The 72089-nt window shown below is 41.6% G+C and overlaps 5 protein-coding genes and 1 long non-coding RNA gene across 16 annotated transcripts in view; 5 read left to right on the top strand and 1 right to left on the bottom strand.

The window, feature by feature from the left end:
- Nucleotides 1-15015, bottom strand: part of dlgap1b (discs, large (Drosophila) homolog-associated protein 1b) — an 85426-nt gene extending 70411 nt beyond the window's left edge. For 6 of the 11 annotated variants that reach the window (XM_069512975.1, XM_069512973.1, XM_069512972.1 and 3 more), the window contains exon 1: nucleotides 14846-15014. The gene's annotated coding sequence lies outside the window, so the exon portion shown is untranslated. Of the gene's footprint in view, nucleotides 1-2752; nucleotides 2826-14845 lie in introns of all 11 variants that reach the window. The other 5 variants (XM_069512976.1, XM_069512974.1, XM_069512971.1 and 2 more) reach the window with 3 other exon arrangements.
- Nucleotides 15016-15326: 311 nt separating this feature from the next.
- On the top strand, nucleotides 15327-17762 carry LOC138405306 (uncharacterized). The gene is made up of 3 exons (XR_011239023.1): nucleotides 15327-15988; nucleotides 17233-17351; nucleotides 17628-17762. It is a non-coding gene; the product is annotated as an uncharacterized lncRNA (long non-coding RNA).
- Nucleotides 17763-25158: 7396 nt separating this feature from the next.
- On the top strand, nucleotides 25159-27914 carry LOC109629649 (uncharacterized). Its single transcript, XM_069512930.1, has 7 exons — nucleotides 25159-25445; nucleotides 25535-25679; nucleotides 25935-26048; nucleotides 26168-26312; nucleotides 27143-27291; nucleotides 27389-27522; nucleotides 27614-27914. The coding sequence occupies exons 1-7, from the start codon at nucleotides 25337-25339 to the stop codon at nucleotides 27760-27762; spliced, it is 945 nt and encodes a 314-aa protein (XP_069369031.1). The 5' UTR covers nucleotides 25159-25336; the 3' UTR covers nucleotides 27763-27914.
- A 316-nt stretch (nucleotides 27915-28230) lies between these two features.
- On the top strand, nucleotides 28231-30472 carry LOC109629637 (uncharacterized). The gene is made up of 7 exons (XM_020087406.2): nucleotides 28231-28419; nucleotides 28871-29015; nucleotides 29156-29269; nucleotides 29352-29496; nucleotides 29627-29775; nucleotides 29864-30003; nucleotides 30088-30472. Exons 1-7 carry the CDS (start codon nucleotides 28284-28286, stop codon nucleotides 30249-30251), a joined length of 993 nt encoding a protein of 330 aa, XP_019942965.2. The 5' UTR covers nucleotides 28231-28283; the 3' UTR covers nucleotides 30252-30472.
- An 11095-nt stretch (nucleotides 30473-41567) lies between these two features.
- On the top strand, nucleotides 41568-50836 carry htr5ab (5-hydroxytryptamine (serotonin) receptor 5A, genome duplicate b). The gene is made up of 3 exons (XM_069513058.1): nucleotides 41568-41913; nucleotides 45440-46220; nucleotides 48941-50836. The coding sequence occupies exons 2-3, from the start codon at nucleotides 45513-45515 to the stop codon at nucleotides 49271-49273; spliced, it is 1041 nt and encodes a 346-aa protein (XP_069369159.1). The 5' UTR covers nucleotides 41568-41913; nucleotides 45440-45512; the 3' UTR covers nucleotides 49274-50836.
- A 21134-nt stretch (nucleotides 50837-71970) lies between these two features.
- Nucleotides 71971-72089, top strand: part of insig1 (insulin induced gene 1) — a 6966-nt gene continuing 6847 nt past the window's right edge. The window contains exon 1 of the mRNA XM_069512011.1: nucleotides 71971-72023. The gene's annotated coding sequence lies outside the window, so the exon portion shown is untranslated. The remainder of the gene's footprint in view (nucleotides 72024-72089) is intronic.

Here is a 72089-nt window from a genome sequence, read left to right on the forward strand (position 1 = left end):
GTTTTTTTCATCAAACTGTGAAGATGTTTCAAGTGGTCTGGCATTTGGACACACGGGTGTAAAATGTAACCCTGACGTTTTGAGAACAGAAAATGACTCAATGACTCATTTTCAACATGAAGGAAACCTGCCATTTTTTTTGCAGTTTATCAACCTTGACTGCACATGCTTTTAAAATGTTGTAAAAATTAAGATCTCCACTTTTTTCCGTTCACACGCTCCCTTAACTCTCACCGTTCAGATGTGCCGAACGTAAGTGACTAATGCTTTAATGGTGCACATGAAGCAGAACCACTTTGTTTTAATTTAAGTGACTGCATAAATTACAACAATACAAGGTATAATGACTCATGCATCAGTACATTTGTTGGTGTCGGCCTGCATATAAAGCAAAAAAACCTGAAACAACTTGAATTATAGCAGGAGAATTGCTCCCTATAGGAAAACACATGACACGCACATAAACACAAACACACACTCCTCTTTCATCCATGCCTCCCCTCCTACACACCGAATCATTATGACAGCGACTGCTCATCCCGCCTCATCAACACTGGCTCAGATCTCATCAGATTATACATCATCAAGTGTGTGTGTGTGTGTGTGTGTGTGTGTGTGTGTCTTTGTGTGTGTGTGTGTGTGTGTCTTTGTGTGCGTGTGCATGCATGGCTCTATTTTGTTAGCACAGTATCTATTGCTCTTTGTACCGTATGTGCAGACATTTTAAAGCTTTATTATAAAAGCTCCATGATGTCACAAACAAATAGTCAGTTAAAGGATGAAGAGAGTGAGTTTGGCTAAACAAACTCACGGCAGCTTTAGGGACTCGACTCGCGTGTCTGTCAACACAGAGCGAGCGTCTGTTGTTGTGCCGGTCCCTGAACTTAAACATATGCATCTGTGGTAAAGAAATACTGATGCAGAAAAGAGCAAACATGCAAAGGATGATTCTGCTGTGCAGCAGCAAAACAGGGCTATCGTGACTCCAGCCATGCAGAGATAGAGCCGCCCTGCTGTGGCTGTTCACACAAGATGGAAAAAAACTAAAACAATGAAAAACAACAGGGTTTATGGTGACATTTTAGTGTGAAGAAGGGATGTAAACACAGAATAAAATTCAGACAACAGAGGATAAATACTCTGAAATATCATGCTGAAGTTATTTGATTGAATTATCTTTCTAGTAATGAAATAAGAGCCTCTGAGCGGACAGCTAGTGCAGACAGCTGAGTATTAACAAAGTGCTGAGTATGATACCGCCTGAACTAAAGAATACTGATATTCAGCTAATGAGATAATTAGCTTTCTGGCTTCAAAATTGCCGTGTGATAATTTGTTTTCTTCCAGCTTGAACATAAGAAGAAGAAGATGCTGTTATGACCTAGACTGCAGCCAGCCACCAGGGAGCGATCAAGATGATATGGCTTCCCTTATACGAAGCTGTCATATTATCTATCTTTATGTACAATCTATGATTCGCACTGATTTACATCCACAAGGGGGCACTGTGATGAAACCAAATGATATAAACAACACTACAGTTACTTTTTTCCCATTTGGCTGCTGATCTGTTGGCATCACAGGAGACAGCATTTACCAAGCGTCACATTCAACACCACAAGAAGTGTCTGACAATTAAGGCAGATAAAGACCGTGAGAAAAGTGTCTGTTGGCAACATGGTGTCACTAAGATCTTTTCTTACTTAGCTTATTGAAGCCTGAGAAAATGCCCTGGCTTGTCACAGCTATCCAAAGCTATTGGTTGGTGATGACCCTGACTAAGCCATTTTCTGCTGCCTCTGCACCCGTCTCTCCCACTGCCAGAGCCGCCAAGGAGATTTGGGTGTCCTCGCAGATGCCAGTATTTCATGCTTTCGACACGCAGTCTTTCGCTGTCTGTCTTCCTGGCAGTGCGGAGAGCGTAGAAGAAAAACTGAGACGTCTTCTCGACAACTTGCTAATTACGCTACAAAAGGCTCGCTCGCCGTCCACGATGCGCTGGATGCATCTCATTCCAAAAAGGGACAATGTCATTAATCGATTTGCTCTCTGATCTCAAACGAGTGAGAAAACCGGTGCCTGTTTGCATTTTCCACTCGCTCTTCTTAAGGATGTGGCGAATACAAACACAACACAAGGATTTCCGAGATACTTTTGAAAGTAAAACCCACTTCAGAATCATCTTATCCAGACTCTGAAGTTCAATGGAGTGAAAGTGGTGATGTGAATGAATATTCATGTGCAGAGACGAGCCGCCACAACATTGCTGCACTGTCAGTTGTGAGTGGTTTGATCATTTACATCTCATCTATGCAAATGTCAGGGAGCACCTATGGAGGAGCCGAGGGTGAAAATCACACAAACTCAAACATCATTTTTAAAAATAACCGCGCAACAACACAGCCAACCAAGATATACGAGAGGTTCAAATAAGACAAAGAGCCTTTTATATCCAGGGTTATGAAATCTTATTAGTATTAGTATGTGTGTGAGCAATTAATTAAAGTGCATTTTTTAAAAATAAAGCTAAATCAAGCTCTGTTCCGGGCTGCAAACTTGTGTTTGGTGAGCTTGTCACAGAACCTCTGCCCCTCAGATCTTTGCTGCACTGCCATGTTCATTAATCTATAAACACACAGTTGCTTTTGAATCAGTGTGTGTGTGTGTGTGTGTGTGTGTGTGTGGTAACAGATGGAGTGTAGTGATACAGATAAAAGAGCATTATGAAATGCATGAAGCATGAGACGCTGACCGTGGTGCTGAAGTTGTTTCCTTTAGCTGCACTAGCTCGCTCTCAGTTCATTCATCTTTCTCTCTCTCTCTCTCTGTAACACACACAGAAACACACACACGCACACCATCACTTAGTTTGCCAAAAACATATTTTGATCTCCCTACAAATCTGCTGTCCTGAATTCAATCCAAGACCACTTTTATTATGTATATCTAGATTATCTATGCTAAAAATGGCATGTCCCTGAAAAGGCTCAGCAAGAACACGGGCGTAACTGATGACCCAAAAAAAAGCGGTGACCAATAATGAGACAAGAAGCTAATTCCACGGCCGAGCTCATCCGTCAGGCCTACAGGGCCAGACTGATGCCCGACCTCCAGCTGTCTGTCCATTTTGTGCTCAATTAGCAAAGAACTCTCCCCATCGCACATGTGCAAAGATCTCAGCGCCAGTGACCTTTTTTGTCCTCGTTAATTAAATTACCAATAAATCTAGACAATAAACTTCTCTGTCACCAAAAAGAGAGTGATGAGGTCAAGAGAAGTGAAGAGCTGGAATGAAAGTGGCAATATTCGCTATAGAGAGTTAAGAGCTTTTATTTTTAAAAGTTGTGACAGTTTATTGTAGAACCTTTTGAGGAGGTCATGTTGACAAGGAATACTTCTGAAGCAGCTCCGGAGCATTAACACAGGCCGAGCAAACTGCCAGTTCCAAACAGGCAGGTTCAGAACAAGCACTGCACTAGTTATTAGAAAAAATAAATCTGTGGAGAAAAATACATGACACACACAGAGAGCTTTGCCAAGGCCACTCAGCAAAAACAAAGTGCAGGATGGACTTAAATTTCCATTTTCTTCTCTTAAAAACACCAACGTAAAAGTAAATCAAAACTACATTCAATGCATGTCTGTCTGTGACTAATCTACACCACCCACAATCACATTTTAACATTCGCAATTTTTTCTTTGACTTAGAAGGTGCTCATGCAAGGAAAACAAAAAGCAAAAAAAAAAAAAGGATGTGGCCAATTTTGTCTTCCTCCTGTGGGTGTCAAATGAGTAACAGCGAGCGACTGTGACTGATGTACAAAAATTACCTCAACTTACTTACTTACTTATCCTGTTATGTAGTTCGAGCCATTTTATAAGTGTGTATGGAAGTTGTTTTTGGGGTAATGTGCGAAAATAAATGGAGGGAAATTACCTCTCCTGAAAAAAAAGCCCTAATACCTCTGACTGTCGGAGCTGGACAAAAAAAAAACCCATCACACAGAGGGGCAATCCAGATGATTGGCCATAAATAGGGCTTTGTCCATCACCATCCATTCATGCTGCTTATTAAATTGAGGAGGTTTGTCCCTCTCATCTTCTCTCTCCCTCCCAGCTCTTCCATGCCAGCCACCTTGGCACCGCTCGTGTTTTGGATTTGTACCACAGATTCACCCCCCTTCCTCTCTTGAACTCACTCCCTTTTTTTTCCCTCCCTCGCAGCCAACACGCAACACAGTGATTTACGACCGAGTTTAAAAACACCGCACAAGGAGCCACGTGTATTTTACCCCCACTTCAGCGATGTGTTTCACAGGCTCTCTGTTCCAGTCTTGTGTGAAATCCCGAGATGCTTAAAACAATGCTGATTGTGTGATCCCTATCAACTTAATTTGACAAATGATCGTCTCCGTAAAACCGACAGATAATCCAGGACTTAATGCAAACACAACATTTGGTTCTGTTTCATTTGATTTATTGTTTCTGATGAATTGTTGCTCTGAAACGTGACTGAGAATTGAAAAGAGGTAAAGATTATAAACAGATTGTGGGAGACACTGAAAATATATTTGACATGGATACAATCAGTTTCAAATATGATGGATGATCACTTTTATGGTATAAAAACAATGACAATACCGATGGCTACTAATAAATAATTGAAATGTAGATAGAAAAATCCCTGAAAATTAACCCTGCACACAATTTCAAGGTTCTTCTACCTAATATCACCAGGTTGAAAACCATATTTGGTTTGTCTTTCCGTGCAAAAACAACCCTGATCACCATGCAGCACCAAAGTGTTCACTCATTCACACGTTCGGTCACCATCTGTCAAGCTGCATCCTCCCCATGCTCTCCTTCCCTCGCTGTCCTGCCGGGACACATGCTCACTAATGGTTCCATAACTTGGTTACCACCTCATTATTCCGGTTAGTAAGCGCCATGGCTAGATTTACCACCTTGTAATGGACAAGTGGTGCCGACTCATCTGCTCGACAGCCGCATTGATTCACTGCATCGTGACGAACGCACCAGTTGAGACTGCGTGGTTGCGACGCTGACCTCCACCTGTTCTGGAGCCGCTGCCGTCATCGCGTCCATCTGCCTCTTCCCAGCCTAGTTCTGATTTCTACAGAAATATGCTTCAACTTAAATCAAATGTCTGTGTGGACAATGAAAAGCTTGTGTCATGTACCACAGATTTCTGAGTTGAGCAGGCTCCAGACTCCCACGACACAGAGACTGATGTGTTTACACACACAGAGCTCTATAGTTTTACACCACCTGGGACAAAATATCATAGTAAAGGACTTGCCAGGAAACAAACTCACAGAAAACAAGCCAGGATTTGAAAACCAAAAGGTGAAGGAGGATTTGGGCCAAACCGGCTCAACAGCAGAATATTCTCAGAGGGCACAGCCTGAGGAGATGACGCCCAAGTCGCCGAGTGTAGTTATTAAATATGACGCCTTGTTTCTTTGCATGATTTCAGGAGCTTTACTTGGAGACCTGTGACAGCAGCCTGCAATGATTTCAGTGGAGGAAACGTTCCCCTATTGCCAAAGGGTTTCCTTTCAATTCAGCCAGGAACATTTCAGTGTGTGCAGCTGCTCTGCGTGTTTATTTCAACCTACTGGGAAACGTCTCAGGGGGGAAACGCCATCAAACAGTACAGAGCCGATGTGGAGGCTCAGCGAGGACTGACCTACTCGTGCTGACTGCGGCGAGGCGGTAAGCCACTGGCGGTGAGGGACCCAATCAGATTAGCGAGGGATAGAGCGAGTATCTTGCAGTTGGGCACGAGCGGTTAACTAGCATTCAAACTAGCCCGGTGACCTTTTGGTTGGGAGATGACCAGTTGGTCTTTGGTGTAGATAATCCCTGGAAAAGCTGGTCTTACTGGCTGAACGACGATCTCCTCCCCCCACAAACACGGCTGCTGCACAGACAGAACTGTTTGTGTTGTGGAATTTCCCTAAAAGAACCATTTTGATATGTTTGTGCCGCAACGATCATTTGCAAAGGTGATTTGCTCCTGTGCTGCTCCACTCCAGATGCTATGGTGTAATATCTGGTGATAATACAAGATGATAAATGATCTTACTCCTTTCTTCCTCCTGAAGAAATGCCCTCTCACTAACGATGGCCGTGACGTTGTACAGTCTTTTCAGCATAAGCTTGTGTGCTCTGTGTGTTTCTTCCGCTCAGCACATTAGCCGTCTCCTCCTTGTTCTCCCTCTCTCGCTGCCTCCTCAGTCATTGGCCCTTGTGCCTGATTTAGCCAGTGCCTTGGGCCTGCAGCAACTGGCGGTGGTATAGAGGGCCATGTAAATGTCACCGTCTCCGAGGCTGCGCTCTGCTGAGCGTGAAATGAAATCTGGCAAGAGTTTTAGGATCCTGCCTTTCCCTCACATGGACATTCCACAGTACACGGGCCCTATATCAAACTCCAGCGCAAGTTATGATTACATCTGCCCCCCCCCCACCTCCTTTCCTTTATCAATTATTCAAGTGTCAGGTCAGAAGTGTTGCAGCGGGAATAAATATTTTCCCAACGCGATTACGAATATTAGTTAAAGAGATTATCGTTGCTGTCATGTGAAATTGGTCAGCTTTGCTAATCCACACTAATCCTATGGATCATGCAAACATATCAAGATTAGTGCATGTTGTATGCATGTACTGTGGAAATGTCTAAGCAGTGAGGGACACATCTACGCTCCTGTCATGTGACTTTTTAAAAACATAACGGCTTCTTCTCTCTCACGTCAGGAGGAGAGAGACGAGCGCTGCCACAGAGGGACGACAAGCAGTTCAACATTTCACTCCATGAGAAGTTCTCTGCAGGGTTTCCTCGGCTGGGAAGACACTCAGTGCCGCTCGAGTGGCTCTCCGTCAATTAAAGTCAAGAGTTTGAAGGGGGTTTCAGCTTCCTCTGACGCCATTTTGGAACCAAAACAACTGTGTCAACTCTTCTCCCCGCTCTGCCAGCGCTGCCTACGACCTGTTCCTCGCGGGCTTTTATAGTCGAGTATCAAAGTAAGCCTGTGTGTACTGTGCATGTAAAGCTGAGGAGGGAGAAAATCCAGCCATCGATGCATCAGAATTCCAGCTCTGACATTCAGGCCGCTTGCTTCTAACCATTACTTCCCTCTGAACTGACAGGGTGGTGTCAGCATTAACATGGGCTCAGTAAAACCCTCCTTATTATATATAGGCTATTCAAAAGTGATGAGATCAATTAAAGACTTGTCATCACAAAATATCTACCTTTCAAAATGCCCATTGTTGGAATGACCCTCTGTGCCTTATCGTCTCTATTCATCTCTCAGCCAGGCACTTGCCGACATTTACAAATAGGCTCTTCTGTTCCATTTAGAGCTCTACCTCTCACAGCTTATCTTGTGTAAGGGCCTCTTAAATAAATCTCCTCGCTTTAAATAGAAAGCAATGCTCACGAAGGCTTTCCTCAAAGTGTGATCACGTGATGGTCTGGACGGAGACGCTGACGGGCACATGACACGCCCAAGCCAACAGCGGTATATCCTGTGTTTCAGGTAGCAGCAGTTTATGTAGAACAGTAAAGATAAAGTTAATTTAAACAGTATTAAAAGCAGATTGCAAAGTGTCCCTAAAGAAACCTATAAAACCTGGCACCGTGCATCAGTAACATGTGCCAGCGTTTGTGGAACCACTCTCACCGTGACCGTGCCCGGCGACTCACGGAGGAGTCAGTGCTGGGGAGATCTTCGTCATTTCCCTGATTCACCATCGTCCTCCTCCTACTGTCAAAGCTACTGAGAGGCGGCCGGGGCGGTTGCTGCAGGGAGGGATGCTGGGAGGTCACGAGAAGAGCTCCCTTCACAGCTCCGCAAAACCAGACCTCACTACACTGACGCGAGTAAATGAAATAATAAACCGTTATAGTCCAGAAGAATTCCATGGTTTGTTCTGATATTTCTGGTCAGCATTAATATTCATTGCCATTCTCTGTATTTACATTTTCTCTCCATATAGTATTTGTTATTGTGAGTGGCAGAGTCTGTTATTCCTTCAAGTTACATTCATATGCACAAGAGGTTCAGAGGAAACTCTGCAGCCTTGAATCCAGGATTAGTTTGTCATTTCCTCTCATTAATATCAGCCTCACTGTTTACTGTCTACTCTCCTGTAGCATGTATCAGACCAGAATCTCCTGCTAATGCAAACTGAGCAGGCGGCTTTCTTAGAAACTGTGTTTATCACAGAGGTTAACGCCGATATCGACAGTTCATCAAAAAGGCATCTGCGAAAATGGGACAGTATCATTTTTTTGACAGCAGATTGATTTTAATTATTGCAGAAGGCAATGGAACAAGACGAACCAGCCGCAGAGCCAGCTACGAATTTTGCAATTAAAATAAAGACAAAGGAGAAATGTTGATTTTTTCATTTTCAGAGGGTTAAAGTACGACTCAAGTTTTTTGAGCCACGCAATTTACCTTCTTTTTTTAAAAAAAAGCAGAGCTAACCTGACTTTAATACTTAATATGTGTCAAACTCCTGAAACACTGACATTTTCCACCTTGTAACTCGCTTGAGTCTTAAATAACATGCTCCCCAGCAACTTAAAGGAACACGTTTTTTAAAAACTGAAATGGTCAAGGACGCTTTCCCATGTAATGGAGGGATTAAAATTCAATGACCCCCTGACAAATTACTGGATGTCTCTCTCATTTCACATTATCTCTCATGTTCATAAATGCCAAACGGGCTCGAACCAAACTACTATTAAGGGAGTTCTCCAGCATCTGGGCTGGATTGCAAAGTCCCTCATCAGTGCCAGCGAATGGTGAAAATGTCACGTTAATTTCTCATCACGGGCTGCGACACCTGTGCTCTGCGGAAGGTTAAACGGGTTGACATGACACTGATTGTGGCCGTTTCCTGTTCCACTGATCATCCGCGTCTCGTCCGCCAAGGTTTGATCAATCGCCGTAAAAACGTTATTCTCAGGGAAATAATTCATCCGAGCAGGACACACATTAAACCTCTTTTTAAAATGTGACATGATGATATCAGGAGCTATTAAACTGTCTAGACAGTTGTCACAAGTTTAATACATAACAGTTTATGTTGTGAAATGTTTTTGTCTTCGGATATAAAAATGTCCTAATAATTGGTCAAGGAGTTTGGCGAAATATACATTTTTGTGTCAAATGTTTTCTTATTACAATTCCCAATATTCAGGATCACTTTACCCTGTTCCGTTGATACTATAATCACTAGCGTCTCCTGCCAAGACAAAAATATCTTGTCAAAATCTTCTGAAAAGCCGACGAACCATCGAGACTTTCCTCAAGCTCCCGTCTGCATGTTAATCAGCTTCTGTTTACACGCACTAACACACTGGTACAAAGGCATTAGCATCAGCTCCAGTTTTCCAGTGACACGTTAGATTTAGCTATAAATGGAGGTTAGTAATTATAAGGGAAAAACAGTATTCATTATATTTGCATGTTGCCATTTCTGAGCCGTGATTGCTTTATAATGGATACGCACTTTTCACATATGCGAGAAAAAAATGCTATTACTCCATCGTATTTCAACAAGAATTATAGCTGAAAGAACAAGAGACTTCACTTAGCTTTTTATGGAGAAACCATTTTAATAGAGGGCGGCTGCCATTTGACTTTTGATGTAATTTGATAGTGATGAACTTAGAAATAGAAGTGGAAGAACTTCTTTACTTTTTATGAGACTGGGCCTCAGCCAAACCATTTTACATCGGGTTTAATCTGAAATCTGGGTGAAAGTTTGATTCAGCAATTTATTTAAATCCTAAATTTACAGATTTCACAGCCAATATGTGAAAATGTACATTCTTTGTTTTTCTCTTGACTTCATGGTGAGCTGGCTCTCCAATAAATGTCAGTGTTTCTTATATTTATTTATTTATTTACTTATTGATTCTCCATATCTTTTAATAATGTATACTTTGTGATCTAACAGTACTTGTTGCTATGGAGCAACTCATATCTATATATACACTATATATAACACAGCAATGTATCTGTGTGTGTCTCTATATTCATGCCCATTTTCCTTTTACATAACAACTGCATACTTGTCAACCCCTTTGTACATTTGCTTTGTCCTTGCATGCACACAGAGATGGTGACATGTCTGTATGTGCAGGCTACTTTGTCAATAAACCTGATTCTGAATTGCTAAGATGCTATTGATTATTTCAATCATTGATTATTATTTAAAAGAGCTAAAAGTTGTTGTTATAAATTCCCAAAGGAGAAACTAGTTTCAATAGTTGACACTTCATTTCCTGTTGATTGATATTTGTTGCAGCTCTAAAGGAAACGTGCTGTATTTCTGCACAACACTCAGATAACTGAAAAGTCCGGCAGCTAGAAGCAGGTAAGTGCTTATCTACTACATGTGCATTGTGCTGTTTTGCATGTGTGTGCAGCCTGAGCACAGGCACCCATGTGCAGCCCCTGCATCTGCCTCCATGATGGGAACTAATGTCTGTGCTTAGTAGACTGCGAGCCATCTGATACTGAAGCATGAGTATGTATAATCCATAACGGGCCACCATTAAGCAACAAATCAGCTGCCGCAGACACATTATTGTCGGTATCAGTTCTGCAGGTGACCATACACACCACGTTACTTCATTAAAACCGTCCAGAGAGAGTTATCTCTGGAATGACGGTTTCCCAGAGGAGGTATTTGTGCATCTATATTTCTCCATCCAGCTCCTCGCCTCTGGACGAAAGCAGAATATACGGCTATCGATGAGACTGTTTAAACAACCAGAGAGCTTGTGTTTAGAATGGCAATAATGGGTTGTGTGCGCTATCACCCTGCACACACAAGTTCAGTAACACTTGAAAATTGCTTAGCATTCAGCAGCTGCTTCCAGCTGGAAGGGGATATGCATCAGTACTGAGAGAGAGAGGGAGTGTGTATCAGCAGTTCTCCCCAGTGTCTGGCCGAAAGCCTCCCTGGTGGATTATGTTACCCAACAATGGACGTGGCCTTTCACAGTCAGAGCATGTTCCAATAGCTGGAAGGCACACAAACATGCCCATCTCCCCCTCTCCTCCGCTCTCCCACCAGAATTGACATTGTCCCCTGGCAAATGCATGTCGACAGTACGTCTTTATGTCAACAAAATGAGCACCCTAATTTCCAGTGAAAGGCAAATATGAGAAAAAGCTGGCGATCACACCAAAGCATTTCAGCAGAGCGTGCTGTGACATGAACGGTATCACACATGAAGCAGGACCCACTGTCCCTGATGTGTTAGTGACGACAATGACAAAAAAAAAAAAGTGAGACTAACAGCTTTCAGCATCTCTGTAATCAAAGGTGGATGAGACAGAGGAACTGACACGACTGTGGAGAAATAATGATGTAGGCTGTACCCTGTGTGTTTATAGTGTTTGTGGAGAAACACACAATGGAGAGAGAGAGAGCCTGAGGCATCGACTGCAGGAAGTCCTGCAGGCATGAAGGGAAACTGTAGAGGTAAACACTGCTCTTCATCAGACATTCAATAGCTGTGGCTTGAACACTGCTGCTGCTGCTGCTGGACATACAAATACCCCTCAGTGGAAAACTGTACGTACGGAGAAGTGTCTCATCAATAAGCGTAATGTGCTCTGCCTCATGCTTCGGTTGTAGCATGATGCAGGGTCTGACTCCTAAATGAATTATATTTGACAGTTGGGTGACTGTCAGGCCTAAATGAACATGTCGTGGCGATTCCTGACATCTCAGAAAAAATGTTAAATATCAGACTTTTCATTACAGACTCTCGGGAGCGGAAAGTGATTTTTTTTTCACTTCCTAAAACTCCTCAAAAGGCAGATAATCTCAGAAGAGCAGGATTAGTACATTTACCCGAGCACTGAGTCTGTGTTCATTCAGTGTGAGTAACAATCTGCCCGGGTACATTAAGGCCCATTTTATAAGCAGTGGCACACACACTCCTCATGAGACCCTCAGTCTTGGGTGAATACAGGATTTCTAAAGAAGTTCAGCTCTCTAAACCCAGTGCTACCTCCGGGAGGTATGCTCCCAGCTTTTTGAAAGGCAAATCCACAGGAGAAAAGATGAAGGGATTAAATTGACAAGCTGACAGCTCCCATACGACCAATCAGAGCAGCTAAGAGCGCTGGAAAGTGCGCGGGCTGAGATTACAGGGGCGAGCGCAGGAGCTCTTCAAGACTCCCCTCAAGCAATATACTCGTAGTCTTATTGGTGCAAGGGACCGGGAAGATGGAAGATGTCCTGCACTCATAAGTGAACTGGTGAAAAGAAACAAGGTGTAGTGGTACCTGACGGGGCCGTACTCCACAGAAGAGCGCGGTGTAATTAGAATTAAGCAAAGAAAAGCCCACGGCCTGGAACTACAGCACATCAGAGACTACTGCTCCGGCTGACTCATCACTGCTGTCATCCACAGCCATCAGTACAGCACGGTTTGTGACTGCTGGCCTTTCCTAATTCAACTTGAGGGGGACAAGTCATGAGCAACAGCTATGTCATCGCCGTGCACTGCAAAAAAATCTTCTTTGCCGTGGTCATCCCTTGTTTTTATCGTAAACCCTCAGGGTGTTGGAAAGTAATATTTGTGCCACTACTTGTCTTAACCTCCTTCCGGGCCTTCAGGCTGATGGCTCTGCTATAATTTCATTACAATGTCAGGGTTCCACAGCTGCACAGAAAAAGCTGGAAAACACAAAAGCGAGCACAAAAAAACGGGCATCTGGGCCGACTGCGATGACACATTTACATCCTGACGGAATTATCTGCATGATTACAAGGCTAAGCCAGACTTCCTGGGTGTGGAAGAAGTGTGGAAAATACGATGGGTTATCTCCTCTTGAAAGCACCCTGAACGTCACAATGGCACCAAGTAGCCGAGGCACAGCTCACAGGTATTTTTTAGTAGCATAGTAAAGCAGATTCGTCGTGCTCATGCAGGATTCAAACCCTCCGAAGACGTGGATTCTCATATTCCCATCATCTGTGAGGTGGCTGAGACATGTGGAGGTGATACAGGAGGAAGCTACGACAGCCGATAGCAGCATCAAGATGAAAAGGTTAGTTAATGAGGGTATATACGGGTGCAGAGTTGAGAGTTCAACGCAGACTCCATCATTATCTGAAGACACAAAACAGCAGGAAAGGCAGCTAATGATTACTCCAGCACTCCATCCACACAGCCACGTATGAAGCCACTGCAGTCAGTCACACGAGCAAGATGCTAACTGCCTCTAATGGGGGGATGGGATGGGAGGAGGTAGTGATGGGAAGCTTGTGCATGCCGAGGGCCCTGTGTTGAACAAGAAAAGGATGCACGTTTTTTTTTACGGGTTTAAGGAAGTGACACAAGCACCGGGGGAAGATCAACAGATTGCGAGTTCTGCTGCTTATTTGAGATAAGGGAATGTTCTCGCAACAACATGTCTGCCTCGAAATGGTTTTCACTTAAGTCGGCAAGAAAAAGAAGATACAGAGAGAAGGGGGGGGGGGGTAGAAAATCATTAAATATGCTCGTATTCTCCAGCACATTACCTCAAATCTGGAGGATCTGTGTGAGCTGCAGCTTTGCAGTCAATATTCCCATCTCCACACTATATCAGCGCAGATTCATGATGTCTCCTCGTACTGGATTGACCTCTCGGGCTCGATCCGTTCCTGACGTCCTTGAATCTCGCTCGGCTTCTGCTGGAGTCAGAACAACTGAATTTTTTTTCCCCCTCTCCAATTGGCCCAGTGCCCTTTCTTCCCTTGGTGCTTATGTCACTTCCTTGAACCATAACATGAATCCTCTCACCACACACACACACACACTGCTATAGTTACTGTTTGGGCAGCATGTCATTTTCATCCACACTACAATACGGAGCCATTAGCTTCTTGTAGATACTGGTTTGTGCATTTAAAGAAATCCGCTCAGTAGCCAGAGAGAAATTCACAGATGTAGTATTTGGATTTGCAATTGTAGTATTTGTATTTGCATGATGCTGAATTTCACTGACTCTCCACTTGTGGCTGTATTTTAAAGCCTGATATCACATGTATTGTTCAGTCTGGAGCAGCAGTGCATATCTGTGCAGAGCCTAATTTCCAAGGAGGCTGGCTGAACCAAAGACGATAAATAAATCCAAAGAGCCAGACAGATTGCTGTGGGAATAAGGCATGATGGTGCCCCGGTGCCCATGAATGTGCGTGCGTGCAGCCTGAGGGGCTTCAGGAATCCTATGATGGGAGGAAGATGTGGCCAGATTAACACCTCAAAGCTTTGGCCACAGACACTGACATGATGCCACATGTTCTGCTGCATCCTCATCCCACAAGTGTCAGCAGCTTTTAGAGTCAGAGATGAAAAAATGCTGTGTTCATGTTGCACAAGGAGCTAAATTCAGCAGCAAAGCCAAAGACGCAATAGCGGACGCGCCTGCTCCGTCAAAGGCGCACGGACAGGCCGATTGGATATCTTACTCTTGCCTCATTACCACTTACTGCAAGTGGCGTGGAGGGTTGTCAACGTGCCTCAGAGGGGAAATGCACTCCTAACAACTTTGAAATCACCTTTTCATTTCTCCTCCATTGTGAGTCCTGCTTCATTGGAAAGTTATGGAAATGTAAGCCTTTTTTTTTTCTTTACGCGGCACATCATGCGTAAATCTCACCTGGTAACACGGGAAAAAGACGCACGATAGAGGGAGCGTGATAAAAAGAGATGCTTTTGAGTGATGATGACACTGGCAAACAAATTGTCACCGCAGAATGTATGAAAGGACAATTTGGCGCATTTGCTTTCTCTTACCTTAATGACAACACGGAGGATTTGCAGTCCGGGAATCACCTCGCGAGTAAAATCCCCTGAATGTGGCACAAATTGCGTTGTTGCCTCGAGATTATCACAAGTGTGTGTTGATCATGCAGCGCGTCACTGTGGTAGTAAGAGGTCCCGTGCACCGGAGAGTCTTCCTGTGTGTGCGCGCTGCAGAGGCTTCACCGAGCAATGAGACAGCGCTGCACAGGGAGGGAGCGAGGGAAGGTCCGGCATGGAGTCCGCTCTGTGGATCAGGGAACCCTCCACTGGCCCTTGGTCCAGATCTGACTCATTCATTCTGCAACATGTTTTCACAAACAGCAATGGCTGCAAAACTGTGCTACAAAGAGAGAGAGAGAGACTCAGAGAGAGAAGTATTAAAGTGTACGAATACTTTTAAGATAAATATACTTATACCTCTTTCCATTTATGGAGAGGTGTATCTATGGAGAGCATTCGTATACAGATTGCATCACAGCAACGCGACAAGAGTCCTAATTCTAAGACTACTCCAAATGCGTCCTTCCACCCATAATCCACCAGGCGGATCCTTCCCGGCCCAACATAAATCCCATGATTCATTGCTCTTCTGTTTTTTAAAGAGGTAATGGCGGGTGAGGCGAAAACTTTAAACCGAACAGCTAACAGTGCACATGTTTAAAAAACCACATCTATTTAACGTTTTTAATCAACCGAACAACTTTTTTGTCCGTAGCTCTGTTGCTAGGTGACGGCTGAAAGGGCGGGAGAGCTGGTGATCGAAAGGTCCCCAAAAGTGAAGCCAAAGCATCTCGATCGCCATCTGGTGGCAGGCTGCAGTATAGGTCATGAAAGCGTTAATTATCTTTGACAAAGAAATGGCCCAACGATAACAGAAATGATGGGACAATGTGATTTTTCAATTTTGGCAATCAACCCCTTAATCATCTTTAACAACCTCACACACAAACAGAGTCAGTTGTTTAACACAGTGCACATGGGCCTATCACAAAGACGTCTCCTCTCACTCTCTGTCTGTCTGTGGCAGGGACACTGGGGGTGACTGGAGGCGACTCTGCTGGGAGAGAGCGAGAACCAGTAAACCAGGCCGACCTCTGCTCTGTACCCGCCAGGCAGCTTGGATCTAAGAACAAGGTTACATACCTCAGTGGCATAACAACAGCAGTAGCAGTCAAGGCTGAACTTGCTGTGGGCCACTGGTGTGTGTGTGTGTGTGTGTGTGTGTGTGTTAATATGTACGTTGCATCATCAGGGTTGAACCAAATCACTAATGCATTTAGAATAGTATGTAAAATATAACGGTCCTACATTATACAGTATGTGATGTCGCATAAGGAAATGTCTGCATCGAGACATTATCTGGGGACTTACAGGAGCCCGAAGCCTTTTCGTCAACCAGCGATCAACAATTTATTGGTGGCAGTCAGTCAATAAAGGCGTTCCCTGAAAGTGTCAGTGAAATCAATATTCCCCCATGGCTCAACACACCCAGAGAGAGAGAGAGAGAGAGAGAGTAAAAGAGATGGAGAGAGAAATAAGCAGAGCGGTAATGAGTGTCCACACTTGCATGATACGCAAATAATAATATCGGTGAAGGATTATGAATGTCCGGGGGTGAAATAGATTTGTAGCGTTGACAAATTATAATAAAACGTGCTAATTTGGAAATATGTTTTGATGGTGTAATATTTCACCCCTTCCTGATCCCACTGTGACGATTGATTTCTTGGGGGGGGGGGGGATCAGAGAGACGCCTTTAAAGGACAACAAGGAGGGAGTGTGTGTTTACAGTGTGTTTAGAATTACTTATATTCAAATTAAACCTTGTGTTCTTTGTGGGGGCAGCTTTAAGGAGACTTGTGCCGGTGCAGCGAGGCCCTCGGGACTTATGTGTGATCTTATTTGCGTCACAGGAGCTTGCGTGGACAGTTCACCAGTGATGCTACAGCTGACACATCAAAGTGTGTCGTGAGGCGTATAGTCCTCGAAATCCAGCTTCAGGCTGAAAGCTGGAAAAATACAATAGAAAATATAAAATAAAATGAATGAGGCTTATCAAGAGAGCAATTCAGCAAGAATTTAAAGTATTTAGCTTGATTCAAATAAGTGAAACTGAAAAGAAATTCAGCAGCGATTGAACATATTTTACATGAATAAATGTGTTACTGTATAAATTTGCTGATCCGGGCCACAGCCTGATCCAGTCCATATCTTACCCCTCTCTCTGTCTCAGCATGCAACAGCCAGCCATTTATCAATAATTCATACCAAAGGAGGTAGTTGCAAACATATGAAAGATGACAGAGAGAGTGCAAAGTAACTAATGGATTACTTTGTTGTCACAATTACCAATAAATCACATGTTGATCTTTTGTCAGAGCCTCAAGTCATTCACCTCTCATAGAAAAACCTGGAAGAAGAAGAGGAGGAAGTGGAGGAAGAGGAGGAAGAGGAGGAAGAGGAGAGAGCCATTATTCTGCTCAAAGAACACATGCATGTGGGTAAAAAAAAAAGTATTGACTCTGCCAATGGTTTATAATTACAGTGCAATTTACTTGAGTTAACACATCAATGATGCAGACAGACAAATCACAAGCCATATTAATGTAAATAATTAATCTGCTCTCATCATTAAAATGATGTTGCCATGGCAGTGACAGTCTTCAAAACATCAAATAACAGCAGAGAGACGTCTTTGCTCGTGGAGAGGAATATTGCATGTTGGACAAATACAAGAAATCTGACTTGCATAACATGTTTTTATTTGTGGCAGCATATTGACTGCGGCAGCCGTTTGCAGCAGTCGTCACTCGGGTTCAGCGTCGCCTTCCTCGACTGCCACTCAACGTGCTCCTCTTCTGCTGCTTCCCTCAGACTCGAGAGATGAGAGGATCTCAGCAGGCCTGGCTGGATGAAATCAGTTTGACTGGATGGGAAAGCATAAGTACGTTCCCACCCAGCATTTTCGATCGATGCTCGTGAAGCGGCCCAGAGGGACGTCTGCAAACCTTTGATGTTCGTTTGAAGACTCTATTGCTTTTTCTTGATTTAATTCAGGCCTCTTTGTCTCGAAGCAAATTAACTCCAGCCTGAAAAAGTGCCATGTAAACATCGGAGTCCAATTTCAACCTTGATGTGCACATTTTAAAAGTCAAGGAGGAGACGGTGTGATGGCGTTGAACATGCTGGGCCTCGTTTGAGAAATCAAACTTGTGTGATTGCTCAATTCACATTATGCATCTTCCAACCCGACAAACCAAACATATCTGAACGTTCCTGTGTACGAAACTGAAAATAAAGGAACCAAACTGACAAACAGAGCAGGGAGCGTTGCTTGTGTTATGTTGTGTCATAGAGCATGTGTGTTGTTTACTGTAAGGTTTCTTCTCCAGCCATCCAAACACTAGTAAAAGCACTAAGAATAGAAATGGCATTGAAGCTGAATAATTCAGACGCAGGGGGTGGAATACACAACAAGTTTTTCCATGAGAAAAAACCCAAGCTTTAAAAAAATGCTGATATCACTACGACATATTGCCCTGAGTCAATCTGTTTGTGTGTTTCATGTGTGTATTCATCTGCTAAGAATTTGAGTGCTGTATGCATGTGTGTGTGTGTGTGTGTGTGTCAGAGACACTTTGCGCCAGGATGAGCTAATCACATCAACGTCCTCTGTGGATCCAGTTCATTCAGATCCACTTAATGGATTTATAGACGAATAACTGATGAGGAACAGTGTTTCAAGAATTACTTGGAGATAGTCGTCACACATCAGTGAGTTATGTGCAGTTAATAAAAGCTGTGTCAGCTCATCCGTGAGAAGCTACAAGGTGCACTTACCATTTGCTCTTCTGGTGCTTTGGTGGAAAGGTCTGTGTTTTAATGTGGACCGTGTGGACCGTGCAGACGGGGCTGGAAACTGCTTTGCTCAACCGTTCGTCTTGCTGAAAGGAACAGGCAGTCCTGCCCTCCTGCCCCTTCCTGTCTCTGTGGGACTTTGCTTTAACACTTCCCTAAACTTTACAACAGAAACTCACAGGGAAGCATTAAATATTGAAGAGCACAGGTCGGTGTGTTGCAGTTGCTGTCTGTCTGACGGTGGGTGAGCAAGACGGAACAAGATTTGTGGATTGAAGTCAAAACGCAGCCCCCTGAACCAGCAGTGATAAAGGAGATGCACAGGACTCACATCACTTTGGTTTAATGAGACAATCCTGGCAGTGATGCATCATGTCCTGGTGCTTTACAGCTTTTTCTTCTCATTCATCTCAGACACTTTCTCCATCTGTAAACATTCTATAAAACAAAAAGCAGTAGAAGACACTGACATGTTGGATTGTTTTAATGCATTTTTGATTGATGAATTAATCAAATAATAATCAGTGCCCAAATTATATATATATATGTATATCACTCCTTAACAAGGTGTTAAGTAGTGAACATTAAAGGTGCTGGGTTCCAGATCTTGAATCTGATTGTTGTGAATCTGATTGTTTTCTTGCAAGGCTATGGCTATGGCTGTAGCTCCACTGAGTACGCTACATTAATGAGAGTCGTATCAATCTTTTCATCTAACACTCGATAAGATTGCGCAATGCATATATTTACCAAAGAGTTGATATATTTTAAAGATATTTTTCTTATTTCTTTAAATATACTAAGTTATCTATTCAGTTGAGCATTGCTTCTTCATCAGCGGCAGTTTGAGTCTGCTCAGAAACATCCTGACAGGACACATCTGCAGATGAAACCTGGCTGCTTCACAAATTGAAGGGATGACCCTCCAGTTATGGGGATGACTCGGGACGATCTCTCTAATAACCACCGTTCGACCTTCACAGTGCAATCTTTTTACGTTCCAGCAGGCTTTGATTACACCCGCGCTCTGAATTTCTGAGAAAAGACTCCCCTGCAGAGAGAGATGTTCATGCTGCCACTGTTTTGCATTGTGCGGTTACTCTCTGTCACCATGTTGTCATTCTGTTGCTGCCATGTCCTGTTGGTAGAGACAGACGAGGGCAGCTTCAGTTTGAGCTGATCGCTGACAGGTAGCAGGGGCCGAGAGAATCAAACAGCGATGACATTATCTTTGCTTGGCTGCACTGCTTTCTCGTTTCGTGCCCTTTGACTCCTCCCTCGTTGTTCTCTGACTTTCACGTTCTGCGGTTCTCTGGATTCACCATGTCCCAACTTAAATGACAAGCGTCAGAAGGGCTCCTCTCATACTGACTAGTCAATGACCTTGAGAAAGACCCATGTCACATTCATGTATATGCTCTAAATGCAATTCTAATTTGTTAAACTTGCAGGTTTAACATGATAATGTATAATTACAAAAAAGGATTCACCAGCAGTGGCTTCAATAGACCACAATGCACTGCAGCCCCAGGATATTTCAATAGTAAGATTATTTTTCTACCTGCTGGGTTAAATGGTTTCTTATTCTATTCTATTCCATTCTACTGTACTATTCTATTCACTGCAACCAAATGCAACAAGCGCAGACACATTTCTCACCATGCATGTTGACAATCAAAGGTAACTGTGCTGTTTCTATTGGATGTACTGAGAATAGAAATCTCCTAAAGGTGCTTTCCAGGAAATAAAATGCCTTCGTGAAAAAGAAAACCATGCAAACCTTCCCAGGAATCAAGCAATTCTGCATTTCAGACGCTCTAACAACGTCACTAAATCACCGTGTATTTCTGCTGCTGGGAGTTTACAGCAGTGACAGTATTGGATTCGGAGATGAAAAAGCAGGGGTGGAGGGATATGAAAGTAAATCACGGAGGATGGAAAGAAAGGAAGAAAGAAAGAGAGCTGGTGAATGAGAGACTGCTGCGGGCGGACATTTGCTGTGATAGCTGTGATATCACTGGATTATGGGAGGGGATCATCACTCTACATCCAGCAGTAAGCACAGTTACAGTGTGTGCACCTTAATGAGATACATCCTCTTTTAATAGAATAATTCATCATTACACAGACCAGAGGGGCCAAACAGCTGCAAGGCACAACTGCTGTCGACTCATTTCTCTTGACGTCAGTCTCTCTGCAGCCGTCATACGCTCCTCATGTTTGTCAGGCCGCCATCTTGTAACATGTGTTGTAATCGTTCAATTTACCTCCAGTGGGCTTTTTGTTTGGATCAGCTCAAGTCCGCCTTCACTTGCCTGAGAAGCAAACAAACTATAAATAATCAAATATCAGTTATCAGTAAATACGTCTTTGTTCAGCACGTGACTTTAACAAAACCCGAAATAAAAACAAAGGTCCCTTTGAAATGTGAAGAAATATTCCCCAGTGCCTCCGAGCTGTCAAAACAACAACAAAAAGCCTTTTCATTTTGCATCGCAGCACATTTGTCATACGACGGTGATCTGTTACTTTCTCACAGCAGCGACTCAGAGCAGGAGTGATGATCGCAGCTCTAGGTCTCGTTGACAAGACGTGACCTCAGGGCTCAGGATCCTCAAAGTCAGATTAAACCGACATCACTTGGTTTGTTTGAAAGGTCTGTGATCCACCCCCCCCCCCCCCATCCCCCACCTCAAGCCTTCACCCTGGGTCTCAGTGACAAGAAAGAAGTGACGGTACAAAAAAAAAAAAATCCTACGTGTTGTGTCCAAACTTGATGTTTGGCGATAACACGGCACAGCAGCAGACAGAGGTTGTTAACAGGGCCCTTTGGAGGGATGAGAATATTATTTTGACAGCCTTTTACAGACCAAAGTGGTTTCATATGTGGAGATTCATCTCTTGTGATGGCTCGTCGGATGTGAGGAGGCGGGGATAGGAGTCAGATTGGATGTGATGCATGTGGAGCTTCCATCAGAGCAGAAATTCCGGAGTCTACTGCCAGTCAAAAGAAATGAATCATTCTTTATACAGTTTCCTAACAAACCTCATTTCTGTTTAACACACTTTTTTTGTTCAGAAACACACCAACTTGTTTTGGATCTTTTATCTTGACAAATAAATAAGTGGTATCGTAAAATATTAAATTCTGCAGCGCTGCGCAGTCTGAACAGTTTTCATGATGCTCTAAACAATATCTTAATGACAGAATCTTGATTGCATTTCAGGGCTGATATCCTCCGTGCTCACCTCGGCCGTCCTTTGCCATCCTCATTTGTAATCTAGTTGGCACAGCCACCGCTATTCGGTCATGGCGGCGTAATTGTGACATTAGGATGTGACTCGGCTCCACAGGGACCCACAAATGTCGTCCGCAAATATGGCGTGAAAGTCACAGAGCCTGGGCTGCGAGGAAATAAACAGCTCAAATACACAGAGCTTGTTAGTCATGCTCCCTAATTACTAAACGGTTCATGTAGGGAACGTCCCAATTGTCCAATCCAGGCTGCACAGAAACGATGCCAGGGAAGCTTTTGGCAAACACAAGTATTTAAAATGTAAGACTCTCACAAATCATTTCTCTCTCTGTTGATTGATCAAACTGGTTTCTGTGTATCTACTGGTCACTGTCACTGGTGATTTATTTTCCTGCTGGCATCATAAAAAAGAAAATCGAAATATTTGAATATTTTACCACTTTTGGACTTGAGTGCTGAAATCCAATGAGAATGCATCGTTGCCAAGCCCGACATGAGTCATAAAGTGAATCATAACGTGTTACCAGTGTGATCTTTCATAATACCCATCATGCTCATGTCTCTCATAACGTACGTGATCAAAGATGGCGGGCGTGTAATTGGATATGATTTCATTCATTAGGTGATGAGCGGCCGACAAATTGGGCCTTGTCCTCTGCCAGCAGCACGGGTCACAGCAATCAGTCAGTCAGGAAGATTCGCTCAGACAATGTGGGACCACGGCGTCGGCAGCGAAGCTAAATGCTGCTCTGAGTGTTGCTGTAAAGTCAACAGTGGTTTTAAGTGTCCTTGTGGTAAATTTAGCTTCACGCGCTGAGAGGAGCTTGTTGACTCGATGCTCATGAAGAATTGCTGCTGTTCATGAGCTTTTATCTTCTCCCACACGAATCAGGTGTCAGGTGAACCCAGTCACCTGTACGACATAAGAGAGCGAGTGCACACCTGTGTTTCCATCCTGGATACAGCTGTTAATCTCAAGCTCTCCTGCGGGAGCCCTGCATTAATTATTGCTGAGGGTGATGCACAATACACCACACGGCAAAATCTGGTGCCGGATGAGGAAGCTGGCAGGGGAGGTTTCCTGGGTCGAGCCTTTAGAGAAGGTTGAACCCAAGCTGTCTCAGCCTGTCTGTCCACAAACACACAGAGACACAGAGGATTGTTTTTATGTGACTTTATTGTTTGGAGTGTTATTATTCTTACTCATTAGTTTTTGTACTGTAGCTAAAATTTCACAACTTAAACGCAATATTGTTTAACATGTGACACTAAAACTCCTTAAATTAGGCCTAATCGATTTTTTAAACTATTTATGGTCTGTAATATTTGGCCTCTCAGTGGTTCAGGAGGTGCTGATTGTCTGTGGTTCTGTTGTTCGGCGGTTTGATCCCCGGCTCCTCCAGCCGAAGTGTCCTCGTCCTCTGACGGCTGTATCGGAATTGAAGTGTGTGTAACAGAAAAGGTTCTGTGAGTGTGACTTGTACTGTAAAAATGCTTTGACTGTATCAATGTAGTGCATTTGATTCATGTAAATAAGATTTTATTTCATTGAAATCATCCTCCATGTTTATACTGTTCACTCCTCAACTAATTCACAGAGCTGATATCATTTACTGCCACACTATAATGTGATGGTGCCACTGTGTGGAGGAAAGCTGCACACACAAGACCTGCACTGACGACTCACACATGTGTATTTCATGAAGTATTAATCAATATATCACTCCTGCTCTTTCTCTTCAGCCCAAACATGATAACATGTACAGGAAAAGAAAATATTTACCTCTTGAATATTACTGGATATCAGTGCTTATAGGAAAAGTGGATTGGTTTCTGGTATTGTGCTAAATTGGTTTAAATCGTAGCACGATCGGGACCAATCACATGACAAGGTTCCATTCTTAGTCCTCTTCCATTCAACATCTGCGTGTTTACTCCTTTCAATACAACAGTAGTTTTTAACACAACTATGCAGATGACACACACCTTTGACAAAGTGACTAAAGTCTCTTACGTTCTCTGAATCACTGCCTATCTGTCAGAGGCAGCAAATGGAAGTTTTTACAACTAATCAGATTAAACGTCTGTGCTCCAAGACCCAAAAAACTACAAATCAAGCCAGAATTCTTTGTGTTGTTAGATTTGGAGCTAAAGACATTTCATTCAGCCTACCTTCACAATAAAGACATAAGAACTAAAGGTCTTCTGTCCAAACAGGATACATAAAAACGTCTTTATGCTTTTATTGTTAGCAGGCTGTTGTTGTGGTTTCTTTATAGGTCTAAGTAAAAAATCAACCAGACAGCTGCAGCTCAACAAAGTGGAGCACATCACACAAGTCCACACTCATTCTCTGTGCCAATTAAATTCCTTTGTGTGTGCCAATTAAAATCCCATTACTTCTCTATAAAGCATTGAATTATCTCAGGCTTAAATATATCTCTGATTCACTTGCAGGCGACAAAGCATCCAGGCGGCTCATGTCACCTGGGACAGGTTTACTCAGAATCAGAATTTATTCCACACCTGTGGAAGAAACTTCCTGAATACATGAGGTCTGCTAAAGCTGAGCTTTTACATCAGGGCCTCAAACACTATTGTTTGCTGCAAGAGGCTGCAATTTAGCAATAAACGACATATGTTTTTAAACTGAATTATTTAAGCTCTTCGCTTTTAATGTCTTTCGAATGCAATTTGAATGTCTTCTTAATCTCTTATTTTTATTACATTTCATACCTTTGTAACACACTTTGCATCACCCTGTATCTGAATGGTGTTACGTAAATAGAAAGCAGATATGAATGGAAGTAGATCACCACATATCTGGATCCTCACTCCAGCGACCGAGGTTTAATCCAGCCTGGACCCTGTGCAACATGTCATCCCTCTCCCAGGTCACGTAAAGCCGTAACCTCGTCAATACTAATGTCAGGATGTCTCAGTGGGGCAGCTGTCCGAGCTGCAGCTTATGTTTGCCCAGGTTATTTCTCTATGGCCTCAAAATATTAAAAAAAATCTTCACCAAGTAAAATATATTAGTATACTAGTTTTCTTTTCATTGTCTGGTCCTTTAGCCTGGACTCTTCAGCCTTATTTTAACAACCGATCATCGTTTATGACAGGAGACTATAGTGCAGGGCCATAAAAAAGGATGACACATTATAGAGGTCTTATCTTTCATCCCAGATCAGACAATGATAGGTGCTGTTCTTTCACGGCTGCAGACACTGGACTAGATTTGTTCTAGAGTCAGAAAGAAGAAATATAAACTTTTTCAACCATAGATAGAAGATTTTTAAAGTACAAAGAAACTTTTGGGGGGTTTTTTGTGCCAAGTTAACCTCCTGTGGACTTTTACCCTCAGACCATGATGGTAAACCACAACTCGGCCCGCGTCGTGCTCATGTTTCTTGGATTGTTCATGTTTTTAGCCGCAATCACTTTAAACTCTCTTTCAGGATTTGGAGCTGAATCAGGTGAATATTTACCAAACCAGTTGAAAGCATAGTTTTGTAAATTACTGTGTGTGGAATAAATAAATGAAAGTGTGCTTAATTTGGTTCAGGTGTTTTCCAGCAGAGCACGGAAGATGTGACGCTGAAGTACACGACACAGTTCACTCCTGCACCGTGGGCTCTGTTTGTCTGGGATTTCACTTACTTTTGGATTTCTGCCATGTTTATATACTTTTTAGCGGGACTCTGCAGAAGGTAGGATTCTGCATTATTTCATAAAGGATAATTCTTCATAGCTGCTTCACACCTTCTATTTCTTCACACTTTTATCTCGTCCGCTTGTGCCAGAAATCACTTTACCTCGTCCGGAGGCAATTTAGTCTTCCTCCGTGCACTCACTTACATGTTGCAGATTGTTCTGGCATTGTATGAAAGACACATTATTTCCCCAGATTGTTTGCTTTGGTGTATTTCTCCTCCCTCCAACAATATTATCCCTGCTCCCTGCAGGACTGCTTACGACTGGTTGTACACCACGCCTGCACTGCTGCCCTACGGATTCCATATCTCTATTATCGTCAACATTTGCTTGAACATCACGTGGCTGTTTTTATTTGACAGAGAGTGAGTGTGCACATTCACTTTGGTCGCCCACACATACACACACTTTTTCTAAAAAGATTACAAACTGTATTTTTTTTCATTCAAAGCAGCTTAAAAGTCAGTTTTTCTGTTTATTTCAGGTTGCTGCTGCCAGCACTGATAACCTCAGCCCTGATGACACTCACTGATTACTTCCTTCTCTTCTTCTCCTGTCATGGACTGAAGATCTACGGAGCCTGGTTGAACAAATATCACAACACAGACCTCTGGCTCATCAGAATATTGGTAACATTAAAACCATTTCCAGGTTGTAGCATCTATATCTCGTCATGTGTTCTTCTGAAAATGTCAAGCTACTCCTTTAAAGTCACATCCTCTTTGCTAAGTCCCACTGCACACTGCTGATATAAGGTTTCAAGGCCTCTGGCGGCTCCTTCAGCCACATCTGAAGAGCAAATCCTCACCAAATCATTCAGGGCCACCGTGTTTGTGCCGAAGCCGACTGTTGTCTGAGATTAGGGAGCTACAGAAGCACCGGAGTCCGGCCACAGCAAACTTTGAGATTGGTTTCCAGGCCCTCTTTGCATTAATTTTTGACTTAAAATAACAGGTGACAGATGAAGTTGTGTCTACAGTAAACTGCTTTTAAATCTTACTGAGAAATTCTTGATGATCAGATGCAGTTGTCACATTTGAAAACATCCTCTGAGATTTTATAACCTAACAATCAATGAAAAAAGATTGAAAAATATTAAAGATTGGATGAAAATAATTCTTTAAGGAGATATATTTGTGTTATTGATTGAAAAGGTTTACATGCTTTCTTCCCATTGCTGCAGCTCCTCTTTTCAGCCTCTGTCTGAAACGCTTGGTTTAAGCTCCTGTCTCTTTAAGGCCCGCCCCCAATGAGGCCCACTCTGCAGTGATTGGTCAACTGCTTCCAGCGCATGTAGGAAATATTGACTTTGCACCAGAATAGCCATTCATGATGCATGTTATGCAAAACTATGCAGTTTGTACTTTTTAACTTTGCAGACCTTTTACAATCACAGAAAAAGGAAACTGAAAATGAGTCATATGTCTCTGCTAATTTTCGTAATCCTTGTGCTGATCAGGTGCAGAATGGAGTGGCTGTGTATGCAACATGGGGGGCGCTCTCCACTTTCCTCAACCTGACGGTATATTTACAGTATCAGACAGAAACATCCAGATGTAGCTGTGCCCTGCTGCCGCTGCTGCTGCTTCTCATGCAGCTGTCCGCCTGGTGAGCCAGACTCCCTGCTGGGTTATGTCGTTTACCTGTCGGCTGTTTTTTCATCACCCGAGCGAAGGAAGACAAAACTTCTCTCGTTGTTTCCCAGGTTTCTGTTAGAGAACTTCTACCTGGATGAGCATGTGCGTTATATTGTGACCATCTACCCCGTGGTCATCCTGTGGCTGACCGGCACCCTGAACAACTCCAGCTCTCTTGAACACCTCGTTTACATTTTTACAGGTGATGCTTCATCCTTTTTCCTTCTCTGGGATTAATTTAATTTTTCTCTTTGCACTGTTTATTAATTACATATATTTGATTTTTTCTTTAGTGTTGAGCCTGGCTATTTCCTGCATCATGTTTGTGGCACGCGTCGCTCTGGTCACATGGAAGCACCACAAACGGCCACTCTACACAGACACTGGACCCAATATGTCGCCTGTACAGATCGCCTTGACACAGAGAAAAATCTTTCTTTGAATATTATCTTTGAAGCATTTTGCATTTTCAGTATTTTTTTAAGTTTACGATGTTACAACACAATTGATGCTGAAATTGATGTGTAATTGTTGCTGACAAAAATAATGCACAGCTTTTTGAACTAAATGAAATAAACGTTTTAAATGAAAACTTTTAAATTTCGTGTTTGTCTCCGTAAATATAATTGAATAAATTACATTGAACAAATGGTGGGCACATAAGAAAGTGATTGTAAGAATATAAGCAGAGATCAAATAGAACAAAGGTTATTAGAATTGCAGTTGATAATAACTTAACCCTTTCTATCTAAGTTGTATCAAAGAGATATCTTAACTCACACACACACACACAAACACACACACACACACACACACACACTTGTTGTGTATCATAATCACAGCAAAAGTGTGTGTGTGTAATCAAGGTGATATCGTAAAGTACAGTTCATGCAGCGAATCAAAGTCCGATAGATCAGATTGTGGTGACAAACGTTGCGTCTTGCAGTCTCCTGAGCCGACACCATGAAGATGTCTGTCCTCTCTCTGACAAACTGTGACTATATGGTGATACATGAGTGCAGCATCGTCCTGGCTGCCCTCAGTCAGGTGACCTCTGACATCTTCTTCAGTCTGGCGAGGGACGGCAATGTGCCCAATGGTGAGTGACCTAACCTCCGCTGAACCCTTCCACCAGTCAGAGGGTTGAATTCAGAGCATGCGAGGACTGAATTTAAAGGTTTTGATAAGAGGGTGATATGTCATTGTGTGTGTGTGTTGTTGTGATTAATGCACATTAAATGGCACTAAAGTTTATATAGATTTGAAGGTTTTCAGGGGCATGTTTTGAAAGTATCACACTCATTTTATTGTGTTCTTCTTACTGACAGACCTTTGCCCTGACAGTAACATGATATTTGTGCCAGCTGTTACCCTGGATGGAAGCCAAATAAAACCAAGTCATATAAAAACAACTAGTCCGTCACATGAAATGGAGAGAGTGTATTTGAAGTGGACAAATGAAAACAGGTTGATTACAGATGTGTTGTGCTGTCTGGACTCTTTTCATAAACTCCATTCGGGGATTAATCTGTATCCGTCTCGGCCCTCAGCTGTGTTTCAGACCTCGTCCAGGAATGTGTCCGAAACCTTCCCCCTGGAGGTGACGATGGACTGGTGGTCGGAATTCTACTGGATTATGATTGACTTCTGGTCACATGCTTGGCTCATATACGCAGTGGTCAGCCTGTTCAAAAGGTAGAGAGGATATTGTGCTTGAAACTCATGAAAGGTGAAAAAAGAAGGAATGGTTGACAAGAGCTTCTCCGAGGATTTAAAGTGAGTGTAGACACAATCAATGGTTGTTGCCATAACCATATATATTGTTTCCTCTTCAGAAATGTCCCCGGTCCCGGGTTTCCAAATCACGAAATCCACCCTCCAGTGTTTTACCTGATATGGACCATCATTAATATTGTGAGAATATGCAGCATGTCTCTGTGGGACAGCCAGTAAGTTACGTCCAATGCTCCACACATAAACACACAGCAACACAGTCCATCCAGTGTTTACAGCTGTTTCTCTTTTCCACAGCGATTTCCTCGGAGTAGTTTTCCTCAGATGGATTCTCCCCGTCCTCAGCTTCTTCATGCTCTTCATGTCCTACTCGAACCTCGACACGCACAAATCCTGGCTCGCCATCAACAACCCCAGTGTGATCCCGTGGACACGCTACTTGGTGAGGCTGAACTAAAAGGTCACTGGTGGAACTGGTGCCTCAGTGAAAGGCTGAGGGTCCTCTGCAGTGGAATCCTTGGTCAAATTTACCATTTCCCCATCATCAGTTAATGAATGTGTTTTATCATCAGACCCAGAACGGGCTGGCAATGTTTGCCTGGTGGTCTCTCTTGGATGCTGTGGTGGGTCTGGGCATAGTGTTCAAGTACAAACATGCCATGTCGGACCCACCGGTCAGCACCGGCGTTCTCACCATGATCTCCCTCTGCGCCATAACCTGGTGAGGACAGAAATACCGCAGACTTGAATGAATGTCTGATTAACTTTTTTTGGTTGTAAGAGAAGTAAATGATGTTTACTCCCCTCAGGTTCATCCTGGAGAACTCCCTGTTTACCAAATACTTGCGCCACACGTTTAGCGTTTACCCCCTTCTCGTCCTGAGCCTGGGTGCAATGTTCACCAGGAGCTACCGTGTCCACGACATCTCTGCAAACACAATCTACTGCGGTGAGAAGGAAAGAAGTAAAACGCACAAATGGTCTAATTTGTCTATTTTATTGTCAACGTTTACACTGAGTTTTTGGTCTCTAGGGTTCCTCATGCTCCTGATGACCGTCATGAGTCTCGTCCATCTGATCTCCTCGTGTTTGTACACGAATAAGTCGATAAACCCTGCTGCTCCAGAGCTCTGTGTGAAATCTGAGGCCTGTGTGACGGTGTGCAAACTGGAGGGGACCATGAAGCAAGAAGTTTGAACCGACATCAGCTCTCTGCAAAAATCTGGCTTCATCTGATGAAAAACAAAAAAAACCACAATGAAATAAATGAATTTGTCTGAAAGTGTGGACATTTATTCCAACAGTGACCTTTCATCCACTGGTCAGACTGTGCACTGCACATTAATAAACTAAAGGGGGCAGCAAATACTCACTTCACACTGAGAATGTGAGGAGACAATAAAAAGCTCTGTTAGACCACAAGATGGCGCAGTGGTTCAAGTATTTGTTTGTTTAAAATCCAATCTAAAATCACTTTATATGGAAAAACACATAAATTATACTTGTCACATACTTTTTATTCTTTATTTTGTTACTATAGTCAGTCTATTCATGATGTGCTTTATACTTATGTATTATATATTTACTTAAAACAGAATTTCATCACTTGAAACGAATCCTAAACAACTTAAAGAAAGTACACAAAGCACATTATCAAGTGTGGTTCATATTATTTGAGTATTTCTGATACCTAATTTAATGCAGGAACCAGAAATTCCCAACGCACCAGCAAGAGGTTAAAATAAACCATGACACTATTTTTCCCACTAAAAATAATGACATCTTCTCAAATGATGAACAACAAAAGTTTCTGACACACTTCCTCTCTCCATGTGTGTGTGTGTGTGATGTGATGCAGCTCAGACTCTCACACATGCTTCTAAGTGGTCTCCTTCTTGCTGCGGCTTAAAGAATGGAATATCAAACAAGCCTGTCGGCTGTGGAGAGGAGCTGCACGACCTTTGATGAGGACGATGAGCTGAATTGAACCGAACATCAGATGAAAGCAGCAGGGGAAGAAGAGAAAAAAAAACACATGACGACAGAGATGCAGTGAACGTGCCCTTGTATGGACACATTCACTGTACATCTGAATACATTGATCCCCATATGTAGCACAAATGAAGAGAACACATGACGCTAACTGGTTCTTGGTTGGTTATATTCATATGCAGGATACGTCCCTTTGATTTTTTCTTGATTGATTTAAAACAGACTTCATGCAAACCCTTGTTTTGTTTCCCCCTGCTGTTGCTGTTGTGTCACTTTGGTGTTTACAGATATTATTTTGGAAAATTGCCTCAGTGGGTGGACGTCTGTGACCCCCGATTGTAAAAACAGGTTGTCAATTCATCCGGTGAAAACGCTGCACAGCGTAATTATCTCCGGCTTCATAACACAGGGCTTCAGGGTCATCGCAGAAAGAGGTCAACTCAGAGCACATTGGAGAGAATAATTTATTCCAAATGTGTTCACTGTAATTTAGTTTCATGAGCATGTGCTGTTTTTTCAATTTTGATGGAATAAAATATTCTAATTTCAGGACTCACAGAGCTGCTGGTAGTGATGGTGAGGCCAAATCTGTCTGAGGTGGATCTCAATCTTTTTGACTTCATAAGAAAATGTGTGAGAAAAGTTTCTTTTATATGTTGTTTAAAAACCATAATGACACACAAACACACAAACACACACCTCTACACACAACACTTTAACTATAACACACTATTCACACTGCACGCACAGCTGTCAGGGTTCAGTGTTCTGCCCAAGGACACTGACCGGAGGACCCAGGGATTGAACCTCCAACTTGATTAGTGGTCGACCCGCTCTACCTCCTGAGGTTCAACTCAGCCTTGAACAAAATATTCTTCCTTTCCTACCAACCTTGGCAAATGCAATAAAAACAAACAAAGTTCCCTATGTGGTGCAGGAAGGTTTTTCATAATTCATCGAGCAAGAAGACACGAAAAGAAATTGAGGATATTTTAACAAAATCTCGTTGGCGACGGGACAATAGAAGAAGAAATTAATTGAATTGAGCTCACACTACAAATAAAAACTGTCGTCCTCTGCAGTGGCATTAAGCCAAGGATGTTTTTCTGTCTTTCATATAGATCATATTTCAAACCAGAATGACTCTCAGTGGAGCGCACACCTCAGTCAAGGCCCAAGTCCCCTTATGAAACCACTCTCAAATGATCCGTATCCAAATTGCACACGCTCATATATCAATCCCATAGTTATTCTCTGAGAAACCAAATATCACAATGTTAACGAAAGTGAAAACAATGCCTGAATCTACTGCTGATATGGATTCACACCAGAATTTAATGTACATATATGACAAAATAAACTCACAGGCAAGAGTTGAAATGATTGGTAGCTTAATCAGTTAGAGGATTGATTAGCAATTATCTGATAATCAATTAATCAAACATATAACAATCTGAAAATTGATCTTCCATGACAGAAATTCCCCATTAAACACGTCACCATCTTCTCAACTTGGGCCTGGAATAGTTTTAAACATAAAAATATATCATCCGTGTAATCTTAAGTAACTTCCAGTTGAGTTAACAACATAATGCATCAGCTCAGTAGGTCAAACATAAGATTAGCTTAGCTCCAGTTATCTTACAATAAAGTGATGAAAAAAGAGAAGACAATGAGATTCCCTCACACCATTTATTAATCAGTGTTAGATTACACAGGTCCAATCACATTTTCTTCCAAACCTAGTTTCTATTATTCCCTCCCTGGAAAAAATTCCATCCCTGTTCCATATATAATAAATAACTACGTTTGTTCAAAGTAATTTAAAGATATCAGGTGATACCACATTTCAAAAAGTGGCTGCAGAGTCCATTAAATTGCTTCATGGGTGTGACTCCTGCACATATTGGACTGTGGCGTTATCACATCGTTCCTCCGGAGCTCCGAGGCTAAATCCTTCCCGGAGTGAAACACTGGGGGGCAAATGTTGAATGAATAGAAGAAATTGGGGTGTCTTACCATCTTGGCAGCCTTGTAATTGTTTCTGTACTCTCCAAAGACTCTTTCTCTCCCCATAAGAGAAATAACCTAGATATGCAAATGTGTATCCCCAATTAATTCAATTCATATAATTATGCATAGGGAAGAGATTGGGATGGAGAGGAAGTCGAACCTCGTGCCAACTCGTCCTCCCACTCGAGCCCCTCACTGTGCGGGGTACAGCTAAATTAACTCAGAGTTTCCAAACACGCTCGGCTTCACAGATGAGTATCAACTAACCCTAATGTTTTAACGAGTGGTCTTCAGCCTTTTGGGTATCGACAAACAGCTAGGCGGTGGTAACAATCGATACAAGCAGAGGTAGAAATGCCCCCGACTGAATATACATAAACATGAATTTATGACCCAGTTTGCTGTGTTTCAAAATGTTTTAATCTAAAATACAGTTTTGCTTTGACCTTTAGGTTATCAGATTTCCCTGTGTGTTCTCCCAGCATGATTTATGCCTCATCAGCTCCTCTGAAAGAGCGGCTGATTAAGACTGTCACCAGGAAGCTGCTGCTTCATTTGTGAAATCAGTCGAGATCAATGACTCTTCATTCTTTGTTCTTTGTTGGGGAAAGTCTTTGTTTTATGCTCTATTAAATTCAGAAGCGGCTAAAGAGAGGCTCAGTTTTCAGGACTCATTTAGAAAACAACAAAAGGGGAATTGTTAGAAGGAGCAGAATATTTATGAAATCAGAAATGTCACGTGAAATGAAGGAAATTGTATTAACCAACCTTGGCCTGATAAAAGTAATATATTTATTTGGAGAGTGGTTGGTTTAATAAACCATAGCCAGCAATCGTATTTCAAATGTTTCTCAATAAAAATCAGTATCATATGACTCAGGTTTTATTTATAAGGGATGCAACAGGATATTATATCTATTATATTATTATTATTTGCAGTTTAAATAATACGTTTAGTTGTTTCTCAGCAGTATTTTAGCTCCAGGAGTCTCCGAACTTACTTAACAATACTGGAATACAACACAGGTAACAACACAGTCAAGGCACCACTTTGAATACAGAGGATACAGAACATCTCAGGTCTGTACTGAGACTCTAACAAATGAGTTTTGAATAAATCAATTTCTATTCCACTGCTTCAACATATTAAACAGCAACAACAGCAGCAGCAGCAGCAACGTGTTGAAGTGTGACATACCGGCTTTCGCTGGAAGCAAACAAACTTCAACAACCCTAAAATAATACAACAGCGGCACAGTGAAGCCAATTAGCTTGGCAAGACAATTAGAATATATGTAAATGCTTTGAATTAATTAATCCCATGACACAGTTACACTAATTAGCAAGTAATCCCCGACTCCTATCATTCCGTATTTAAGACCAACCAGACTCAGTCCAGACACGGGGACGGTCGACGCCAAAGAGTGAGATCTGTAGAATAATTATTACTTTAAACGGATGATTTTTTAAAAACTAGATCTGACTAATTAGTTGGACGTTTTTTTTTTTTGTCAGTACAACACATTTCTGGGACACAGACAAACCAACAAGGAACTTGTTGATGTTAATCAAAAGATACAGACTTTAATTTACAGCTGTAATTAAGGGATTTGTAATTATGGAGAAGTATGTGAGTGGCTTTAAAAAGATAGAAATATGACTAACATGTTCACAGGCAGCATCACAAGCACATGAAACGTTTTCAGACTCTAATTTACAGATGCCTTTTTCTGTTTTCTGTTTTTAATTTTCTGTGTTTCGTTACTGAAAAATATAATATATGAAGCGCTCCATAATTCCATCAACAGGATTGTGTAGAGACCCAAACAGAGCAAAAATACCATGAAAGAGGAATTTGATGTCTGCAGAACACATGTAATATCCACCCAGTCAGGTAATAACCACAAACTGTATGGACCAGATGACAAAAATAAGTTAAACGACTTTCTGCAAAGGGTGCAGGAACCAGTTTTAACATCCTTGAGCAAATCTCGACCATATTCTCTCTTTGCTTCCTGAGAACTTGACACTCAATTAACTGCATCTACAAATCATGATGACAATTAAGATCATTTTTCTCCCCCGATCTGATCATGTTATTCTAGATGTAAGTGAAACTGTGTTTCCACTGATCACCTCAATATGTTTTTACATAATTAAAATTAATTTTGGTATCAAGGGAAATATCAGTACGGCTGTGGAATCTGTTTAAAAGCTGAATAACATGGTGAATAGCACTTTTGTAGAAGCAGTGGCAATGCAGGTACTGTAGTTTAAAGTTTCACATTATGTCACGTTAACTAGGTCTAACAATAAAAGAAGGACTGGGTGATGTAACTGTAGACTTCTGGTCATTTCCAGGATCAACACTACAGTCCATGTTGTGGACTCTGGAGGAAGTCAGGATCACCTTTCTAAATTGAACGTGTCACTGGTGACTTCATATTAAGCCTTTATACCAACAGGACAGCTGAAGGAGCTCAGACACTGAAAATAGGACAGTATACCCTCGTTGAATGGTGTCTGGCAGGGGCTCAATTTCAAGTATCTGACTCATTGTACCCCAAAGGTCCAGGGTCTCTGATTGCAGCAAATTACAGATTAAAGGGCCCTTCATACTGTCGCGCAAGTGTTCCCGGCGCTCTGGCTGCTGTCTGAGACGACATGTGATGTGCAGGGTCGGGGTGTGTGTGTGTAAGAATGTGTGTGTGTGTGTGAGTGTGTTATCGGAACGGCCAGCGAGCTCTTTTGCTTCCCGGCACTGTTTATCTTTCATAGACTGAGGTTAGAGGAGGTTTGGAGGGAATCAGAATCAGATACATGAAACCATGTGACAGTAAAACTACACACATATATAAACTGTATATAATATATATATATATATATATAATATTCCACTTCCTCCTGCTGTACAAAAATTAAGCTATAATCAATGTAGTTCAGGCACTTGATGGGATTCTATGAGAATTTCACTTGTTTTCAAAGCTGCTGCTTTTGTGTGTTGTCTTTTGTATTTTGCACAGGGGTCTTAGTTTGGTCCATGTCCCACCCATTAACATGGAGAAGGTGGGGTTTATGACCTATAATGCAGCTAGCCACCAGGGGGCTATCAACAGGGAGCTGTCATGTCGCCCATCTTTATATGCAGTCTGTGATAAACGCACCTTTTTCAATACATAGCTCATGTGTAACTTTGACGTCTCCCAGCTGCAGCAGAGCAACACCGTGACAAGTTATTACGATTCGAAGCAACACTTCTTCATTGTTCCACTTGAATATGCTAATGTCATTTTAAAGAAATATGAAGCTTCAGCCTGTTTTACCTTGGCCGGTCCCTGGGAGCGGTAGACTGATGGTTCCGCTCAGAGTTTCCTGGCGAACGACCTTGAGTGCTTTATTAATTTCCTTATTGTTTTTAGGGCAACACCTCCGGCTATCCACCTAAAAGATGAGTCGGGGGATCACTTGAGGCGTAAGATGTGAAATTAGACAATTTCCAGTTAAGCAGACTTCAACAGTTCATTAACTATTTCAATTATGAATTCTTGTTGAAGAATAATTAAATTAAAACGATCAAATTAGCTTTTGTTGTATGTGTGGGTTATTCTTTTTCAATTATTCTAAAGGGTTGTAATTATTTGAGGTATTCAGTGACAGGAGTTGGGTTAACGTTCAGTCTCGTCAGAATTATTTCACACAAAGTGGGAAAAAGGTGCATATATTCCACTCTGCTATAGTTTGAAGCTTCATTGACGCTTTAAAGTGATGAATACAGAGGAGATTATTGTGTCGAACAATTGCAATAAGTGTAATTGTGCAGTTGCGATGCTTAGAAAAACACTCTAACAAAAAATGGCATTTAACCACTTGAATTAAAGGCCTTATTTGAGATAATGACAAAATCATGTGGAACAATCAGATTCTCAGGTTCATTTCAGGGAAAAGAATCGTGGATTCATGTTTTGACAAACGTCTGTAAATGCCGCTCACTTCGGGAGTTAAATGACCGATTCAAGCACAGTGTTTTAAAAATACTTTGCGCTCGATGTGTCATCTCTGTAAAGGTGAGAATTAGACCGAAGGTGTCATCTGCAATTCAAAACTCAAGAAAGAGACAAGAAATCCTTTCTGCTCTCACATGCAATACATATATTTGAATTCCACATTTAAATGGACAGATATGAGTTCAGACCACGAGGGGAAAACAACAAACATCAGAGTCAGTCTAGTTTATGTGAGGAATCATGAAAAACAAAAGTTTGTTTACTGACAGCAATGCTGACAACAACACATCATATAGCCTGAAACTTTACAATAAGAAAACAGGAGCCTCATTCTATCTTTTACAGCATCTTGAAAATCCAGTAACATAGCAGCCGGCTACAGTACTCCCACTCTAGGAGAGTTCATGGTACCAGGCAGGGGTCAGAGCAATTTTTATCAAAATGATTGCTGCACAAACCTCCGTCCTCAATTTTACCTGAAAAGCATCTGAAGAGATGGAATGAAAGACTGTGATCATCAGCGACAACTTAAGAGAGGAAATAAAGAGGAAACGTTCAGATCGAGAGGAGTCTGATATAAGTCACAAGTCAAAGAAAGATGTGAGTGTTTGTGCCTGTGTGTCAATTTTAGCTATACAGCAGCTTTACATGCCAGTGTAATAAAAATATCATATTATCATTATTATATATTAACATTTATATATATAAGACTAAAAGAAAATGTATGTGAAGTCTCTTTTCATGAGGTGTTTATTAAAACATGTATATTCAATCAGGTCATGGACGAATCTTTATTTAACATTGTGAGATACATTTTTGCTGATTTATACTTTCACACTGAATCAACCTTACGAACACACCTTTTACACATTCTGTACAATTTTGGAGCATTTTGTTGATTTTCAGGAATTTCTGCTGCCTGCTTGTGTCGGCTTGTCAGACGGGACCTCCACTCCTCCGTCTTCCCAAGTCACTGAATGGCTCCTTCTCTCCTTTCATGCACCGGGGCCGTTGCTGCTTGCCTCAGCACATCACGCCCTGACACCTTGCTTGTTGGAACCTACTCCTGCTTTGCAAGCGACACTGACACACTGCCATGCTGTAATTAGGTGTGGGTGGTACAGTGCAGACAGATATCGTTAATGTTCAAGGACGAGTGACAGTGGAGCCTGACAGTATCAACCTTGTCTGAGGAACAGAGGAGGACTTTGTGCAGGTTCATGTTTAAATAATTTGCCTTTTTCACATTTAGCCCTCCACTTTATTGATGGTTACCTCATAGGATCTTTGTGGTTTGGGTATTTAAATCTGCATTTAACGCACATATTGTTCTACTGAATATTTAACAACACTACAGTTACACAAAGTGGCCGCCGGCTGCTCTTCTCTATTATATTCGGAACCAATTAAGTCTCTGAACGAGTCAATAACTCGTGTCACCGCTCCACCACCAGGTTTCTCCACGAGGGCTTCGACACATCTAGACATACGGCTCACATGTGACCTTCATGTGATCACAGGGCAAACAGAAAGCCCATTAAAAGTGAAACACAACATTTCTCTGTGTTCAACATTCAATCAATCATTGCACGATTACAGCAGTTCCAAGTGGAACCACTGGATTTATGTGGCAGGTTTATCAGCAAACGACCCTGATCCAAGACTGCATCACATTTTTTTTCTCTATTCCCTCTCTCTCTCTCTGGTCATTTTCCAGGAGCAGTGACATAAGGTAATAGTTGCTGACAGTGTTAAATTCTGGTTGTGATAGGAATAATTGATGACTGGCTATTTATGGGGATGAAACCGGTCTGGCGGGACAAGGTCAGGGATGTGATTTACAGAAATGTGCCCAGTGGGAAAAAAACCCCACCTTTCATTGCCTTGAACAAGGGAACATAGGGGAGGAATTGAAGACGCATGCATCTGCGCAATGTGACAGAGTGAAATGCTAAGCTTGATTACTGCTCACACTTTTTCTTTTCTGTGCAAAAACTGAGACAAAGCAACACGATGTGGGACCTTCCAGAGCTTTCATCTAAGCTAACTGCGGTGTACTTTCATCCGTGCTGCACGGAGAGTAAATAGCTGGAAGCGCAAGTATGTCATCTGTTTTAATCAGGGACCGCTTTGCACTGACACTTCAAATTGGTTGCAATAATGCCTTTATAGCCCAGTAATTAGCGTGAAACAATTTTTGCAAGACAGGTTGCTGAGCAGCTGCTGCACGAGCAACTGCTGAGCTGATTTGATTTTGTGCATCAGCATCACCTGTAACAGGAAGTTCAAGGAGGAGGAGGAGGAGGTGAAGGGCACCACTGCTACGTAAAGATTTTTCCTGAGAAAGGGAAGGGGGGGGGGTGATGTGATAAACTCCAACCTGCGTGCAGCTGCATATTTCATGGTTACTTAATCAGATGCACTCACCCTCCTCAAGCAGATGTTTCAAACAAATCCCAGGGATTAGGGGGAAGTGAGTGTTAGCACAGGCAACAATTAGATAGACACTCACGGCAGCCTCAGAGGTGGCTGAGGTAAAGGAGGTGGCTGGTGGGTGCGGATGACATTTGCATTAGCTGAAATCCAGGTACATGCATGCAGAGGGCTGTTAACGTGCAAGTTGTACAGGATTTCCAACGATTAGTTCATGATGAAGCCCCTGTGGTGTCAATCGTGGAGCTGCAACAACAACTTTATACGGCTTTTCATTTACTATCACTTACTGTAGGGCCCCATTGTGCGTATGTGATACTAAACAACCAGTCTACAGTCGGGGTATTGGTGCTGCATCAGCCTGTGTTATAGGACAGCTGGATGTCATTACCATCACAGTGAGTGGCTGGCAGTTGAGAGTCTGATAGGAATTAAAGATCTTTTTTAAGATCAGCCTCCCCCGAGTCCGTCCCTTCTCTTTATACAGCTACAAGTCTGTTGACGAGGAAAGTGATTAACATTAATAGGAGAGATCATTTTGTTTTTCGAAATCAAAACATCTTTAAAGCAATTTTTGAGTGGACAGATGGTTTGCTAAACAGTCACACGGTGTTCTGGTCTCTCCCTGCAGGAAGGTGATGATTTAATTAAATGTAACATGCAGGGAGGTTTTCTCAGGACAAAGCATCCCACTGGATATTCAAACACAATGTGATTATAAGTTGTGCATATGGTCAATACATAATGAGATTGGAATTGTATTTTTTTGCAAGAAACAGCGATTGGGAAGATTCACTTGCTAACATTTGATGATTGACACAAAACACAGCTGAGAACAAAGGAAAATGCTTTTTGTTTTTGGACAAAACGGAAATCTAAAAGGAATGATTACACTGCAGGGGAAGTAAAGGTTTGATTTTCTACTCTGAGAAAAAGATAAATACCAAATCTGATGGTAGTGCTTTGCAGAAACGTCAGGTCATGGGGAAAAAGGACAAAGAAACACATCTTTGCAGGAATAAACTGTTTTTGGCATTTGTACTGATACCAAGTAAAAAATATAGATTATTTACAGATAAATCAATAATTTATATTGTAGGTATTGATTTCTGTTTGTGCCATTTGGTGCAGCTTGATGGAATTTCAGGGGACTTTTGAGCCTGGGCCGCCCACAAACACAAAATGTTTTACCGCAGATTTGTCTCACATCTCACATACAGCCACTTTAGGTTCACATCAAGATTACACCTTGCTGAGAGCTTCTCACGTTATCCCCAAAAAAGGCTCACATTAATGTTGGGATATACTCAGGCCACATTTGCTGTTTTACAAGTGGACCACTTTAGGCTCACGTCCATTTTGCATGGGTCACAAGACGAACACAAGTGCCGCACTCAATGTGCCTGAAGTGACCCAAGTCTGTATGTTATCTGGAAGGAGGTTTGAGCTCTTTGTCTGAGTGTCATTCTGGTTAAACATATATGCAAGAGAATATGTTTTGTTACAACAGAAACCAATTGTAATACAAAACAACAGCACTGGAGCCTTTGTACTCAACATCTCACGAGACCATGAAACTATACTTTCATACTTCATTATACTGCATAATATTGTCAGGTTTTACTACTATTTAACAAACACACACAGTAGTATGCTGTATGTAGAATATTGTACGTACAGGGGAGGGAGGATGTTCATGGTGTTCTGCAAACATCCTGTACACAGTCATTGTCACATTGAGTCAACCTTACGTAAATATATTTTACTCATTCAATTTCAAATTTTGAACAATCTGAAGAAACTTGATTTAAAGTTGTGCATATGGCCAATACATTATATTTGAACAGAAATAAGCATTAATCATGTTGGAGAGACATGGAGGAAATGTCAGGGGAGTTCCACAGGGGAGATATGTGGAGGGATCATCCATCACAAAGCAGCAGGATGATCTCCTCCTCCACCTTCTCCTCCTCCTCCTCGTCCTCCTCCAGCACCAGCAGCCCCTGAACATCACTGCAGAATGACACTGATCAGAAGGAGGCAACGTTTTTACCGAGTGTGAAGAGACAGAGGCATTGTCTGCTCCTGCACTGCACGCCTCTCACAGACCAAGCTGTTGCGCACGCCACAAATACGCACGAAATACGCACGCAAGTCCCCCTTTAATGCATGAACCACAAAACGCAGTCTTCACAATGTGAATTGGACTCAGGCTCCCCCCTCAGACCAGTGTGTGGTTCATTCCAGCGGCTCCTCTGTGTGTGTGTGTGTGTGTGTGTACCCTCAGTGTGTTTGTGCTGCCATCGACACTGAGGCGCTTCACTCTCTCCTCTGACAGAGCAGCAGCAGCGGAGGATGTCGCTGGAGAGGTGATGCTCCTCCGGTGCGGGACCGCTTCACACCGAGCTGTCGACGGGGTGAGTTCTCTCCACACATGAGATCGTGTTTGCAGATGCGGGTTTATAAAAGTGAGGCTGCGTTTTCTGAGATGCTTGTGCAACAATTGTCTCGGCTGATGATCATGTGTGCGCAGAGACGAGCGCAGACAGGGATCCTCATGGGACATTAACGGAGCACCAGGGGGAACCATGCATATTGAAAAGTTGTTGTTCTGATTACTAACTCTTTTTCTGAATAAAGCATGTGTGCATGTACTTTTGCTTGTTGCAATGAGCTGGATGGTTTTTATCTGAACATATTGCACCAAACCACACATGAAGTATACATCTGAATGCTTCTCCATTACATTTCCATTTGCTTTATGTTGTTTCATGAAGACCCTTCCACACAGCTCCCGTCCCTTCAGCTGCAAATGTCAAACTCGGGGGAGAAAAAGAAAACTGAAATTGTGTAAGAACTGAATGGAGAGCGAGGTTGAGACAGTGGGTTAGGACACAAAGAAAGAAAAGAAGTTGAGATGTTGTACTTTTTTACCTGATTCTGCATGTGGCAACTATTCAGAGCTGTGTTGGAAAGAGGTTTTTTTTACCAGCAGGCTCTTTGCAAAACAATCAAAGAACAATCAAAGCTCCGACGAATAACATGAAAATTCCGACCGATAAATAATTTGAGCAAAGAAAACCTCATTTTCCAAACATGCAATTTCAGTTTACGGCTGCCTGAGAATAAGTGATGCTTGATTTCTGCAGCATCTGGTGCACTATGAGGGCTCAGAACAAAGCTCAGAGAGGAATTAAGTTATTTAAATCATTTGCAAATGATGATGGGAGGAACAGGAAAATCCTTCTTTGTCAGAACGAACACCATCGTCACCTCGGTCACCTGAGAAGCAGAAGAGTGCAGAGCTTCAGATGAGAAGTTAATTGCCCTCTGCCCCTGTGTAAATTCTCAGTTAACTCTAAGCCACACAAAGTCCCAGAGGGAACCTGCAGGTCTGAAGACAACCTCTGACCTGAGTCGACACGTCACTCATACATCTGTGTAAAGAAAACCCTCTACACTTCAAATCATTCAGCCATTTTCTATTGACGTGTCTTCCTGCCTATCACTGTCTTCCTCCTCACTCCCCTCACTCATACATATATACAGTGCATTAGCACGTCTTCCTCTGCACCTCCGTGCATTGTGCGTCTTTTCTTTCACAACCGAGAAACCTGGCCTGCAGCGGAGAAACAGTAGGGTTGCCTTTGCCGAAAGCCGCACTTCTGATTGCCCAACAACGGTTGTCCAATTTCATGGCTATTAGGCTTGTTAATAGGAGCGGGGAGAAGAGAGAGCGGAGGGGCCTGTCTGTGTGCTCGGCTGGACCCTTTGATTAGAGGGCACAGTTTGTGATGCTTGGAGCCAGTGTCACATCACACATACTGTAAATGCAGCGGCTAGCACGGACATGGCTCATATTGCTATTGCCCATCGGGAATCATTGATGGAGCCCGGTGATTGATAACCTGCAGATCAATCTGACACAACCCACTGGCTGTAAAAACACATAAAGCATTCACAAGGAACTTTTTATTTCTCTCAGAGGCAGAAAAATCAACATGTCATTGTAAATTCAGATTACATCTGATTGATTTATTCATCGGATAGAATGATGCCTCAGTAACACAAGTAATGTCATTAGGGGCCAAAGCGGCTGCAAGAGCGTGATCCCATAGAGGAAACTCAATTAGTAGCAGTTATTTCAGCTGAATTATGTGAATAAGCTGAACTCATTATGGACACTTGCACTGTGCTTGGAGGCCTGTGAAAGACATCCACATCCCCTCATGACAATGTCACAGGAGGAAATATGGAAAATGAATGATTGTATTTAAGATTCAAGATAAAACTCTGGGTCAAGGTAAGAAACTGTGGGGTGTTTTTTTAAATAGCCTGGAAGAACTGGTCTTAAAGGGATAGTTCACCCAAAAATGAACAATCGCTCATTATCTACTCACCCGTATGCCGATGGAGGGGTGGGTGAAGTGTTTGAGTCCACAAAACACTTTTATAGTTTCAGCGGTAAACAGCGTTGCAGCTGACAAAGATAAAATGCTTTCATACTGCTCGTGTGGTGTCATCCAAGTGTCTGTACTGTCATTTACACAGCGGACATTTCGACTAAAAACATGGCGTCAATAATGCAGTATGGAGTTGAATTTGAATGTCAGGCTTAAAGACACTTGGATGACACCACATGAGTATTTGAGGCATTTTATGTTTTTCTCTCTGTTGTCTTTTTACGTTTGAAGAATCAGTCCCCACTTTATTCAATTGTATTGGATTTGGCTGCAACGCTGTTTACCCCTGAAACTCCAGAAGTGTTTTGTGGACTCAAACACTTCACCCACCCCTCCATCGGCATGGCGGTGGGTAGATAATGGGTGAACTTTCATTCCTATCCCTTTAAGGGGAGGTCAAAACTCGGTTTTTACAAATGATAAACTATGATTAATGATTAGAATTAGCATCATCAACATTAAAATGAACTCAGGACCTTGTTAAACCAGGCACAACTGAACGTATTTTCCGAAACATGATGCATGAAATCATTGATTTCCCCCAGTGATGCTACTGAAAACGATTTCTTGAATAATAATTATCATAACAATGTATTCAGGACCAAATGATGGGTTTCTAATGTTAAGTTACATGATTCTATTCACAGCTGACGTGGCAGCTGGAGTTGTAGAAAAGATTGTTTATTTAATTGCCACTTTATACAGAAGCTGTAATTTTCTAAAGATCAATACAGAGCTTCGACATCCAGTCGACAAACCATAGAAGTGGGTTGGGATTTGAGCTTTATCGTCTCTGCACTGTTGAACATTGTGAAGCGTAGACTGAGCCGCTGCTGTGAATATATCGACAGAGCTGGCATGTCAAATCTTTTCTTCTCTGAGCCTGAAACCGAGACAATCCGATGTTAATACAGAGTTTCTCTCTGACGGACACTCGCAAATTAGAATGAAAAAACGTTTAAAAACATCCAACTCGATAAAACCTCACGGGGAGGGGTTCTCTTTCCCAAATGAGCGCACAACAAAGACTCCACTTAAAACAGTTAATTTTTGCATTGGAAGCTTGACTTTGATGCAAATCAAAGAACAGCAGTGGGATGATGAAACTGAATATTTATGGTCTTTTCCAGGCACAGAGATGTCACAGCGTTCTTTAGAGCCCTTTTAACAGCAGATGAAATTGCACTTGAAAGTTGTGGGCAGGTTGCTTGACAGCTGAAATGAGAAACTCAAGTGCTTTTTACTATTGTGAGCAAATCACTAAACCACCTCTCTGGTGAACGACACCGGCACATTTGCACTACACAGTAAAAGCCAATTCTTTTTTTTGTAAGACTGGCATCGTAAACCCTCATTCATGTGAGAATATATCGTCGAGTTTAATAAAATGTGTGAATACATAATGTTTTTAGACATTAAAGAGAAAACTTTGCGGGCATATTAAAACAGTGTCATCCTTCTGTCTCCTCTCTTTCTGCAGAATGCATCAACTGTCTGCTGAAAGTGTCTCTGAGTCGTCTTGGCCCTCGGCTGCAGGGCGGTGAGCAGCTACCATGACCTACCCCAACACCAGCATACTGACGGCCAACTTCAGTGGCACTCTGGACAGCCATGACTCCGGGGGAAACATTTACCGGCCCTTCTCCGTCTTTAGTGTGCTCACTCTTACCTTACTGGCGATGCTGGTGGTGGCCACCTTCGTCTGGAACTTGCTGGTGCTGGTGACCATCCTGAGGGTGAGGACGTTCCACCGCGTCCCCCACAACCTCGTGGCTTCGATGGCCATCTCCGATGTGATGGTGGCCGCCCTGGTCATGCCTCTCAGTCTCGTCCACGAGCTGAATGGCCACCTGTGGAAATTGGGCCGTGTGCTATGCCAGGTGTGGATCTCCTTCGATGTGCTCTGCTGCACGGCCAGCATCTGGAACGTGACGGCCATTGCACTGGACCGCTACTGGTCCATCACCAGGCACCTGGAGTACACGCTCAAGACGCGCAAAAAGATCTCCAACGTGATGATCGCGCTCACCTGGCTGCTGTCCTCTATCATCTCCCTGTCGCCGCTCTTCGGCTGGGGGGAGACGTACTCAGAGGGCATGAAGTGCCAGGTGAGCCAGGAGCCGTCCTACACCATCTTCTCCACCTTCGGAGCGTTTTACCTTCCTCTGTGTGTGGTGCTCTTTGTTTACTGGAAGATCTACAAGGCGGCTAAGTTTCGGATTGGTTCCCGCAAGAACAACACAATCACACCCATGGCTGAGGTGATTATACTTGTTCTTTTCTTTTAGAAATGCATTTTCTTAAAATAACCCCTTATCCCTGTGAGTCGCATTATCATAACCCTCCCACTCCTCTATTAAATGATGCATGTTTCTCCTCCTGCAACTGGCTGATACCCCTGACCCACAAACACTGCAATTATTCTTTATTTTGGATGATGAGCTTTTCAGCAGTAATCAGGGAAACATGAGCATCTGATCTATGAGCATACGGACAAATAATCAAAGCCATCCTGCTCATCACCACCCGTTTGCTAATGTGCGTAGGTTGAGGTCTATAAATATACACCTCCAACATCATTAATGGGCCACTGCACCTTCCTGCCTTTGATAATTCTCTGATCAGCAGACAGGAGTGTCGAGATCTATTCCTCGAGCATCAGAAAACATTAATTCAGGGAAATCATCACCGTGAAGATTGTGTTTGCATCCACTTTTCACTTGCCTTTATGGTGGGAAATGTAATTTGAGTTCCCTCCCAAAACAAATCAATGATAGAGATTAGACATCCCGGAGCAGACATCTCTTTTACTGCACCTGTGAAAGGTTTCTTATGAAAGAGTCTGAACATTGTGGAAATCTGGCAAACATCCAGAGAGGAAAGAAGAGGAGGTGTTTTACAGAAGATATATTTTCATTTAAGTCATGCAGAAATGTCGAAGTTTTCCCAAAATCCTCAAGACGCCTCTTAGTCATGGAAGTGTAACATGAGTTTAGAGAACAAGATCAAGAGGGAGCAATTGTCAAGTGAGTTAGCGTTGTCTTTGAATTGCTTTGGTAGAATAGAATTTGAGCCATTCCGCAGAATTGGTGCCATTTCTATCCCCAGGATATTTTGTGCATAAATAAGCATGGAACCTAACTGTGTGCAAAGTGCCCTGCACATCCAATTAATTGCAATTTTATGATGTGTGATTGAGACAGTTTATTCAAACCTACTGAAAAACAGCCTTTATCAGTCCCTGCTCAAATTGAGTGCAAATACAGTGACTTTTAGTCATAAATATAAATTATACCAACAGATATGATAAAGAAATGGACTCATACTCCTTTTTAATAGGTGAATATGTGCGTTATAAGATTCAGAAAAAAAAAAAGTTTAATTTCGAAGAATTGCAATAAGCGAATGACACCCATTCTGCAGAATGACCCTTTTGTGTCAAGTTTCATTATGCAGGCAATCACTCTTGCAGCCACAGCAATTAAGTTGAATATGTTTTATTGGTAATTTTGCTTTCCGCTGACATATCAGCAGCTTATGGTCGTAAGAAATGTGTCTGATTACCCAGCCAAAGTTTATTCTCATCATTTCACAGTGTATATTGACGAGTCGAGGCGGCGAGCGCAGCGAGCGCAGCACAGTGTCAGCAGTGAAAATACCAGTGGCATCAACATCGGAGATAATAAACCTGCTGCTGCACTCATCCATCAACAACACCTACTCAAAGACATTAAGATATATACACACACATACACTCGCCACGCTGGAGAGTTAGAGTTATGAGGCATGGGTTGTTGGCCTGGTTGCACAAATTACATTCTGAAAAATATATAGTTTCAGGAAATGGTTCATGTTACAGGTGGCTGATGTCTGTCTGCTACATGTTTTCTGACCTAAACATATGACATACATGTGTCTAACGTGATGACTGAAACACTTTTAAAGATTCAATGTGGGATTGAGGAGGATCTATTGTCAGAAACTGATTTAAAATGTTTATTTTCTTAATTCCAGCTCTCGATATTTGGTTGTTTGTGTTTTCTTTTTATTCATAGTTATTTATATGAAGTGTGAGTTTATGGTTAAACTGCAAAATCTCAAACCTCAATAACGTTTCGTTGTCATGAGGGTTTGATAACGACAAATTAAGAATAATTGCCAATTATATATGAAATGTTTTCTCCATTTATCATTCCTCCACAGATGTAGCTCTAGGTCACTGAAGATGAGTCTCAGTTTCTCAGGTGGAAACCTCATATTTGCAGTAAAGTGCTTATTTTAGCGGCTGGAGCCACTAGTGTATACGTGTTGAGATGTCATAAACCTCCCGTTGAATCTGAAACCTCCTTCCCAACAGCACTGAGCTTTTAACTTCTGGCCTCTTCTGTAAATGGATTCTCTTCATCCATCTTATCAGTCGGGATTCAACACAAATTTCCCTTCCAAGGGAAAAAGTTGCTCTGTCCTGATGCAGCCTCTTGTTTAAATATTGAACACAACGGTTTTAGAGAACCAGTCTGTGTGCTTTATTTCTAACACGTTCAGAGCTGTAAGACATTTAAAAGCTGTCAGGCGGGCGAAGTGACCTCTGCGACTTCGACAGATAAACAAAACGATTCAGCCCCGAGCTGCGCTAGGCAACAAAACACGAGAGGAGAAAGTCAGCAGATTAATGTTGACATTCTCTTCTTCCTCTTCCCAGCTGCACGGTGTGTTTGTGAATTGGCACAAAATGGGCTGCGGGAAAATAACGCAGAATAAGACATGACTCCGGCTTCATGCTGTGTTGTTGATCCACCTGTCAATTCATACTTCTCCTCAGTCTATATAATCCATCATTTGTCAGCATTTCCCTTCTGAAACTGATTTTCTTGGGCCTTTGTTGTTAGAGTAGTCCCTTTCTCTTGTTAATATGAACCAGGTTCGACACATTGACCGTTGAATCGATAGCCTGACTGATCTATTCTCTGATGGGCTGCAGGTGAAAGAGGAAACACAGCAGCCCCAGATGGTGTTTACTGTGCGGCACGCCACCGTGACCTTCCAGACAGACGCTGACACGTGGCGCGAGCAGAAGGAGAAAAAGGCGGCGCTGATGGTCGGCATTTTGATCGGCGTGTTTGTGCTTTGCTGGATTCCCTTCTTCATCACCGAGCTCATCGTGCCGCTGTGCTCCTTCGACATCCCGCCCATCTGGAAGAGCATCTTCCTGTGGCTTGGCTACTCCAACTCCTTCTTCAACCCGCTCATATACACCGCCTTCAACAAGAACTACAACAACGCCCTGAGGAACCTCTTCTCTCGACAGCGCTGAGACACTCGGCTCGCTCGGCTGACATGCGGCACCAGTGCACACTCCACACCTTTCCTCCTACACACTGAGAAGAACTGATGATGGAACCACAAACTGTGACAGACAGAAACTGTCTCTGTAAATGTGTCGTTTTTTTATTTCGGATGTGTTTGGATATGTTGTTTTTGTTTATTACTACACTGATGTTACCTCACAGCTGGACTGAAATGAGAGTCTGAGGTGCTGTAGCTACACGGAGGAGAATAAATTAGTTGTGTTGTGACAGGAGCATTTACAACGCCATTGTAGTTTCAGGCTTATTTGCGAGAAAGGCATGTTTACTCCCTGGTAAACAGTTTCATCATCGTATGTGAAGCTGCTGGGAATCATTTCAAAGCAGAGCTAGAAGAAAAATTAAAGAAAATGGAACAAAACGAACCTTGTAAATAATAAACCCAAGAACAAGCTGTGCATTGGCCACTTTCTACTCAAAGTCCTCAGTGATTGAACATCTACAGTATTTCGCTCTGTAATAAACGTTAAAGTGAAGCATGAGAACTGGATCCTCAGAGAATATCTGTGTTATGTGTAAGTGAGCTACATGTGTTTTTGCACAAAACATGTTTTTTTTCACTTGGAGAAGAAGCAGCTGTGAATCTGTTCAGACGATGAATCTTTCGCTGTCCAGTGAAAACTATAACATTTAGTTATTGTGATTCTCCGAACCATCCGAGTAGAGATTGAATCACTTCACCATGTGACTTTAGTTCTTACTCTATAACAATTTCAACTTTAAATGTAGCAAAGTAAAATAATTCATGTGAAATTGTAGGAATGAAACAACTGATTTCAAAAATACTTGTTGTTTTGCAAAGCTGCAAGTGTTTAATGTAGTCTATGAGAAGTTGACTACGATAAAATACTGTTGGACCAGAGTCTGTAACACAACAGCGACGTAAAACCTGCATTATGTCTCCACCTGACCTCAGTCTGTTTCCTTACATTAGATTTTATTGTATGTTTATATTTTTGAATTTGTCACATCGAAGAAATAGCCTCGATAATAATATAAAAAAGAAATGATTCAGGCTCTGTTGAACAGAGTGATATATCAAAACTAAGGAACATAAATGTAAGTGAGAAGAAAATTAAGCCACTTATTGTAATGATTGTTTGAGTGTTAGCAATAGTCTGTGGTAAATAACGAAATGCATATAGACAGAAACAGTATTTATCATTTTTGCCACATTCATTCAGATATAGTAAATGATGCTGCACTTCTATCATGAATTTATCGCATGACTTGGTGTTTGACCTGAGCCTGTGCCATTGTGCAGGAGTCCTTATTTTTAATGATCATAATGAGGTTCGATTATTCACACTTCGCCCCTCTTACGTCTCGTGACGACCATTCTCAGGAAATGCAAAGTGTTGCAGAAATGTGTTGTTTACAGCTTTTTTTTATGTTAAGATATGGACCATTACATCTGTCTGAGGCACTTCTTAGAAATCCACACTTGTATTCATGTCTGAGAAACGAATATAAAAGTAGTGAATTTTCTTAATGGTGCGTCATGTGTAACTGTGTCAGTGTTTTTGTCAGTGTGTGCGTGCGTCCCTCCACTTAGGCCGTGGATGATAAAACTGACAATAAATGAGCACTTCGTTTGTGATACACAGCGTCAAGCTTGACACTATGACAAGAAAGCAATATGTTTTCAGGCTGAGCCACGAGGGAAACTGGAACCAGTCGGGACACAGACACACAAGCCAGCATGGGCTAGAAAGGAGAGAAGAGAGGAAGGGAGAGCTTTTTAGTTTTAATAAGTATTCATTTTTATGATGATCATGTCCCTGCTACTGGAGGTCATTTTTAAAATGGGCATTGGCGCCCTGTCTCTTTGCAGTGCCGCTGCCAGCACGAACATTTCAGAGCCAGGAGTGCGCCTGCTGCTTTTCAAAGGCTCTCATCAATCCATGTTGTCGGGGAAGACAGCGTGCATGAGAATGTGGCATGGCTAAACTGACGTTGGATAGAACCAGCTGCCTCTGGCAAATTAGACCTTGGCTACCGAGTTTTACAGAAATAGATGCAACAAGCTGCCTTGTGACACATGCACAATGCCACCAGATGGACAATGTAGGCAAATACAGAAATAAAACGTTTTATATAACATTTTAACACAATTAAGTTGTTAACACAAAGAACATTAATATCACCGACAGTTTACATGGAAACAGTTTCCCAACACTAGCCTCAGGTAACACTTGGACCTTAATAGCTGAAGTGCATGTGGTGGAGAGCACAATGACCAGACAGGACCAGATGTCCTGCACTGTCTCGTCTTATCTCCACAACAAAGTGGGCTCCGTCTCCTCCCGTGTGAGTGGATGTCTGTGTGACTCCACTGTTGTTCCACTTGTTATTCTGCGACAGCTCAGTTTTATCCAAATAGAAACTGCACAGCAGGACTGTGGAGAGGAGGATCTTAGTGAGTGTGTGTGTGTGTGTGTGTGTGTGTGTAGGTGTGTGTATGTGTGAATGTCTGAGTGCTCGCTCTCCTTGTCTCATCCTCCACTCCTTGCTTGCTTTTAATTCAAGCTCTCGGGGCAAAAACAGAGGTCAATGTTGGAGAAATTGGAAATTCTAAAATACTCCTGAGGAGATGCAAACTGATAGACCAGACTTTGACATGAGACAAGTTTCTTCTTTCATATTTTAATGCATGAGCTCAGTTGATTTGCTGGGTGGAACAGAAAAAGAGGAAATATATTCAGGAATAAGAGCACATATCTATCTCTCAGCTTTCAACACAGTAATCATGTTGGATTTGCATATTTTATTCATTTGCAGTGAAACTAAAAAACAGCAAAAAGACAAACTCAAATCCCCACTACATGGTTGTTATATACGAGTTTGCATCCATGTGTGTCCACACACAGTGAAGACACAGGAATTGAAAACAGGGCAAAGAGTATTTTTTACCTGCTGTGATGAAATTCCCTGCAGACGTTCCTGAGAGCCCAGACAGATGGACAGATGGTGCTTCGAGCTAAATGCTAACCTACAAACATTTTGATGTTCAGCAGGTATAATGTTCAAATGAAAAAAAAAAAACTGAGTATCTGTGCAAAGTTATGAAACATACACTTCATTCAGAGTTTAAAACTTTTCTAAACTGTGAAGGGGCTCCTAAGAGATTGGCTCTTGGGAACATAGCATGTGAATATACAATGGTACTTGATTACAGTTTCCTTTGAGCATCAAAATGAGAAACGAGACAGGGTCTGAAAGCTGAGGGAGACGCTGTCATCGGTCTTTTGCTGGAGATTGTAAACAAACCAATGTCTTCTGTTTGCTCTGAGCATTGATCCTTTGCTTATGTTCTGCTATTTCTCTGTGATGCCTCGCTCCTCTGACCCCGGCACTGTCATTCACCATAATAACTCACTCTGCCGGCCCATGAATAGTTGATACAATGAATGTGAGAAGAATCTCAAACACACTCCGCAGCAGCTGCTGTGCCTCAGCACCGCTGATGAATTAGGATAGGCTTATGACATTTTAAATGGAAATACCTCCATCAGCCGCTAAAGCCTTCCTAAGAAAAAAACGTAATGCATGTAATCTCCCAGAGACAACAGTGGCATGCTACAGTATGTGTCTGAGCAATTTATTTCAGAAACAAAAAATATGATTTTTTTATTGGGTTGCAATGGACTGACAGAAAAAAACAAAATCCCTGATATCTTTTGTGTTGTCTGGCTCTGCGTATTTCAATTTTACACCCCAGTGGGCATGGCTACACCAATGCAGACATGGAGAGAGCAGAAAGACCTGAGAGGGAAAAAGTAAAAAGCTGTTGCAGGGATAGATGAGTCTAAATGCTGTCACAAGAAGGAGGCTGGCTCCCTGGCTGGATCAGATTAGACAGTTGTTATTTTTTTGCGGAGCGGACTAATTGCTGAGGTGACTGCTCAGACTATAGGAAGCAGCAGGATTTCCCACCGTGTGTTCATCAGACACAGGCGCATGCACTTGTGCAAACAGAAATATGACTGAGTGAACACTTCTACCAAGTGTTGGTAGAATTAGTCTCACAGTTGCAGGAGAGAAACATCAGAAACAGGTGATATCTCTGCTCCTCAACATTTCCTCTGAACGGAGAAGATAAACCAACACAGCCTCTGTTGCTATGGCACCAGGACAGCGAGAGACAGCTCCGTACAGGTCTGTGAAGATTCTCAGTCACCCAGGTTACATAGGATGTCTATAGGTGCTAAGTCAAATAAAGGCTGATGGTGTCCTCAGGGACTCCAGCAAAGTGCTGAAAGATCTTCAACACGTCTGTTCGCCTTTGCTTTACTTACAGATATTTCTTTATTGATGGCAACCTTCATAAACGTGTACAGAAAAATACTGGTTTCATGTCAAGGCTTGTGCACACTTCAGCCTTCTCACACATTTGCATTTCACAGTGTAGATAGGCGTGTGTCAGGCTGTAGATATTCCATTTCCAAAGGTTTATGCTCTCGTTCAGTAAACACATCACTTTCCTCATATTGTCCATCAGCCTCTGGTTTGAGCTCCGGTCTCTTTCAGGCCCTCCTCCAAATAAAGTCTAGTTTCCTCTGATTGGCCAACAGGCTTACTCTGTTGTGAATGATAAACCAATTCAAATTCAAAAAGTATTTGCTTGACTAATGATTGTGTTTCAGGAGCTTCAGGGGAGGAGTTTTCTCCCTTTAGACCAGACTTTTTAATTTTGCAAAACTTTTACATAAACAAAAAACCTGTAATACAAACTAGAAAAAAGAAACACAGAAAGAAAAATAAATAAATAAATAAAGACAGCCTGAGGTTGGGACTGAGAATGTGCTGATTTGTTTTTGGTTTAAGAATGTGGTAATTTGGCAAGGACCAGTTTATGTATTGTTTTTGCTTCTGCTGATTTACTCCACACCAACCCCCCCCCCCACCTCTAGCAGCCCAGAGGATGTTGACCGCACCACTTTGTTGTCTGATAACATGCACGTCGGCGCTGTTTTATCATTTCTCACATTATTCGCACCCAGAGTGAGAGAGCTCCTGGTTTGAATTCCCTTCAAGAAACATTACAATATGAATGAGATCTGTTGCATGGGAACACAATGTGGTTGATTGCCTGGCTTGATGATCACAACCACGGAGAGAGCAGCGTGACCAAGAGCTTCTGTGGCTTTCTTGTGGCCGCTCAGGATTTTATAATGAAAATCCCTCCTAACGAGGATTTGGAGCCGCCTAAGAAAACATGTTGACCCAACCTCTGCAGATGGAATAAGAGCAAACAATCAAGCTCATATGTAACTGCAACAAGCCCCAGGGAGGTAAACAGCCTTTGTACTGCATTTTATTGTAAGCGCATTCGTATGCAGGATAGGCTCTTGGTATAAAACAAACACACAGACACTGAAAACATGACTTTTGTTGTTGTTTTCCCCAGATGGAAAACTGAATTATCTCATTTAGCCTTTTTGCTTTTGTATAATTTTGAACTAATCCATCCGCACAAGCTGCATTCCCATCACGATCCTTGTTTTGCCCTAAAACATCATACACCTGGATGTTTCTTATTTTTGTTTCTTAATAAAAGACAGTTTTATCTCCATGTGATCACTTTTGCATGTTGAGAGCTGAAAGTATCCACAAGATGCTCAAACATCTCTATGTGCCTTTGTGGCATTTTCATCAGGGTCTTTGACAAATTTGTGCCTTGCCTTGTTGAAATGCCAGTTTTAACCTTTACTGGCGAGCTGATTGCCTGTTACTTTCCACTTCCGCTGTAGCTGCTTCTCAGAGATTCGAACAACATGAGGAAAATGTTGAATTAGCATATTATTGATGTGTGGTAAGATGTGCATAACAATTCAATTGTGAAATCTTAGTAACTGTGGATAATGACATATCAGTAAATATCTATAAAACCAAAATTTAAATACACATATGATGAAGATCTTTATATCGTGAGTTCTTCAGTTAATCCTTTAAATCAAAATGAAGAATCTCATTTTAATAATCATGTGTGCATCATGTTCATTGATTATCTAACTGCCAGTCCCAGCTTTTGTGCATATATTTGACTACAGCGTAGTTAGTATGTAGCACCATTGTCTACCTCCGCCTTGGGTTTTTTTATAGATTGCAGTTGGTCCACGCCAACTCCTCTCTACACAGCCCACTTCTCACTTAATATGTCCTCTTGGGCTGCAACACTCAGCAACACGTTCTCTCTGCAAACAGGCAGACTCAATACCACCTGAATCATAGACCAGATAAGAGCTGAACTTAAAACGAATAGCAAATTAGCTACAGGATTCAGAATCGATGCACGTTTAGATATGCAGTATGAATGGAGAATATTCACTAAAAAAGATTTGAACATTTTACACTCAAGGGGCTTGAAATTTTAATGATTGGCTTAAGAACTGAATCAAAAGTGACATCAAATAAAAAAAGGGATTGGACTGAATGACTCCCCAAGGAACCATAATAAAGAAAAGAGAATTAACATGTCATGTTATATAGTAAGTCACCATCTGTAGATCTCTCTGTTCCTAATATGTACTACGATATTGTTTCAGCAATTTCTAAATGCAGCCCGCAGCGCTCATTCTATTATTGATTATTCAATTTGGCGGCTCAAATGTGCTGAGTGGACAGATTTCAGAGGAGTGACCTGTCCCATTAGCCAAAGCATACTGTGCTGTGTGTGTAAGTGGATTTCATGATAAAGAGGGATATGAAAAGCAAAACTTTCAGTTGACGCTCCAATATGAGTTGAGAAATAAAATTGTCTCAAAATGAACAGAATTATTTTTACAAAAAGTTAATTTGGTAGCACTCACTCTCAGTGATGGTGTTGGGGATACTTGCCAGTAAATGAGCCAACCCCTTAGTTACTTTTCCTATGTCTGAGAATGTCGGCAGATTAACCATTCACAATTTACAGCCATTCTTAGAATCAGTGGCTCTTCACTGTAAACAAAAGAAGGTTTCACTTCTTACTGACATTTTGCCTATTGAAATAATAATAGTAGTTTATCCGCTGTAGCTAGCTAACTAAGTAAACTAGCAAATAAAGGTATTGTTAGCTTCCTAAGTTGATTAAAAACAATGTGTGTTTACAGTCGACTCATTAAAAACCAAGAATTTCGTAAAATGATCTTTAATATGCACATAATAGATTTGTAAACAGAGGCTATAGCCTTTTTCCTCCTAGTATTAATACAAACGCTCTGTCCAAAATCCCCCACTCATTTTACTAACCTATACTTTACTATATAGGGTCTTCTATATATAGAGTGAAGTAGTTAGCTCATCAGAAAGAGAAAGAAATGCTTTCGGGCAATACTCGCTGCATTTTCTCTGCTAATGATGTAGTTGTTGCAGGATTATGATGTACAACAACAACGTCGGCAGGTGCAAAATCCTACAACCCATTTTAAATGTTTATTTCACACTAAGTTATAATATTTTCAGGTAAAAATCATGTTGAATGATCCTCTTGCTCAGGCCACTGCCCAATCACAGGAGACCTTCCTGGACATCCTCTGCCAGGGCCAGATGGTGAGCACCTTTGTGGACCAGAAATTCCAAAATATTTTATAGGGCAACTTTAAACCAGAATAATATTTGAAACATATTCAGAAAGATCTGAGGTTAGGCATCTCCATGGGCAACATGGGAAAAAATCAAGCATACAATTAATTAAGTGTTGTTGCAAATTTATAAAAGAAAAAGATTGATCCCAATAAATTAAAGAGATACAGAGATGAATAATTGACTAATTCATTAAATTAATAATCACGAGCTGTGTGCTGAATGAAATTCATTTTCTATGTGTGTCTGTGTGTGTGTGTGTGTGTGTGTGTGTCTGTCCAGTGGTGTGTTTGTACATGTGAGTCATTTGTCATCATCAAGACAGGAAGGACCTGCCAGACGGAGGCCAATCAAACCCTCATCGCAGCTCTGATTCACAGGAAATGTATGCACGAGATGCACGAGGCAACAGAGCGGGGACAAGAACACCATCATCTTCAAAGCAGATTGATCATCATGGTATGAAACCAGTTCAGGACACATGCAGGGGCTCCAGAGAGATTTAGCCTATGTGCTGAACCTCGTGGCATGCATTATTATTTTACCACAGCATCAGCCTCTGGTACTTTTGAATATGAGATAAACCCACTGATGAATTGCACACTCATTATTCTCTAACAGATTGAGTGCCATGACAGGCTTCAAATATAATTTATCCTCCCATATATAACACAAAGGTATATTAAGATGCTCTCTTCCACAATACATGACCTAATGACCATTTACGCCTGTCCAGAGGAGCCACATCCCCTGTGTCTTCTTCATCCTTTAATAAGCTCGTTAGTGTGTAACATTTGAATCCTGAGAGATTTCAGTAATTCATGTGTGCTGAATACGGCGAAAGCTTCAACAGAAAATCAAGAGTCTTCAATAGCTGCCTCCCACAACATGTGATCATGCAGGGTTACCTTCCCAGAGGAGAGGATCCGCCTCACGGGCTCTTTGCCGTTTATGTATCAGTTGCAAAAGTGCAGATTTCTCAGGCTTCTTCCATCTGCCAGTTTCATTGTTACTCTTCAAGTTCAAATTAGTGCAACATGGTGTGCTGTACGACTAAAAAACCCAGCTGGGAGGCTTAATTGAGATTCACAGTGTAATTCATTTACCATGTGGATGTGTGTGTGTGTGTGTGTCCAGAGTCTACAGCATTATCAGTCATGGCCACGGGTGTGCATGTGCATGTTTGTGTAATCGCAGGATTCATCTTTATTTATTAGTATTGATTAACAACCTTTAACAGACCCCCAGTTCTTCAAGATGGCAGGTCAAATCTGATTCCCCACTGTGGAAGTGAGATTTAATGTAGAGAGAGAGCAGGTGAAATCAGGTCCTAGACAAATAGATGGATAGGAAGGAAGGAAGGAAGGTAGGTAGGTAGGTAAGTAGCTAGGTAGGTAGGAAGGAAGGTAGGTAGGTAAGTAGGTAGGTAGGTAGGAAGGAAGATGGGTGTATAGATAGATAGATAGATAGATAGATAGATAGATAGATAGATAGATATTTTCCCTGCCTCCTCTGTACACAATGAGCATCCTGGTGCTCTATGTTCTGGGCAGTAAATCTCACTTAGATCCAACACTCTTGTTTCATCTGTTACAATTTCCTTACACCTCGTGTTGGGGTCCTGATCATGTGAAGAGATTTAAATGTGTGAAATACCGAATGAGAGCTTAACCAAATATGATATATGCAGCCAACTGCTTTCAGCTGAAATACAGGCTTTGTTAGGGAAACTGATTTATTGGAAGAAGAGTCGACAACGGTGTCATTTATTGTGGGAGCTACAGGGAATAAACACACTGCAACACTCTCTTATACTTTGCAAAGGAGAACAATACAAGGCTTCAGTGTGAACACATTCAGAATTGAATATTACCCATAGTTGCACCCTGAGTGTTTTAGTGCCTTTTTGTTCTCGTTTAGACTTTATAGCCTGCCAGGTTCCTATTGTGACTCTCATCACCCTCATCAGTGTCATTTGGGACGCAGCAGGCAGTTGTTGATTAAAAAAACCTCAGATGAACCAACATTTTACTGTCTGCTTTGCACCAAATCACAGCAGATATAGATTAAGGGAGTTGGTCAGTGTGGTGACTCAAACAGAGCTAAAAGGAGAGAGACTATTGGATTTACATTCACGAGGTGGCCAGAAACACAGCTACACACAAGCTAATGTTGTTGTGTGTCTGCTGTGTGTGTTAAAATCAACACTAACACGTTTGCCATAACAACTTTGAATCATGTTGCGTTCACAGCCAAAACACAAAACAATCAACGCAGCTCTGATCTGAAGAATATTTTTTAAATTGTTCTATTTTCAATGTTCACTTTTATTTAGTAGACAAAATAAAAAAGAATGCCTTATTGGATTAAAACACTTTTACACTAAATAAGTAAATCGTAGTAAATGTACCAAATTGTCCGGTATTGTGTAAAGTGGTCTGTCAGAAAACAGAAAGGGAAAAGTGAGGTGCAAACACTTTTTCCATCAACACAAGAACATTTTGGAGTGAGTGCATTCAAAGAGGAAGGACATGACAGTAAATCATTTTATGACAACATGGCTGGAGGTACAGTTTTATATTCGTCAATACATCTCGTTCTTGTGATTCTCCTCGGGGAGAATTTTCACTTTGACTCAAGCAAGAACTGGTTTGAGTTTGATGATCAAAGTTACTGTGATCTCAGGAAACACGTTTTTTGACAATGATTCTAGAATTCGTGGATTTATTATGACACAATTCAACACAAACGTCTAGGTAAGGTAAGGTAACGTCTAAATAAGATCAACTGCACTGCGATAATGTCCTTCCATTATTAAACAGAGAACGTGATTGCTCGTTGGAGGTCTACAACCTCAGGGCGGTCATTCTACTTCAGAGACACATTCTGAAAAATGCCTCTTTACACAGAGCGAAGGCCAAACGAACAAATAAACAAACTCTCTGTGGAGGAATGGAATCTTACTTCTGTCTCATTCATTTTAATTGAGAAAAGATAAAGGGAATAATGTTTGATGACTTAATCAGAAATACTGTGTCAGTCAGTGTTCAAGTTAGCATCTGGATTCGTGTGACTGTTTCAAATTGGAATTTGTTAAATAGAGAAGAACATAGAGATCACAGCCCTGGGAGGTGGCAGAATATCTTTGTTCTGCATTCACAAAGGTAACAAAGATACTGCTGTTCACACAGATGAGTCTCTCAATGAAGCTTTCTGCCATGAGCTTTTTGGACTAAGCCTGCTGTAGTTAGCGGAGCGACACGAAGGAAGATTAACCATCTGAAGATGAAAAGACGGGATACTTTGACACACCCGACTTTGCAATATCAAAAACAATCAGTTTCACACATCAGAAAATGACTAAAGAAACATCTTCTCTCCAGTTACAGACACAACAACAAACTATAGAGACAAAATATTATTGCAGGAATACAAACCGCCGTCTGTCGAGATTATTCCATCCTGCCAATATTCAGGACACAAGAGAGACTGCGAGATGCGAGGAGCTTCATTTCGGAGCAAAGCCAAAGTCTGTGTCAGGTTTAATGAGGCTGTTTGATGTGATTAACTGCAGGGCAATTATTGATCCTCACCACAGGCTGCAATGATGTGGCAGACTCACATTTATTATCAAGTGCTGGTTATGTTTTCAGTTTTACTCTTGCTTATTATACCTTCACATAACTTTTTTATTTATTGTCTTGTCAGTAGATACAAATCATCTGCAGCCAGGTTTGAGTGTTGCTAGAGAACACCTCTGTCCTGATGCATGATTATATTAAAGCTTCACCTTTGCTGAGAAAGAAACGGGTTATTCAGTGTTGTGTGGCGTGCTGCACGTCTGTGCTCGGAGGCACTCAGGATTGAAATCACATTTTTATGGCACCACGACTTCTGCTTCTCTCTGACGAGGGCTCGACACACAAACCTCAAACATTTGCACACTTACACAGACTGAAAAAGCCTTGAACTGGTGCAGCACTTCCTCCATAGTTTTGGCTGTGTTTGGTTCTGGCAGCTTCCGCACGTCACCAATTGTTTATTTTCCTCGCACAAGATTCTCGTGCCAAAAACACACAATCTGCTCTTTTTTGTTAGCTTGTTCAAAACACTGGAAGGCTTTTACACGTCTTTTTCTGCCTCTTCTTCTCTACATAAAAAATCGATCGCCGTATACTTTTCAATTTTCATTGTTTGACTTATTTTGAGGTGCCAACGACTTGCTTTTTCTTAAATTGATTTGAGAACCAAATTTGTGAACCAAATTTGTAACAGTGACATCACCAGATCTTGATTGGTTCTGAGGTTTACTACAAACTGTGTAAAATGGATGTTTTCGACTTCCTCACAAAGGAATAAATGGTTATTCTCATTATCTATATTGTGGCTTTGCTCTAACACTGGGCTGCCTGCTGCCACCAGGTAATCTAAAAACACAAGAAAAGGCCGTGCAGTAGATGGACTAAAATAGTCGTATTCCACAGTATCGCAGCAAATGAATCAAAGGCAGAGAGCCTGAGATAATCATAGCGAGGCACTCTGACAGAGATCAAAAGTAAAATGTTTCTGCACCTGCCACTGTGTCAGTGTTGGCTGGGGCTCACCAAGGGAAACACGACTGCTCCTCCTGGGCTGAAGGGGCCGTAGCACAAACACTGTGGATGACTGATGACTCACGTCGGGACGGATTTCTTAGGTCTGATTTGTAGGCATCTTGTTTTTCAAGGTTCAGGGTGCTGAGACGTGCAGGGATACATATGGGAGTGAAAACAGATATCATTTGCTGAGCTGATGTGTTGAGGTGTCTCATCCAAAGAGTGTGATGTCTTGCATCCTGAACAGACGATTGACGCACGTCCAAATACTGAGATGGAGAGGGTCATTTCATGTCAACTCATCGCAACCTGCTTTTTACCACCTGGGAACTTTAGGCTCAAAGGCCCTCACACCTGACCTTTATTAAGTGTGTAGGGAGGAAGGTACACACACACACACACACACACATATATATATATATATATGTGTGTGTGTGTGTGGACATGTATTTATGAGCCTGTTACTGTTCTTATTTGATGCAACATAATTGTGTTTGATCAGAGCTGGAAACAAGTGATTGCAATTTTTTTAATTCAAGGACTTATTCATAACTATATGATTCATACAAATTGAAAATAGTGACAAAATCAAAGTTAGGTTATAATGATGTGAAAACTGAGGTCAATTAAAACATCAGAACAATGATGAACAATGAACAGACTTACTAATCACATCCCTGCAGAGCAAAGTGACCTGGTCTCATTACAACATAATCATATGTTCTGTACAACTCCTGAACACAAGAACACTTGGTTCATAAAACTTCAGAGCAGGATGTCTGTTTATAGCACATCCTGCTGGAGCTGACCTGCTTGGCACCGCTGCACACTCAACTCTCACAACAGCACCAGGCTTGCTTTCAGGCCGCACAATTGAATTGTGGGATGAAAAATTCAGACGAATTGCAAACTATTATTGTCAGACGTCCAACAGAAAGGCTCCGGTTTCAATTAGCAGAGCATGAGAATCCCACAGGAGTTTATTTTCAATTTTCCTAAGACTGTTCTTTAACACATCTAATCTCCCCGATCTTTTAATAACCTGTAAATTGATTAAAAAGCATAATCATCTTTATTCCTCGTTAAACTATTAAAGCAATAGCATGCATTTAGTAAAACTTTCTTTCTGTCTGAAGGACTTTGAAAACCAGCTCGGGATGATTAATGAAAGACTGCACACACATATAACAACCCTGCGTGCCTCGGCTGCTACATTTCTCCTCATGTACATTCAGATGCCTCAAGTGGGTGTCAAATGTAATAAGTCTGAGTCTCTATTTGATTTGCTGGATTCAGTTTCACCTTCAGGGCTTCTGCAAACCAAAAGGAGATTCTCCTCGGTTGGACTCACAAGCGCCCGGGCGCTGATGAAAGTCATGCCCCATTCAGGCTCCTCGCCGCGGTGTGGCCTGTTGTGGCTGAACTGACTTATCAATGAAACATAATGCAAAGTGTGAAGCTCTCGGTTATGAAACGTTTCATTTTTGCACGGCGTGAATATGTAAATGAGTTTCTGTAGATTCGGGGAAGGATTTATGTCAGTTAAGCTCAAGAATACTTCACATGTTCGGGTGATATTCCAACGAGCAACATCACAGTCTGGTCATGTTGAAGATGGAATATTTTTCAACTGAAAGTATCGTGACGTCAAGCAGAGCCACTTGACGGTCAAAGTAGGGTTTTTGATATGTATATTCCCTGAAATTATCATCCTTGTCTCACCATCTCTTGATTTCATTATCTGCAATGAGATGACAAGAGAACTTTAATAATTGCCTGCAATTATTGGATAGCCAGCTCCCATTAGCATTTTGCTTGTTTCATGATTTAAAATTGCCCTGTAACCCCCCCACCCCCAACTCTAATAGATCTACGAGGGACAATTACCTTTAAAGGGATGATAATGACGGACAAAGTAGAAAACAATTTAAACCTGAAACCTGCTCCTGCAACAACAGCATGATTGTGGATACATGGCTTCAAGCGGTGAAGACATATTATTTTTTAACGGTGGCACATTAAGTAAATCAGACACAATAATCTTAATGTGACAGAACATACGCTTGTATGAATTAAAACAATGTGCAAGGAAAATATTAAAGAATAACAATGGGCTGTGTAAGTGTACCTTTAAAACCCTGTGGAGTGAAATTCATTCACAGGTAATATACACTCTGGAGTCAGAGTTGCGATGGAGAGTCACTTGTCTCTGACCCCTCGGGCCACCAGCTGTTACCAACAAATACGTCTGTCACCTCCCTGGTCCCTGCTGCCATCTTAAAAATTGAAAATGTCTGCTTCCATACAGGCAACAATTGGATAACACATTTCCTTAAGTGTCATTATTTGCCTGTCTAATTTTAGAATGAACAGCACTGCAGTGCAGCATACAATACTTTATGCAGCTTGTGTTTCAGAGTTTGCAGCAGAGTCAAACTAAAATCATAAATCTGAATTTTAGATTTCCTATAAAAAGGGCACATGTTTCTGTTGCGGTGCCATAGCAACACGGATTTATATCTATTTTGGAAACGATGAAAAGGAAATGCATCCCCTGACTTAATTATCCAATGAGACTGACTAAAGTGCTAAGACAGTGATGTGTACTCTGGGTACACATCCACCCGGATCTGAAGCACATGTAAACATACAATAATACTCCTATCAGGCACGTGGGAGAACATTTATGAATCCTTTATTGACTGACACGTTGGTGCCATCTGCTGGTTATTCTTATGAAAAATATCAACCCTGCACTTTACCATCACCTGCCACTAGGAGGATCCTGTACTTCTGTGTGTTGTTGCAGATTTCAAGGCTTCAAAACAGTTTTCATTACTGAAAAAAACTTTAACCTTAACATATCACTATACCTGTAGGATCTTTCAGACATTTTTCTAGATAAGAGTCTTGAGTTTTGTTTATCTCACAGATAAAGCCACCTACGCTCCAGCTCTATCATTCTGACCTGTGAGAGATATGGATTAATCGTACAGGTTGTTTCCTGAGTTGGCAATAACTTCCATCTGTTATCAGTGATAAAAAGTACAATAACAACATGTACTTAAGGACAATAAATCAGTCAGCTCGATTTATACACAGCAAAAACCATAACAGACGTTATCTCAGGCAATTTTTAATAGGGAGCAGATCAAGACTACTCCTGACAATAATATCAAATGTGTAATATTTACATATGCAATAAATTCCCTCATATCATAGTCATATACTATCAAAGAAATCAATGTTAACTAATAATAACTAAAATATTCAAGAGAAGCCAATACCCACTTTTATAAACGTATAAAAATACCTTTCATATCATCTAATATTATGACATGAGCTAACCTATTTTGTGTTTAACTGTTTAATTATTAACAATCCTCTATAAATGAGAATAACGCTCATTTAATAAAATCTGACCACACCTACTAGCTGAGTGAGTAGTTTGGTCTTAATTTTAGAATATAGGACCAGAAGGTGAACATCTCCTAACTTGAAAAGCGATGCCGTGATGCAAGGCTGAGGAAACCATGTTAGAACAAAAGAAAATCACATGCTAACGACGCATCAGGGCTTAGTCTGTGACAAGTGACACTTTTTATATACAGTCTATGGTGACAGGACAGGCTGACAAGGACAATGGCTGCTGTAAAGGACACAGTGTGCAACTCTGCAGCCAATCGTGTGACTTTAGGAATCACATGATGTCAGTGAAACTGTGTGTACGATCAAACAGTGAAATCAAGGTCCGGACTGGGAAACAGCAGGAGGCCTTTGTCTGACCGAAGCCATTCACTGGTGTGCTTTCATTTTCTCTATTGTGTGTGTTTGTACAATTTAAAAATGTCAAAAACTTTTTTGCCACTACAAAATCGCACAAGTACAACTTATTGAAGGCATTGTATTAAATTCTATTAGTTCAATATCAAGAACCCAAACATGACAGCTCTCACTTTTGTGAGAGTCTTGGTTCAGCCAAGCCAAGTCTGAATGACTTTTATTCTTAGAATAACCAGACCAACTGGAGATTTTCTGAGAACTGCAAACAAGATGAGTTTATTTTTTAACTTTCGCCAACATTTTTTTTTCTCACACTGATCCTCTTTGGTAACAGGGTGTTTCAGCTCTTCCCCTCATATGAGGCCACACTGTGTTAAACATTAAGCTGCAGTCAGGCGGCAGCTCCCTCAGGTGAAGGTGGAGTGATCGGAACAAGTGTCTATAAATGTAAGATGAACCCAGGTGAATGACACGAAATGTTCCTTCTCTTTATGATCTGACAAAAATCTGCAACGGAGGAGTTGCTATTAAAATAGTGATAAAAATAATCACTCTGGACATTTATCTGAACAAGAACTGAAGTGTAAAAACTGCAACTTACTGTTTAACCATCATGATGCTTGTACTTTAAATAGCAGGAACCAGCAGCTGTTAGCTTAGCTTTAGTCAAGCTAATCAACTTGAGTGTAGAGTGTAAGATTTATCCAACTGACTTTATCTATATTATAGATTTGAACAGTGATATCAACAAAGTGTTGCGTCATCTCATTGAAAAACACTTTATTTCACATGTTTGCATCAAACTATGCACAAAGTTAGCATGTTTCACTAAAGCTTGAAATATTTTTTTCGAACTTAATGTATATAAATAAATAATGAACTAGAAAGTAGATTTCTGAAAAAAACACGTGTTCTTTGATTTAATTCATACAAATCTGTGGCCCTTCGTGGAGTTGAGGAGTGACAGAGTTTTTGTTGGATTAATTTCAACTGAACGAGTTTAAGTCAAATCTCTGTAAAAGCTCCACGATGGGTGCCGTCGTCAGGAGCTGTCCCATTATTCACTGTCTGTAAAGCAGCTTCAGGATTTGTCTGTGGATTAGATCATCGTTGAATTCGGCCTCCGTGCTGCTCAGCTAGAGGAGAAGATTTACCGAATAAAAGCCCACTGTGCAAGAAGGAAGAAAAGAAAACATAAAAATGCATTTTAAGATTGTAGTTCAACTTTAAACAAACCTGCTCTTCAGCTATTTAGCTCATGCTCCTCCTCTTATATACAGATCCCTATTTCTAACACAGACAAACAAATGTGGCCAGGAGGGAGCAGCGTGGATTGGTGGAGAGTGACACCTGAGCAAACGCCCCGGGGAAATGTTCATTGGCTGTTGGAACTGTGCTGTTCACAGACGCTGAGCGTGACTGAGTTGCATTGAGCTTTTGTGTAAACATGCCACATGCACAAGCACAAGGGAGCTGTATCCCAAACACCTATATGCTGTCATCTAAAAACCATTCAGTACATGCCCTGAAACAAAGTACTGCCTTAGTGAAGCTAATAATGAGATTGTCACAAGGTGTTTATTCAGCAGTACAAGTCATAGATTCTGCAGGTATGACAAGTTGACTCACATACCGTGTTTACAAAACTGCACTAAAATCATAAAGTAATACCGTTTATCCCCAGTCACACCCACATACCTTAAAAGTAAGATAATAAACTGGAGTTCTCCTTTTAAGTGAAACATGGCTATTAAAAGGTCAACAACAGCAATAAGTTCAGCGGCAGGAAGCTCACTGCTGATTAGAGTACAGGGTTGTGTAGGTTATCGTAACAAACAGGCAGCAAAGGCCATATATCAACATAATGGAATAGTTTGACATTTTGAAACTAGGCCAAAGACCTCTCTTGCTGACAGTCAGACGAGGAGAGTGATAATGTCTGTACTGTAAACATGTAGCTCTAGAAAACATTGGAAACAGGGTGAATGGCTAGCTAGCTTTGTCAGGAGGTAATAAAATGTAACGCTCACTAACCGACACAATACAACACTGTTGTTCCATCTGTTCAATAATGGAGAGACTAAAAACAACAGTAACACCAACTTAAAAACTTACTTAAAGTGGTAACACAAAAATTGAACATTTGTTCAAATTAAAGCTGTTCCAAAACACAACTTTAATTTTTAGAAATGTGAATAATTTGTTTTCCACCAATTGAAGTATATTTTTTAAGTAGGTAAACATTTTTTATTTTTCAGTGTACGGACATGCAGGTGGAATCAACTTTATTCTCCAACTTTTGGTAAGAAAGCGAATAAGCAATTGAGATCAGCGTCTTTGAAATATGGGTTTTTTTATACTCGGGGAAAAAAAGAGTTTATTTGGCTTGTATAGCTCTGACTCAGGATCTGTTTATCATCCCTTAAAACCCAACATATTCTTTCTGTTTTAACATAATACAACCAGAAGATGAGGCAGGCTGCACAGAGAAGGGTGGAGGACGTGGCTGTGGAAAAAGGTGAGCCGCTAAGAAACAATCTCTGGAGCTGAGCACCAAAGAACAAAGGGGCTGCGAGATTGCATCCTGGTGCCACGCCCTCGGGGTGTAGAGTCAGGGCCTTTATGGTATCCCTTTTGTTAAGCTGCTCGATACACTCCATACACCAGAATCCCCTTTCATCTTCCATGGCACAGTGCGGGAGGGAGTGGCAGTGGAAAAAAAGGTGGTGTGTCCTGAAACGTACCCAGAAAGCACCGAAGCAAAGGTGTCAGAGAAAAGAAATAAAATAGGTTCTGAGAATTTTGAAATCGCTGGATTATTAACCTAGTGATACAAAGGGGTGGATTTATATGTAAATACCATTTTTTATTATGGGCAACACAATTTGAAAGGTTCTCTATAAGTGGCACATAGTGAAGAATGAATGCAATGAATTTTGACACGTAAACGAAAGGGAGTACGCTGCATGATGCCAGAACCATTTTCGTCTTAATCAACTTTTCGAAGAGGACAGATTAGGGACGTTCCCCTTTATAATTTCACACGGGACTGAGGAGCAAAATTGTCAAACTGGAGTTTGATAGATCAATTTAGCAGCTGTTCCAGGAGGCTTCTCCTTCAGCTATAATTCAATCCCTCCCAGTCTAACAGCATAATCTATGACACGCTTGATCTGCTATTCATTTGAAGTGTCGTAGCATCCTGCTTTATCTTCTGATGTGCCTGAGACCTCTTCCACGCCATCGCCGGCACTGCTGGTTGCTAGGAGCTATTTGGTATATGTGCCTATAAATGTTCATGGTTGTTACAGCCCTGCATCAGCAAACATACAGGTTGTGATTTCAGCATCTGCATTAATGCTTCTCGTTGAAGCAGTAGACGTGATCTAAATACATGCATTTATGCTACAATAGATTTTTTTTCTTCCTACATAAACACGTACATGTATACACATGAAGAAAAAACCCAGATTTACACACTGACACCCACACACACTCAATGCTGAAGGCTTTTATCCTCAGGCACCCGGATTGCCAAGAATTACACAGAGAGAAACATATTCATTGGGGGAATATACAGCTGCACACACTCCTTCCCAGAAACAAGCATACTCATTTTGTCCTGAGGCAGAGACGAATACTATTGTTGGATTATCGGGGAGGTGCGGTAGTTTGGGGACTTGGGGAGCTCCCTCTAGGTACACCCTTCTATTTCTGACCCCCTTACCCCCCCTTTGTGAAACTGTGAGGCGGTGATGATTTATCTGCTTCAACCACATGGTCCACTGACATTTGAACAGGAAAAATATGACTGATGTCATTAGCTATGGATTGCTGCAAAGTAAAAGTGGCTGAGCGTCATGTAAGGACAGCGGCGGCATGTCTGTAAAGAGGTCATGAATGGGGATCTGTGCCAATATATACAAATGTATTTTAAAAACACTATGAAATGAGTGAAGAAGAAAAAGAAACCTGTTTGAAAAGCAGAATATCTTTTTTCCCTCTCATCCTGTAAGACATGCTGTGTTTGTTCAAGGCGTCTGATCACACCAACACGAAGCGCTCGCAACTGTGACGGGGTACAAACTTTTCAACCGTCAATACACTTTCATGCTTGACTTACTTGGTACAAAATGGTGAAACGGCTCCAATGGAGTGCAACTGTGACATTTATACTTAACCATTCATTTATCACTGCCATTTTAGAAATGGCAGTTTCCCATTCAGTTCAAGTGGAACCAATTTACACTGGGTCAATTTGAATGTGCTGTCTGGAAACTGTAATGCCCGTAAGAGGACTTGTATGTATTGCTAACATTCAAAAACACATTCTGTACTGCTTTAGTGGACATAAAAGAGCTGTTTTATCTTTAAAGTCCTGTGATGTCATGGTTTGAAACTTATAATGTGAAAGTCAATTGAATAAAGTAGTTCCTCCCGTTGGTATAATAAAACAGTATCTGTAGCTCTGAGAGGGTGTGCAGAGCTTTGAGCTAAATACTAACATGCTGATAATGATGAATAATGTTTACTGTGTTTCCAGTCTTAGTTTAGCATGCTTCGAATAGTGGTTTAAGGTAATACTGAGGGAAAAGTCATCATCAAAATCTCGAGGGAAGGTTATGAAGAAACTATGAACATCTGTGAAGAGTTATGTTCCAATTCATGTTGTAAACAATGAGATATTTCACTATTAGATCAGTGAAAACTTTGACCTGCTGCTGCCACAAGTGGAAAAGTCATTAAAAAATACTCTGTGTCTTTTAATATTTTAATTTTATTTCAGTGTGGACCAAAGTGATGATCCGACAGACCAACCAACCAGTCAGCATTGCCGTCCCTGGAGCAATTAGGCTAAAATGGCCAAAAGTCTATGATGAGCCCAAGATGTTTTCATAAATATTGTTATTGCCTGTTTTTACCAATATCCACAGTAACTGGGGCATCATTTTCCTCCACATGGCAGATGAAGTCAGCCATAAAAAGAGGAGATAAATTCAGCAGTTGGGTTGTGGCTTTGAAGCAGAATACTGGGTGACAACCAAAAATCTGTCTCCACGTTGCACAGTTCTGCATTTTAGCACCACATAATCACCGAAACAAAAAAATGAATAAAACACCCTGAGAAATCAGCGGCACAGTTGATTACCACCAAAAAACGGATTTTAATTAAACATAATTGAAAAGAAAAGCAATCTGATTGATACACTCTGTGTTTTTGTTTCCAAAATTTGCTGTAGGTCATGAAGCATTACTCCGTTTTGCCAATTTGCAATTGCATGATTCATCCATCACACTTTCTATAAAGTGCCAGCAGCTGAAATTAAGGAAATATGATTTAGTGTGGCACTTTTTTGACAGTTATGTTGAAATGATGGTGATGTTTTGCTAGTCTCTGTGAAGAGAGGGTGCATATTTCATCTTTAAAAAATGTACAGCAGCAAGTTTTCACCTGCATATGTCTGTTATGTGGGTGTGTCTCAATGTCAAATGAGAAATAAATAACCCATGCATGACCGCAGGCACAGAGAGGAGCAAAACATGCACCTATGGATGTATGTTTTTCACAGCACGTATGCAATGGAGGGAAGTTTGTTTTCAATCTGCCTTTTAGGTTATCTGTCTGGGTCATGCAGGGTGCTTACGCAACATGTTCCCATGTTATTGTCAGATCTCTCAAAGACTATGTAAGGGATTGAACTTCTTTCCCCCCAAACACACTGTCACTGGCTGACGTGCAGGGGCCCTACATGCCCTACACTCCTCCTGGCAGGCCCCACCTCCTCTAACCTGACCCAAAGTTCAACAACTGTATTTGCAAAGAAAAAACAGGTGTACCACTAACCCCATTTCTCAGCTGCAGGTATATATAAGGGCGTATGGAAGCTGGGGTTAGTTTGTGGAGGTGTTGCCGTGGAATGTTATAGAGGAAGAGATACTGGATCTGTGAAAGTATTCATGCAAGAAGGACTGCGCTCATCTTCTGATCTTAGCCTGGTAAACACACCTCTCCTCCTAGAAAACAACTAATATTCTTATAATGCATACACATTGCAGGTGCGGGATATAATTTTGGATTCATAAAGAACTTTAAGGATGTTTTATTGTATTTTTGAAGATAAGATGTGTCTTTGACCCTATGCAGAGCAGCATACAGTGCAATGTAGGCTGTTGAATACACATGCAATATGAAAAAATATGTGATTATGCACTTTGTTTCAATTCTATTGTCATATACAGATTTGAGGATTTGTGTATGTTTTGTGTTTGCTCTCATAATTCAAGATGCACACTGTCAAATAGTTCAAACTGTAAATATCTACTGTTCATATTTCACATTTTTTCCAGTGTCTAGTGCTTTTATATTTTTAAACCGTTTCTGTATTTCTAAATGTATGTTTGCACTCACACCACAGCAGTTTCCTTGCATGTGTTTATACCTACTTGGCCATAAAAGCCTGATTCTAACTTCCCAGTTTAGCTCATGTTACGTGCTGCATCCCTGCACGTCTCACTACCCCCCTTTCCTGCCTCTTCAAACTCAGACTTCCATATGTTTTGCTGCCATTTAAGTAGATGTTTGCACTTTCACTTCAGGGCTCTGCAGTCATCCTGCCTGGTTTGTGCGTCTGAGAGCCGGACGAGGGGGCGGTGGGGTGGCGCCACGTCATATCAGCCGCCGCGCTCTGATTGGCTGCCGAGTCTCACCCGACACAGCTGTGATTGTTTTCTGCAGAGGAAGCTCTCGTCTCTGGTATGAACCCAATGCTGAGGAATGGAGTGTGTGCGAGCGTGTGTGTCCACGATGATGTGAGCACAC

The sequence above is a fragment of the Paralichthys olivaceus genome, chromosome 17 (genome assembly GCF_024713975.1).
Source record: "Paralichthys olivaceus isolate ysfri-2021 chromosome 17, ASM2471397v2, whole genome shotgun sequence".
In the NCBI taxonomy this organism is placed as follows: Eukaryota; Metazoa; Chordata; class Actinopteri; order Pleuronectiformes; family Paralichthyidae; genus Paralichthys; species Paralichthys olivaceus.

Bases quoted from the DNA above. Each gene is read 5' to 3' on its own strand.
- LOC109629649 (XM_069512930.1), top strand. From the start codon at position 25,337: ATGATGGTAAACCACAACTCGGCCCGCGTCGTGCTCATGTTTCTTGGA. The intron at 26,049-26,167 runs GTGAGTGTGCAC...TGTTTATTTCAG, and splicing joins CTGTTTTTATTTGACAGAGA to GTTGCTGCTGCCAGCACTGA. The intron at 26,313-27,142 runs GTAACATTAAAA...TGTGCTGATCAG, and splicing joins TCTGGCTCATCAGAATATTG to GTGCAGAATGGAGTGGCTGT.
- LOC109629637 (XM_020087406.2), top strand. From the start codon at position 28,284: ATGAAGATGTCTGTCCTCTCTCTGACAAACTGTGACTATATGGTGATA. The intron at 29,016-29,155 runs GTAGAGAGGATA...TTTCCTCTTCAG, and splicing joins GTGGTCAGCCTGTTCAAAAG to AAATGTCCCCGGTCCCGGGT. The intron at 29,270-29,351 runs GTAAGTTACGTC...TCTTTTCCACAG, and splicing joins ATGTCTCTGTGGGACAGCCA to CGATTTCCTCGGAGTAGTTT.
- htr5ab (XM_069513058.1), top strand. From the start codon at position 45,513: ATGACCTACCCCAACACCAGCATACTGACGGCCAACTTCAGTGGCACT. The intron at 46,221-48,940 runs GTGATTATACTT...GATGGGCTGCAG, and splicing joins CAATCACACCCATGGCTGAG to GTGAAAGAGGAAACACAGCA.